Source organism: Helianthus annuus, chromosome 17, assembly GCF_002127325.2.
Source record: "Helianthus annuus cultivar XRQ/B chromosome 17, HanXRQr2.0-SUNRISE, whole genome shotgun sequence".
Classification (NCBI taxonomy): domain Eukaryota; kingdom Viridiplantae; phylum Streptophyta; class Magnoliopsida; order Asterales; family Asteraceae; genus Helianthus; species Helianthus annuus.
The window spans coordinates 16,289,461-16,361,549 of record NC_035449.2 but is presented as its reverse complement, the minus strand read 5'-3'; the positions used below and the strand labels follow the sequence as shown (position 1 = coordinate 16,361,549).

The 72,089-nt window shown below is 37.1% G+C and overlaps 4 protein-coding genes and 1 long non-coding RNA gene across 11 annotated transcripts; 3 read left to right on the top strand and 2 right to left on the bottom strand.

Moving 5' to 3' along the window:
* The first annotated feature begins 25,549 nt into the window (after positions 1 to 25,549).
* Positions 25,550 to 28,902, top strand: LOC110923543. Of its 5 annotated transcripts, XR_004886249.1 has the most exons (6): positions 25,550 to 25,801; positions 26,483 to 26,499; positions 27,238 to 27,539; positions 27,726 to 27,885; positions 28,500 to 28,583; positions 28,672 to 28,901. It is a non-coding gene; the product is annotated as an uncharacterized LOC110923543 (long non-coding RNA). The 5 variants fall into 5 exon arrangements; XR_004886245.1 differs by having other exon boundaries at positions 26,483 to 27,539; positions 28,672 to 28,902; XR_004886247.1 differs by having other exon boundaries at positions 26,483 to 27,539; positions 27,691 to 27,885; positions 28,672 to 28,902.
* Positions 28,903 to 38,240: 9,338 nt separating this feature from the next.
* On the bottom strand, positions 38,241 to 41,787 carry LOC118489109 (dolichyl-diphosphooligosaccharide--protein glycosyltransferase subunit 1B-like). Of its 2 annotated transcripts, XR_004886244.1 has the most exons (4): positions 41,589 to 41,787; positions 39,137 to 39,181; positions 38,419 to 38,875; positions 38,241 to 38,352 (listed from the first exon to the last, which is right to left on the bottom strand). XR_004886244.1 is itself a non-coding variant. In XM_035986727.1 (3 exons), exons 1-3 carry the CDS (start codon positions 41,745 to 41,747, stop codon positions 38,732 to 38,734), a joined length of 348 nt encoding a protein of 115 aa, XP_035842620.1. In that variant the 5' UTR covers positions 41,748 to 41,787; the 3' UTR covers positions 38,241 to 38,731. The 2 variants fall into 2 exon arrangements, 1 of the variants encoding a protein (XP_035842620.1); XM_035986727.1 differs by having other exon boundaries at positions 38,241 to 38,875.
* A 2,292-nt stretch (positions 41,788 to 44,079) lies between these two features.
* LOC110921946 (cytochrome P450 86B1) lies at positions 44,080 to 45,980 on the top strand. The gene has a single exon (XM_022166272.2). The coding sequence runs from the start codon at positions 44,239 to 44,241 to the stop codon at positions 45,826 to 45,828; it is 1,590 nt and encodes a 529-aa protein (XP_022021964.1). The 5' UTR covers positions 44,080 to 44,238; the 3' UTR covers positions 45,829 to 45,980.
* Positions 45,981 to 48,138: 2,158 nt separating this feature from the next.
* Positions 48,139 to 51,749, top strand: LOC110921776 (proteasome subunit beta type-7-B). 2 transcript variants are annotated; one of them, XM_035986726.1, is made up of 10 exons: positions 48,139 to 48,249; positions 48,344 to 48,494; positions 50,092 to 50,233; positions 50,319 to 50,415; positions 50,485 to 50,554; positions 50,707 to 50,820; positions 50,926 to 51,030; positions 51,122 to 51,220; positions 51,321 to 51,408; positions 51,482 to 51,749. In XM_035986726.1, exons 2-10 carry the CDS (start codon positions 48,354 to 48,356, stop codon positions 51,559 to 51,561), a joined length of 936 nt encoding a protein of 311 aa, XP_035842619.1. In that variant the 5' UTR covers positions 48,139 to 48,249; positions 48,344 to 48,353; the 3' UTR covers positions 51,562 to 51,749. The 2 variants fall into 2 exon arrangements, with proteins under 2 accessions (XP_035842619.1, XP_022021819.1); XM_022166127.2 differs by lacking the exon at positions 50,707 to 50,820.
* Positions 51,750 to 52,650: 901 nt separating this feature from the next.
* On the bottom strand, positions 52,651 to 56,058 carry LOC110921775 (glycosyl hydrolase 5 family protein). Its single transcript, XM_022166126.2, has 4 exons — positions 55,566 to 56,058; positions 54,645 to 54,892; positions 53,947 to 54,467; positions 52,651 to 53,380 (listed from the first exon to the last, which is right to left on the bottom strand). Exons 1-4 carry the CDS (start codon positions 55,971 to 55,973, stop codon positions 52,893 to 52,895), a joined length of 1,665 nt encoding a protein of 554 aa, XP_022021818.1. The 5' UTR covers positions 55,974 to 56,058; the 3' UTR covers positions 52,651 to 52,892.
* Positions 56,059 to 72,089: the final 16,031 nt, after the last annotated feature.

Sequence of the window (72,089 nt, the reverse complement as noted above, 5' to 3'; positions counted from 1 at the left end):
ATATAGTTATGAAACTACAAGTCCACTAAGCAATTAAAAATACATCTACAACTTATATATACATACTACATGTAGTACATTAAGCTTTTCTTTTTTGGGTAAATTAAAAAAATTGTAATATAATATATCATACTAGGTTATAACCTCATGTCTTACACGAAATGAATAAAGAAAAAAATCAAACAGTTAGTAATGAAGGTTTAAGAATTACATAACGATATATTCTTAAGACACTTTTCAAATGAACGAATAAATTTTGTGTTGTCTATGATCAGAATCTGTGATGTTTGCAAAGTTTAAAAGCATTTGCTAAATTGATTAGAGAATCTACAATATCAACTTTCTCATAAATACCGTGCCGCTGTTTGTGAGGTTTTTTTACTAAGTAATTGAATAATATATATTGATGAGGCATGGAAAGTCAAATCCTTATAAATTAGGTTTTCAAAATAAAAATTATTAGAATCTTAATTAAATGATTTGATATTATGACTATATATATATATGTGTGTGTTTGTGTGTGTATAAGCAGGTTAACGTACACTGACTCTTATTGTACAAAATGTACGCGATCATCCTAGTCGTACGATTTGGTGCGAATTCACTCTTGAACATGCGATTTTGCTGAAAAAACCAACATGCGAAATGGCTAAAAAAAACCAATATGCGATTTCATTAAAAAATACCAACATGCGGTTTCCAACATGCTTTTTATAACATGCGATTTCACAATATCGTACGAGCGTACGATAAGCCCTATTGTACGTTACACTTTTTCTATATATATATATATATATATATATATATAGTTAGGATCGTGTGAGAAGCATCTAGGACCACACATTTTCTCTAAGCTTTTCGCAATATACACATATGTATAGTTTAAAATTGACTATATGCATATGTGTATAAGTCAAGATTTGACAATCTATATTATATTAAAATGCATGAGGGATGACCATTTTAAGATACCCAAAAATAAGAATTTTTTCCCTCTTAATTTATACACCCTTAAAATGAGGGTAAATTAGTCTTTTAGACAATAATTATATTTTAGTCGCTCATCTTATTACACTTAAATCCTTAAAGTTTAACATAATTATGGGTAATTAGTTACCATTTTCTCTCTCCACAACAAACTTATAATTTTTTTTACTTATTCTTGTCATATCTTATAAACTATTATATTTAAAAGAAAATCCAAAAGTACCGTGACGACCTACATATTTTGTCGATATTTTGATAGTTGTCTTCGTCAGTGTTAACATGTGTATTAAAAGGTACAAGTAGATGATGCCTTAGTGTACAAGTGATTAAAGCCCAACGTACTTAGTCATTATCCCATAATATTTAATAGCTACAGAATGTCAAGTGATTAAACCCTCATCTTTAACAAAATTATAGATAATTAGTTAGTAGTTACACTTTATCCCCTTATAAAAAAACTATCCCCACACGATTTTTAAACAGTCATAATTTTTTGGTACGTTAATATATATTTTTTAAGTTACACCATATACTCTTTAATTTGAATATAGTTTTGCTATAGTTTTTTAATTAAAAAAAATGATATGTTACATGATAAACAGTGTCTAATGTTGAATAATAACTGAATCGTTAATGAAACCGAACCGAAATCAACCAAAAATTGAGTTAACGGAATACTGATTAACAGAAATCCGAATTAAGCAAAAACGGTTATCGATTTTTTGTACCCTCATATAACCAAAATTAACTTAACCGAACCATTCATATTTTGATATATTTCTAGCTTTTATACCTTCAGCTCATGTATTTCATATTTATACTCACATTTTATGTATTTATACCTCCATTTCATGTATTTTTAATAAAAAATTTTGGCCGAGTTTGGTTTTGGCTATTAACCGAAATTAAATGAATCAAACAAAAAAATGTCAATCTAACTGAATAAACCAACCCGATTAACTGAAAAGGAATTGGTTAATAAAATAGACTAATCACCAAAACTGGTTATCAGTGAGCAATAACTAAATCGTTAACCTAAACCAAATCGAAAACAAACGAAACTGAACCGAAATCAACCAAAAACTGAATTAACTAAAATCCGAATTAACCAATAACCGGTTATCAATTATTTTGTAGTCTTGTTTAAACAAAATTAGCTTAACCGTACCAAATCATTCATATTTTCATATATTTCCAGCATATATACCTCCAGTTCTTATATTGTATATTTGATATCTCAATTTCATATATTTATACTTTCATTTCATGTATTTATACCCTAATTTCATTTATTTTGTAAGCAAAAGTTTTAGCTCAAGTTTGGTTTTTGCTATTAACTGAAATAAACGAACCAAACCGAAGACCATCAATTTAACCGAATAAACCGAAGTGATTAACCGAAAACCGATTGGTTAATAAAATAAACTAACTGATGACTTTGGTTTCGGCTTCGGTTGAGGATAATAGCCAAACCAACCGAACCATGCACAACACAATGAAATGGATTACCCGATTACTTCGCTTTTGATGTATATCTATCACAATAATGCTACAATTAATATTATATCAAAAAGAAAACTACCAAAAAACGAGTATCGTAATACAATATGTCGCTCTCGCCGCATCGCGTGGGCATCCTGCTAGTATAAATATATGTATATAGTCCATTTTAAACTATACATACATGTATATTACGAAAAGCTTAGGGAAATGTGTCGTACAAAATGCTTCTCAAGTTATATATATATCAGTGTTGTAAAAGTCGGATTCCAAGGCCGAGTACTCGGCGAGTACTCGGTCCTCGGAACCCCTCCGAGGCGACTTCCTCCAAGGCGGACTCAATTAGTCGGCCTCGGTCAAACTCGGTCAAACTCGGCGCCTAGTCGGCCTAGTCGGCGCCTAGTCGGAAAGAGTCGGTCTAGGCGGTCAATGTGGTTTGTTGACTTTTAATTAGTCAAAATCGGTCAAAATCGGCCTACTCGGCCTTGTACTCGGACTACTCGGCCTTGTACTCGGACTACTCGGACTTGTATTCAGAATATTTGAACTTTAAACATGTTTCATTTTAAATTATACTCAGTTGACAAGAATTATACTTATTTTAACATATGTATAATATATAACAATTAATTTTCTTTATAGTTACCATGTCCGCGTACTCCCCGAGTACTCTCCGAGTACTCCGATTACTCGCAACTCCCTAGTCGGCCGACTATAGACCGCCTAGTGACTTTTACAACACTGATATATATATATATATATATATATATATATATATATATATATATATATATATATATATATATATATATATAGAGTAAGGTTAACATACAAAAAGCCTTATCATACATCACGTAGGAGACAATGGTAACCGTTAGATCAGGGGTATAATCACGCATGAGACCACATAATCACGCATGGGACTATAATCACGCACGTTCTATAATAATAACGCACGTTATATTTTTTGTCATGTATATTAATGTAGGTTAAGCCTTGAAGTACATTATACTTTCTCTCTATATATATATATATAGGGGAAGGTTCATTTGAGAAGAAAAATTAATTGAGAAGAAAAAGAACAAAGGGTAATTTTGTAAAACATAAATAGTTTTTCACTTATCTCATTTATTATCATTTTTGACTAATTAATTAGTCATAAAGACTATTATCCTCCACACTTACTTTTTTTGCCTACACACATCAAAAAGTTGTCCTACATATTTTGAAATTCATCCTACACATTGAAATTTATCTTACACAACTCGTAATTTATCCTACACTTTAAATTATTTTATTTTATTTTTTTTAAAAAAATATATATTTTGAAGATATGTTACAAAAAATTTAATGTATTAGCTATTAAAGAGGAAGACTACAAATTAATGACCTATGTAGATTTACCAATGTACCCTTATAGTAACATTAAATACTTATATTAAATGAAGTAAAATAAAGCATTCTTATTGGTTGAAATTTGTTCTTTTTTCTTCTTACAAAAAATTTCTTCTCATTTGAACTCTCTACTATATATATATATATATATATATATATATATATATATATATATATATATATATATATATATATATATATATATATATATATGAAAATAAATTATGACAACTAATTTGTGGTCATAGTATTTAACACAAAGGTAAAATAACAAAAAATTAGAAAATTAGTTGTAATTGAAGTATATTAAACTTTTAGTATGAGTACTAATAAAGTCTGTCGATTTCATTTGATATTTATAATTTTGAATTAGAGTTAGAATTTAGTATTTAATAATAATATAAAAGTTATAAACGTATAAAAATTATCAAATCTTTTAGGCTAATTATCAATAATGTAATTTTATAAAAAAAAAAAATTAGTTGATAGTTGAAGCATATTTATTGATGATTTAAACTGAATATTAATATCATCTTTTAAAAAAATAGTTGATAGTTGAAACTATTTAATGATAATTTAAGAACCATGATATTCACACATCTAAAGCTTATTTCTACGACACCCCACCCCCGCCCCTCATATGTTGCGCGTTGACGAGAACTACTAACATCTAATCACTTGATGCATGTTTGTGATAAAAGCTTGATAGATAAACTAAAATAGTTTTTTTTACGTCGCACGTTGCGTCGAAACTGAGCAAATGATAATGTAAAACAACGTGATATGAAAAATAAAGCATGTTGTTTAGAAAGGCAAAGCATTAGAGCGGTTTAGTTTATCATCGAATCGTTTTATGATACCAAATAAATACTTTATTTTGAGAACAACTTCGTTTTTAACAAAACTTATAACGGAATGTCAGGGGAAAAATCAAGCACAACTACGTGCTTAAGTTTTTAGAAAAAAAAGTTATAAACGTAAATTATTAAAGTATCAAATTAATTAAATTAATATATGTTCTAAAAAAAGGAAAAAAATTATTAAAGAAAATGACAAAGAAAATATATGGTTTTAAAAAAGGTAAAAAAGCAAAGGATGTTATTAAAAGTAAATATAATAATATACTATTATAATATATTAAATAGAAAAAATAATAAAAGCCTATATATTATTATAAAAATAAAGTTACTATTCATCGTCTTTCGTCAATGTGTGTGTATATATATATATATATATATAATTCATTATTGTGTAGTCATTGTAATATGTTTTTTGTGTCGGTGAACGTAGGTATTTGGTGAGTTTGTTTAGTGACTCTGGGATCAAAGATGACTTTGATAGTGTATAAATATGTCTGTGCCACAAGTTTTATGAAATTTTGAGAGTTGGTGAGTTCCGAGACAAAACTTTGTACAAACTTTTTGTGATTAAAATATAATAAGAGAGTTTGTATATACATCGTTTGTCAACACATTTCTATTATATTGTATACCGTGTATCACTCATGGATAGATTTCATACGTTTATAGAGTGTGTTGACCTCGTATCGATTTGTGTTTGATCCTCACGGGACCTACACAAGTTTTACGGAACTTTGAGAGTTGTTGAGTTGTGAGGCAAAATTTTGTACATACTTTTTGTGATTAAAATATAATAAGAGAGTTTGTATTATACATATTATACATATTATTTTTAACTGTTGATGAATAGTAAAACTAATATGATATTTATTTTAATTTAGGATAAATTACACTTTTCGTCCTTTATGTTTGTACCTAATTGCAATGGATAGCCTTTAACTTCAATAATTACAGGCACGATCCTTTATTTAGAAAACTCACTACACCTTACATCCTTTAGCACTAACTACGTTAAAATTTTAAATTAAGTCTAGTCACATAAGGGTATTTTGGTCATTTCATGCTTTTATTTAAATGTTTCTTAATAAATAATAATTCAAAGTCCCTAATCGCCATGTTTAAACACCAAAACCTGCAATTTCTTGTTAAACTCAAACAATGTAATCATCAAAAACATATCAAGCTTATTAAAATCACTTCAGACTTTGATATTTTTGTTCGATCCTTATGATTTCGTATCTGAATAACAATACCCAAATATGTTTCAGGTCTTCCTTCAACCTGTAGTCATAACCTCATTAATTCAAAAAACTTCAACTTGATGATCTTCACCTTTTTATGTTTCAACATATTTTTACAGAGAAATATGTTTCAGGTCTCCTTCAACCTGCCTCAGATCTATACCTCAAATCTGCGCAGAGAAATATGTTTCAGGCCTCCTTCAACCTGCCTCAGATCTAAACCTCAGATCTGCGCAACAATCTCTCCGACACTCCCACCACCTCACGCTACCGTAATCCGCAACAACCTCTCCACTATCATCTCCGGTATCATATTCGAGCCCTAAAATCGGTTTGTATTGCAGCTCCAGCGAGATGCTTGGTGTGAGGGTCGAGAAGATGTAGTCGGTTGTCTCCGATGACCCACAATCTTTTCCGGTCGGTTGTCTCCACAACCTACAAACACGTTTTTTTTTTCGACCAGAGACAGAGATGATGCAACCTGTTTTGATTTAGGGTTTGGTTTGGGGATTTGGGGGTTTTGGATTAGGTTAGTGGGTATTGTGGTGAAGATGAAGGGAGAGAGAGCGTGGGAGAGAGAAAGAAAATGGTGGCAGTGGTGAATCGGTGGCGGATCGGTGGTGCTGGTACACGTCGGTGAGTGGGATTTTGGATTAGGTTATGGCAGTGGGGCTTGATCGGTGGTGCTGGCATACCTCGGTGGTGGTGTTGTGGCTCGATTTGATGGCGACGGGTGGGATAAGGTGGTGGTGGTGGTGATAGAGGTTGTTGAAGAGGGAGAGGGGGGTGAAGACAGGAAGAAGATGACCACATATGGATTTATGTGCATACATTTATATTTTTTATCTTTTTTTTAATATACGGGTAAAATTACCAATCTGCCCTCATGTGCAAGATGCATGATTAGACTTAACTGAAAAAATTAACCTTGTTACTGCTAAAGGACGAAAAGTGTACTGAGTTTTTTAAATAAAGGACCATGACTGTAATTATTGAAGTTAAAGGTCATCCATTGTAATTCAATATAAACATAAAGGACGAAAAATGTAATTTATCCTTAATTTAATTTTTTCTAATTTGTTTTTTATTGAAAATGGATAATGTGTTGCTATCATATCAAATCGAATCAAATCGAAACCGATAATGATATTTAAGATGGATACCATGACTCTATTGTACTAAATCAAACCGAAACCGACAATGATATTTAAAATGGATACCATGACGCTGTCGTACCAAAGCGAACAGGAACCGACAATTATATTTAATTTGTTTTTTTTCTATCGTAAACTATACAAGTGTCAAACTATACAAGTGTCGATAAAAATATAGGAAACACATTTTTTGTATTGTACACTGTATGAGTATTCATATGGGACTTACCGAACCAATTTCAACCGACCGGTACCAATATCGGCAGTATGGGAACCAACATTCCTTTTTATGGTTTTCGATTGACATTTTTCTATCGAAAACTATAAACTACACGAGTGCCAATAAAAATATAGAAAAAACAATTTTTTATTGTACCCTATACAAGTGTTTATACGGGGGACTAACTGAACCGATTTCAACCGAACAACAACGGTAAAAAATATCGGTAGTATCGGAACCGGTATTCCTTTCTATGGTTTTCAATTGATATAAAGTATGTATTCTTTTGGGCATAACCCAATTTATTTTATAGTTTTCTCTTTCAGCTACTATAGCGAGTGTTGGTACCAGAACGAACCGAACGGATACCATATTGTATATACATCGTTTGTCAACACGTTTCCATTATATTGTATACCGTGTATCGCTCATGGACGGATTTCACACGTTCATAGTGTAACGCTTCACATTTTGTATTTTACTTATTTAGAAGGTGTACTTCCTATTTCTATTTTTGGAACTTGTAATCTTATTGTATTCGCAATTCTTTTCTATACATGTAATCCGAGACTTCGATCGTAATGAAAATTCACTTTTATACATATACTTGTTACACTTGTATTATACACAAGCAAAAGTTGGAAACACATTTGCATGCAAATGGGACTTATTACAAACTTGATTTAACATTTATGCGTTGCACGATACTTGCACGACACTTATAAACACGTTCCATGCTCAAAACAAGCCAAAACATGAAGTTTTAGTATAAAATGATGAACATATAAAAGTTCAGGGACTAAATTGCAATAAAACAAAAACTGGCCAAAGAGGTGTGGCAACGCAATAACAAACTCAGTTCACCGTGGCGGGGCGCCAAGCCCCTTAATCTGCAGAAACTCGTTTCCAGCTACGGATTGGCCTCTTTTTCCCACATTTTCTTCCCCAATCACCTTTAAACCTCCATTAAACACAAACCCTACCTCCTCTCTATATAAACAAGCCTCCATCTCACCATTTTCACTTTTCCAACTCACTTACACTCTCAAAACTCTCTCAAATCAGTTGCAAACACAAGAAAAGGGCAGAAAATTCTAAGTCCTAAAGTGAGTTCAAACTCAGTTTTCTTCATGATTTCTTCATCTTTTCTTCCACTTCAAAGCTTGGAACACCTCTAGGAGTGTTTCCAGAAGTTTACCATGGTAAACTAAGGTGGAACATCACCATTTTGAGGTCCAAACTTTTTGTTTTTTTTATAGAACTTTATGTAAATCTTTATAAACTACACTTTTCATGTGAATCTTGTGCCTATCTTATTCGTAAACCCATTTATGGTTGTGGGACTTGTATAAGGTTGATTCTTATGAGTTTTAAGGTGCAAACATCCTCTTAACTTTCTGTTTTGACAAGGTCTAAGAAGACCTACAAGTGATGAAACCATCCAAGCTCACCATCTCAATATGGTGAGACATGTGTTTTGGTAAAGGTGTGAACCATGGAAGCCTTGGCTCTCCGAACTTGTTCCACCACCTTACTTGATGCTTTGCTATAATATTCCAAGTAGTTTCCTAGACTTAAAGTAACATAACCGCGCCGCATCTCCAACACTTTCCATGATGGGTATGAAACACCAGGGTTGTTCTTGCTTGGCTAGTTGATGAACTAGGTAGTTCAGTTGTATTTTATTTTCATTCATGACCAACCGGGTTATCAACTAAGTTGATAACCTTGTGCTTTGGTAAATTCATACCAAGAGGTTTAATGGATGATTATCATCCTATCGCCATGCTTGACTTACATGACATTCATGTTCGACTTATTACATAAATATCAATATAAATATACATATATATATATAGAGGGAGAGAGAGATAAAGTGTAAAATACAATTAGGGTTAACGTACGATGCGTACGACTGGTATATATAACGTGCGTGATTTTTGTTGTATAATGTGCGTGATTTTTTGTTATATAATATAACATGCGTACGACCGGTAAATAGCCTGGGATTGACCAATTTTTTGATCAATTTCGTCCAACTCATTTCAATTTTCTTTTCGTTTCAGTTCAAATTAGCCATTGTTCAGTTAATTTCATCGAATTGGGTTAAAATTCATCGCTGATTTTGAAAAGTTTCATTAAAATGATGACTCGAAATCAAACCGTAGAACAGAGGTTTAAAGGAACATGACCAAGCTTAGATTCAGACAGTAGAACAGAGGATGCAGGAACATGACCAAGCTTTGATTCGATTGGAGTCAGCGGTCAGTAACAATGGTATCAGACCGTAGAACAGCGGATGCGATTTTGAACTGGGAGCTAGGGCATGTGTGATTATGGGTATATAACGTGCATGATTAATGTTTTCAACATGCGTGATTAGGGTTTTTGAGTTTTATAACGTGTGTGATTTACAAATGAGCATAGGTCGTACCGGTCGCACGTTAAGAGCTATTGCACGTTAACCTTCCTCTCTCTCTATATATATATATATACATATAGCCAAAATTGTAACACTAACCGGATTATGGTTAGATGTTATGAATGTAGGTTACCTTATCTTTGTTTTAAATTCCTCGTTTTTGATTCTAATGGGCAAATTATAACCCATGAAATCACATAGAAACTTAGTGTCAAAACGAGTGTTTAAGACAATATATATTTTCGCATACATATACTTTATTATACTTAAATTCCAAATCCGAACTCTCTACCAAATCCAAATACTTACACACCTCTGTTTCCCTAATGTAGGGTAACTTCGGTGTTCTTGACTCTCAAAGTGTAACACCCTAACACGCTTTAACTGAAAAGACGCAGCGGAAATTCGTACCATGAAAATTTCTTTCGTTAAAAACGTTTTGACCTACTTGCAAGTTCATTATAAAATACCTTCTTACAATATATGCATCTTTTGAACTCATTTACAAAACAAAATCATAACTTATAACTATCATTTTACATATCAAGCATTCCCGTACAATCTATCTTGTGACTCGGTCTTTGATCGCTACTCCTCATGGTGATAATCTATGATTCGTACATCCTGCACCCACCACAATATTCACATCATTAGTATACATTAAACTCAAGCGAGATTTCTTATTCATGTAACCTCGTTACGTTCTATCCCCATTTACTTTCCAACACGACATCCTTCTAGAATCATTAACTCCATTCGGGTGTCTAATCCTTGACGAAACTTTAATATAGTACCTGCACTACATACATTCTCGAGGCACACAGTTAATAATATCAATACATATGTGTATCGAAACCACGTATGGAATACATACCTGACTGTGTACATACATTCCTACTCACTTAACAATCATACGTACATAACTACGTATAAACTACCTTCTCGCATACTTACGTACATACATAACTACATATAACATACATACTCACATACATACATACATACATACATACATACATACATACATATATACGAATATACATTCCTGTTAGTAATATACCTAACTCATACATGCCTAATCATAAACGTACCTACATAAACTTACACATGCCTCTATACTTATCTCGCTCAATTTCATGCTTGCGCACACGCTTATTGCAGCTCATGAACACTTTACAATGAGTTAGATTACATTTTGGGGCACCCTATGGGCTACGAGACTGATTTGGACGAATTCTGCACATCATACTGAACTGGCAGCTGATGCACGGCCATGCGTCCAGTCGCACGACCGTGCAGTGGCAACTGATGCATGGCCATGCGTCCAACCGCACGACCATGCAGTTCCTACGACGTTGGGGGCACTGGCAGTGCACTAGCTAGTGCAATGATTTTCTCGAAATCGCACGACCATGCAGCCAAGCGCACGACCATGCGGCCAAGCGCACGACCATGCGGCCAAGCGCATGACCATGCGCATTTCGCTGCAGATCCGTTTCAATGTCCGAAAACGCTAAAACTTGCGTAACTTTTGAACCGTTTACCCGTTTAACCTCCCGTTTCTTCCCACATGCTTGTAAATTCACATTCTACCATATGAACTTAAAATCCTACCTCCGGATTAAGGAAATTCTTAACTTACATGCATTCGACTTATTACTATTTCCTAACTATTTGACCCGTTCGCGCTTTTACCAACATAATCTGATTATTTGACCCCAATGCCATATGAACTTAATCATTCTACTTTCGACTATCTTGAAAAGTTAAATTCTCGGTTGCCTTGCATCCTTTTAACCCATTTTCGCTCAAAGGCTTATTTTGACCCGTTATGGGTATTTGCGCATTAAATGGTCTATGACATACAAAACTCTATACTTTGCTTTTATACCTGACCGAGACATTACTCTAATCAAATAGTTCGTTTCCAAACGACTTTTAAGGTCATTTGGCCGACATACCCATCAAGGGCGTTTTTGTCAATTTAGCCCTATCCTTAACAACAAAGGACTTCCTTGCCTAAGTAACCAATCCTACTACTTAGCTACAATTCTTAATCACACATACCTCACTCGGATCAAAGCTAAGATCCGTTTAATGCTTCATTGCTACCATACAATTTCATTCCTTTTTGACCTCAAATATCATACTAATTAGTTTGCACATAACTTTACATAAACAACTAAGAAGTAATTATAGAAATTACTTACCTTGTGCACCCGTGTTCGTAACCGCTTCCTTGCCTCATCTTGACCCGTTAGCCTTCCATGCTTGGTCCATGCTAGTGTGGTTCCTATTCTTTCATGTCGTCATGTCATAATAATGTTAGCATTCATACTCATTCATATTAATACACATTTTTCAACTCTTATCTACATAGACTTTTACTAACACGCACACGACATGACTTGTCAACCACATTGTTCAATATTTTCAAAATCCAAATTCGTTATCACACATAACACATAATGTACAAGCTCCTAATGCATAAACTTGACTCACTCATACATTCAACCCGAATCCTTATACAAGTTCCATTTTGAGCACATTCTTCAAGTTAGTAACTACTAATCATATCATTATCCTATTCTCATTCGCATATATCACGCCATTTCATACAATCTCACATCTTAACTTCATTTAGACATTTCATCATACACTTGGTGTGCGTACAACTTCCTAAGCACATAGCACAAGTAGTTTAAGCATGTTCTTCCCAAATTCATCTCTTGAACTAATTTATTCAAGCCATATCACATTGTCATCAATTCTACATCATGTTATCATCAAAACCTACCACATATCCTATGAATCAACATAATTATCAACATACACATTTCATCATGACTATTCTCATACTCATTAACATAGGTTTCATTCCAATTTTACTATGACAACCGAAATTTAGCCATGATTCTACTTAAACATGATAGCAATAGTAAACTTTCATTCTAATTTGGATCAAACTCACATATTCATCAACACCCACTTCATGGGTGTTCATCAAAACTAGAAATTAAGGCATACCTTGGCTAAAGCTTGCTTAGATAACCACTTTTAGGGCTCATGCAGGTTTGAATTCAACCCAATTCGCATCCAATTTGTTGATTAGGGCTCATGAGGGGTTTCCCCTTTTCTTTCTCCTCTCTGGTCGAACACACACACACATACACGTCCAGGTGTGTGTGTTGTTTTTTTTTATTTTTGTTTTATATTAACTCTTTCCATTTATTCAAAACCACCCCCTCATGTTTGACACTTACTCATAATTAACCCACTTTCATGTCCTTGTTTGTTTTGACTAAGCATTTAACTAGGTTCAATATCCTAGTTACTACATTCTATTTTATTAGACATGGGGCCTTACTAACAAATTTAATAATTCGGTTTTGGGGCGTTACAAATCTCCCCTCCTTAAAAGAGGTTTCGTCCCCGAAACCTTTCTCATTTCTATTAGACACTAATAGCGCTAGCTTCCAACCCATTTCTTAGCTATTGGTTCATTCATCATTCTAATACCCATATATATCATGTGCATTATATATCTTTTTGTTTACCACAACATTCTTATTATTTTCGTCAACTACACAATCCTTATTTCGAAATCTATACATACCCATATATGTCTAACCTTGACTGGTACCTTATCATGATAGGTAACTACCCGTCCTTGTTTCATAAATCATTCATATAGCTGACTTATTCCTAATGAGCTCTTACTGTCCATACTATACTTTCACATAACATTCTCATTTCCATGACCGTTTGCAACAGGTCAATATTCATATTTACACAAACTTGTACTAACACTTTCATTCATATGATCCGTTTATGACGGGTCTAATACCTTCATTTCATTTCTTAAAATCACATTCTATTCGTATATCCTATTACGTTTAGTTCTTGTTTTGTTATCGCCACAAAACTATTAAGTCGTAGTCACCTTTACATATTTTAGCTACCCGCTTGACATCATTTATATTTCTATAGTTACTTGTATCATACGTACCTTTACGTTACCTTCAAATTACCCCATTCATCTGACATTACAACTACCCTTAATTCTTACATTACTTATTCTACTTAATTAAACATGTCATGCAATTTCATACATCGTTGACTTTTGAGAAAGTCCATCATCTTACCTACATACTTTCATCATATGATCATGTACTCATCTAAACCTAGTCGGCCACATCAATGATACATTTTACATTTCATAATGATGGTGGAAGGCACACATGCACACAAGTACATGATCAACTAATTACATATATGCATATGTATCACCAGTTCGACTCATACTAACATATATGAAATACTATAATTGACAATCATATTTAAAAACTAGAAATTTGACATAATCTCAACACCATTCCTTACTAGTAAGTCCATATTTCTCATGCTTTACCTTCAACTTACCTCAATTTCATTCCATACTACAACGATCCGTAAATCAGATCTGTCCACATTCTTCACGAGTACTAGTCATACCAGGCTAGATTCCATTCATCCATGTAATGTGCCTCCATTCGAACGCATCCTTTCACCAATTTTGTTGGTTTCATCACATCAAAGATTCTAACATTATCATCCAGAAATTTAACAGTTAGTACTTTTCATTTCTCACACGAAACTTCTTCATTTTAGTTAATTAATTCGCCAAACTTCATAATTTGATCTTTCAAGGCCAACTAACATTTCTTATTTATCGTATATGCTTCGAGGTATACATTCGTACTTCTTTCCATTCATGCTTACTTGCAAAATCATTCATTACGTTATTTTGGTACTCATGACCAAGCTTACCCTTCTCATTCATACTTAAATCATTGTCCGGGTAGTAACCCGCCTTACATTATAACTCCTACGAATCGATTACTAACACATTTACACATAATGGGTTGTAAAACTTCTTTCTTTCATCTTAAAACTTAGGTTTGTGTGTGTCCATTACAGTCATTTTCTTGTTCATTTACTTCGCATTATTCATAGAACTCGTTTGACATAACTGCGGTCAATTATTGACACAATTCTGATGTGGGTAAATTTTATATTTTATATGTTTTAAACCCATCTTGCGGATTCAAATGTAACATCCATACCCTTTTGCTACTTCTATATTTTGAATCCCTCTAGCGAACCTTCTAACCTACCATTCATACGTTTTCTTCCTTCTACGATTTGAATCCCTCTCGCAGATTCAAGTATATCATTTCTGCATTTCATTCCTTGAATCCGTCTTGCGGGTTCATACATTCCATTCATATCTTTCATTCCTTACACGTGTTGACTCCGTCTCGCGGATCCAACAGATCATTCATACTTCATTCCTGAAAGTCTTACATTTCCTTTCATCTCCCCCCCACGTCCACCTACTACCTAATTCTAACGGACATACCTGTGACAATTATCACGGTCTCACGAACGTCATACGTTTCTTATGTACTGGCCAGGTACACAATCCACATACTAGTTTCGTGCCTTCGCGTAATCGCCACCTTATGTCCGCAGAATTAAGTTTCGGCACGTGTAACATTTTCAAAACTTCCTTACTCTGTCATTATTATATTTCATTTGAAATTTTCTTTTACTTGCTTAAACATACCATTTCATGCACCAATAAGTTAAATCTACGTACCTCGGTCAATATGTCATATTATATACCTTGGTGCCATTGCTAGACCGCATTTACAATTCATCCTTTCCAAGCAATCATGCTGACCTTACACATAACATACTGTTAGTTATCTTCGAACACATACTTAAGCACATACTTACCTTGGCTTCTGCCCCTAGATCTTGATCGAGTCTTAGATTGTACGGGTTCTTAGTCACGAGAGCACACCGGTTTGAGTTCAAGCATTTACCTCCTCCTACTTGATTCTCTCAAACCAGGGCTCTGATACCAACTTGTAACACCCTAACACGCTTTAACTGAAAAGACGCAGCGGAAATTCGTACCATGAAAATTTCTTTCGTTAAAAACGTTTTGACCTACTTGCAAGTTCATTATAAAATACCTTCTTACAATATATGCATCTTTTGAACTCATTTACAAAACAAAATCATAACTTATAACTATCATTTTACATATCAAGCATTCCCGTACAATCTATCTTGTGACTCGGTCTTTGATCGCTACTCCTCATGGTGATAATCTATGATTCGTACATCCTGCACCCACCACAATATTCACATCATTAGTATACATTAAACTCAAGCGAGATTTCTTATTCATGTAACCTCGTTACGTTCTATCCCCATTTACTTTCCAACACGACATCCTTCTAGAATCATTAACTCCATTCGGGTGTCTAATCCTTGACGAAACTTTAATATAGTACCTGCACTACATACATTCTCGAGGCACACAGTTAATAATATCAATACATATGTGTATCGAAACCACGTATGGAATACATACCTGACTGTGTACATACATTCCTACTCACTTAACAATCATACGTACATAACTACGTATAAACTACCTTCTCGCATACTTACGTACATACATAACTACATATAACATACATACTCACATACATACATACATACATACATACATACATACATACATACATACATACATACATATATACGAATATACATTCCTGTTAGTAATATACCTAACTCATACATGCCTAATCATAAACGTACCTACATAAACTTACACATGCCTCTATACTTATCTCGCTCAATTTCATGCTTGCGCACACGCTTATTGCAGCTCATGAACACTTTACAATGAGTTAGATTACATTTTGGGGCACCCTATGGGCTACGAGACTGATTTGGACGAATTCTGCACATCATACTGAACTGGCAGCTGATGCACGGCCATGCGTCCAGTCGCACGACCGTGCAGTGGCAACTGATGCATGGCCATGCGTCCAACCGCACGACCATGCAGTTCCTACGACGTTGGGGGCACTGGCAGTGCACTAGCTAGTGCAATGATTTTCTCGAAATCGCACGACCATGCAGCCAAGCGCACGACCATGCGGCCAAGCGCACGACCATGCGGCCAAGCGCATGACCATGCGCATTTCGCTGCAGATCCGTTTCAATGTCCGAAAACGCTAAAACTTGCGTAACTTTTGAACCGTTTACCCGTTTAACCTCCCGTTTCTTCCCACATGCTTGTAAATTCACATTCTACCATATGAACTTAAAATCCTACCTCCGGATTAAGGAAATTCTTAACTTACATGCATTCGACTTATTACTATTTCCTAACTATTTGACCCGTTCGCGCTTTTACCAACATAATCTGATTATTTGACCCCAATGCCATATGAACTTAATCATTCTACTTTCGACTATCTTGAAAAGTTAAATTCTCGGTTGCCTTGCATCCTTTTAACCCATTTTCGCTCAAAGGCTTATTTTGACCCGTTATGGGTATTTGCGCATTAAATGGTCTATGACATACAAAACTCTATACTTTGCTTTTATACCTGACCGAGACATTACTCTAATCAAATAGTTCGTTTCCAAACGACTTTTAAGGTCATTTGGCCGACATACCCATCAAGGGCGTTTTTGTCAATTTAGCCCTATCCTTAACAACAAAGGACTTCCTTGCCTAAGTAACCAATCCTACTACTTAGCTACAATTCTTAATCACACATACCTCACTCGGATCAAAGCTAAGATCCGTTTAATGCTTCATTGCTACCATACAATTTCATTCCTTTTTGACCTCAAATATCATACTAATTAGTTTGCACATAACTTTACATAAACAACTAAGAAGTAATTATAGAAATTACTTACCTTGTGCACCCGTGTTCGTAACCGCTTCCTTGCCTCATCTTGACCCGTTAGCCTTCCATGCTTGGTCCATGCTAGTGTGGTTCCTATTCTTTCATGTCGTCATGTCATAATAATGTTAGCATTCATACTCATTCATATTAATACACATTTTTCAACTCTTATCTACATAGACTTTTACTAACACGCACACGACATGACTTGTCAACCACATTGTTCAATATTTTCAAAATCCAAATTCGTTATCACACATAACACATAATGTACAAGCTCCTAATGCATAAACTTGACTCACTCATACATTCAACCCGAATCCTTATACAAGTTCCATTTTGAGCACATTCTTCAAGTTAGTAACTACTAATCATATCATTATCCTATTCTCATTCGCATATATCACGCCATTTCATACAATCTCACATCTTAACTTCATTTAGACATTTCATCATACACTTGGTGTGCGTACAACTTCCTAAGCACATAGCACAAGTAGTTTAAGCATGTTCTTCCCAAATTCATCTCTTGAACTAATTTATTCAAGCCATATCACATTGTCATCAATTCTACATCATGTTATCATCAAAACCTACCACATATCCTATGAATCAACATAATTATCAACATACACATTTCATCATGACTATTCTCATACTCATTAACATAGGTTTCATTCCAATTTTACTATGACAACCGAAATTTAGCCATGATTCTACTTAAACATGATAGCAATAGTAAACTTTCATTCTAATTTGGATCAAACTCACATATTCATCAACACCCACTTCATGGGTGTTCATCAAAACTAGAAATTAAGGCATACCTTGGCTAAAGCTTGCTTAGATAACCACTTTTAGGGCTCATGCAGGTTTGAATTCAACCCAATTCGCATCCAATTTGTTGATTAGGGCTCATGAGGGGTTTCCCCTTTTCTTTCTCCTCTCTGGTCGAACACACACACACATACACGTCCAGGTGTGTGTGTTGTTTTTTTTTATTTTTGTTTTATATTAACTCTTTCCATTTATTCAAAACCACCCCCTCATGTTTGACACTTACTCATAATTAACCCACTTTCATGTCCTTGTTTGTTTTGACTAAGCATTTAACTAGGTTCAATATCCTAGTTACTACATTCTATTTTATTAGACATGGGGCCTTACTAACAAATTTAATAATTCGGTTTTGGGGCGTTACACAAAGCATCACTCACGCATGCAAGATTTATACGCAAAACCGTGAGTATACTTGATCCCATTTTTCGTTTTATTCACTTTGGGTGCAACATGTACATTTATACAAAACATGAATCACGTTTAAACTTGTTATGATCACACTCTGTCCGTTAAAACATGATACTTCTATTATTCTTGTTATTGCATGCTATTTATACTTGTGTCTATATGCTCATTAATTTTGCTAGCCTACCTTAACAATTATAGCGCTATAGGATTAACGCATCGCCCGTATTCTTGTGGTATTGTTAAGTAAACTATTTTACAACCTTGTCATTCCGACGACAATGGTATGCACGATTGCGGTACACTTTGGTTTGACATATAGTTAACACATGTTAGTTTGATAGTAACAATATATACAATTTACCATGTTGGATATGAGACAACTTTTAAATCACTATTATGATATGTAGTTAAACTTGTATACTCGCCAAATTTTTGTTGATCATTATTTTAATACATGTTACAGGAAGCTAGTTGATGCCGACGAAGAATATTATTTAGGGTGGATTAGAAACACACCTAAATTTAAACTTATTTATTTTGCTTCATATCGTTTCGTTATTTGCTACTTGTTGTATTTTCCTTTTAAGACAATGTATTATCATTTTAGTATCAATGAAATTGGTGTTATCTAAATATTGTCACAATTAGTTGTTATGAAGTCTCTTGCAATCTCGTTTTCGTCTCACTCTGATGTTTCCGCCATCGGTTGGGGTGTGACACATAGAGTGTGTGGACCTCGTATCGATATGTGTTTAACCCTTACGGGACCTACAGGAAACACACTAATAGCTCGATACTGAGTTGGATCCACTTCAGCATCACTATCTGTATCCAGACCCACCCTGTGATTCACACAGATAGGAGTGAGCAATCATTCATTTTGAATATGGTCAAGATGCCATGCACATACTTCGTCTGACGTATGAAAATGCCATCTTTCTGCTTATGTTCCAGACAACTACAAGATTGGAGATCAGGGTTGTGGTATGTCTGTGTGTCAAGTGGCAAACCAACCCCAAAGAATCGCATCTACAGATATTTCGCAATCTAAAAGGAAACAAAAATGGGTTTGTGTTATCCTTCTAATAGTGATTTAAATTTTATTGTCTATGTTGATTTCGACTTTGGTGATTGTGATCAAAATCAGCAAATCAACATCTGGTTATTGTCAACTACTTGGGGGAAGATTGGTGTCTTAGAAGTGTAAGAAACAAACTTATGTGGCGATCTCAACTTGCGAGGTAGAGTCTGTGGTTGCCTCCAGTTGTTGTTCACAGGTTTGTGGATACAACAACAATTGCGGGGCTACGGTTTGAACTTCACTCACACTCCCATTTACAATGATAACAATGCCACATTCTCAATCACAACACTCCCGTAAAACACAGCAAGACAAAGCATATTGACATACATTATCACTTCGTACAGGCATGTGGTGAAAAGTGGTTGATATAATTGGTAAAGGTTGATACACTTGACAACTTAGTTGGTATTTTCATAAAGCTTTCGATCGCACAAGATTTGAATACTTGGTGCAACTGATTAGAATGGGAAATACTGTGTAATTTTTTTTTTCAAAAAGATGTGTACATGGAAGAGTTTGTTTATCTTTCTTTGATTTGACACATGTTTTACAAAATTCTAAAAAGATTTTGCTTTGAAAAATGTTTAAAAAACAAAAAGATTCTACTTTTTTGATGAATTAGAAAATGGGTTATGATGGTGTGAAAACGAAAAATGATGGTGCATCAGTAGTCAGTCTAGTCAGTCTGACATAATAAACCATATAAGCTATTAAAAATAGTGGTAAATCCATTATACGATGTACTCGTAGGCAAGACATTCAAATTCAATATGAAAATATTCTAAGTGATATAAACATAACGATCTACGTACCAAGTGAATTAACATTTCACGGGCTTATGATTTTAGTATCAAAATCTCGTTTGATAGATTGCTAAATTCCAAGGTACTAGGTCTTTATGTTGTTTGTCTTCTGGAACATTATGTTTGTTCTTCTAATTATATAGTGAGATATACATAGAACAACCATAATGTTTTACTACTTGATTATGAAGCCTAAAGAAGATTTCCTTTTCTGTTAAACTCTATGTTCAAATCAAAGCTAAATCAAATATCTTAGTGATATAAATTTATATTAAAAATAGCTTTGTGATATTCCCTAAGTCGAGCTTTGATTTCTTTGACTATACAGTGGTACATACATGAAGTTTCAAAGTCTCACATTCTCCCAGATTGACAGATGCAATGTGACAAACCCCATTCAGCCAGGTCATAATCCATACAATCTAATAAAACTGGATCATTATACGTGGATCATTTAGACTTAGTTTGGCATTAACTAGGTCATCCAATGTGTAGCATGTACATGACTAGGAACACCTATAGTACGTCCTGTAGTGAGACAAGCATCAACGAACAAGTAAATGCTATTTCAAGCAAACATGATCAATAAATAATCTTAAACAACGCACAATGATGATGTAAGATAAATAACACAACAAAACGCTAACTTGATAAACTCAGTGGATTTATCAACAACAAGTATTATCTAATTACCTTATGGCTTTTATCAAAACATTTTTTATATATTACATATTAGTTAAATACAAAGAAATTTTGAAATTTTTATATGAATTGGTTTATAAAGTCCTTATTAATTAAATAAATACCCAAATGTTCAAATCAACATACTAATTTTGTTATTTGGTCTAAGTCAATTATGTTGGTAGATTAATTAATCGTCTAAGTATTTGTTATTTTCTTTCTATGCAACTAAACAGTACTAGAGGAAATGTCCGTGCGTTGCCCTAGGTACTTATGTGTTTTGACGCATGTTACGTGACAGGTTACACGAAATATGAGTTGCTATGATGAACAATTTTCATTAGATAATAATTATGGCCCATGGAAGACTTTGCAAGTCATTATGGAAGATAAGTAGACAAACTTTATGAACAAAATTGCTTCCTTTTATCATCATGGGTTGTCTTTATTTTCTCTCAAAGTTAAGAACATTTGCAATAAAGGTAAGTTATTTTCATATTTAAAATTACCTCAATAAAAATACTCATTTTTATTGTGGCTTATTACTCGACATGTTCAATAAAAATCACCCATTAGACCTCTTTTAAAAAATTAATGCTTAATCTTATATATATAATTAACATGTTCAATAATTGAACAGATTAATTATATATATAAGATTAACCATTATTTTTTTTAAACAGGTCTAATGGGTTATTTTATTTAAAATTACCTATTTGACCCGTTAAATAAAAATACTCTTTTTTATTGTGGCTTATTACTCGACATGTTCAATAAAAATTACCCATTAGACATGTTTTGAAAAAATTAATGGTTAATCTTATATATATAATTAACCTGTTCAATAAAAATTACCCCTTTCAACCCATTAAAATTCATTGAAATACTTTGATTTTCTCTTAGGGGGCGTTTGGTTCGCAGGAATTCAATGGAATTTAAGTGAATTGGAATCTGAATTCCATCTCTTAATATGTTTGGTTCACAGAATTTGATGGAATTGGAATCTTAATTCCAATCTTCATGTGTTTGGTTGACAATTGAATTTGAATTGGAATTAGCATGAATTCCTTTAAATTCATTTATGTGAAGGAATTCAAAATCCTTCCTATGTGTAAAGGAATTAGGGTCTGTTTGGTATGGGGTAATGGAATGGACGGGGGAATGGAATGAACGAGGTAATGGAATGGATGAGGTAATGGACTTGATCATTACCATTCCATGTGTTGTTTGGTTACCATGTGAGAATGGAATGAACCATTACTTTTTGTTGTTTGGTATGTGAGAAAAGACGAAGGAATAAAATCGGATGCATGTGGTCAATGATGGGCGGCGATGGTGGGTGGTGATAGGTGACAGTTGTAGCGACGACGATGGTGGTGGGTGGAGACGGCGGCGAGTGGAGACGGCGGCGGGTGGTGACAGCGGTGGTGGTGGTGGGTGACGGCGAAAGTGGGTGGCGGCAGTGGTCAAAGGTGGTAGCGGTGGCGACGGTGGCGACGGTGGTGGTAGTGGTGCTGGCGGTGGGTGGTGGTGGTTGATAGCGATGGCGGAGGTGGGTGGCGACGACGACAGTGATAGAAGATGGCAACGGCAATGGTGGCAGCGATGATCGAAGGTGGGTGGTGGCGGTGATCGGAGGTGGCAACGACTATGGTGGATGGCGGCGAAGACGGTGGCGGTGGCGGTGATGGAGGTGGGTGGCGACAACGACGGTGGCGGGTGGCGGCAAAGGTGGGTAACGGCGGCGGATGACAATGGTGGTGGGTGGTGGCAACAATAGTTTGTTGTGGTGTTGTTAATGAAGGGTGAAGAGGGAATGGAATGGAAAAAAACAGGGGGGAGGGATGGAATGATTTTGAGGGAATGGAATGCATTTTGGAATGGGCGATTCCATTTCGTCGACCAACCAAACACTCTTTTCTTCATTCCTTCTCAATGGTCCATTCCATTCCACCTCTCATTTCTGCATACCAAACGCTACCTTAAAGTATTTTCATTAGAATCTTCGACCGTTTCGACTCGTACCGGTTTCGATCCGAACCGTTTCGACCCGTACCGTTTCGACACGAACCGTTTCGACGCAAACCGTTACGACACGAACACGAACCGTTTCGACGTGAATCATTTCGACACGAACCGTTTCTACGCGAACCGTTCCGACCCGTACCGTTTCGAATCGAACCATTTTGACGCAAACCGTTTCGACCCGTACCGTTTCGACGTGAACCGTTTCTACACGAACCGTTTGACCCGTGCTGTTTCGAATCTAACCGTTTCGACCCGAGCCGTTTCGCCCAGTACCGTTTAGTCGTGACGAGAATCGAATAGTCAAAAGGTTATTGAGTCGTTTTGACTTTTGACAATCAAGTCAACACCCAATAAACGTGCACTATGATTTAAGAAATGAAAATCATGCTCACAATCATATTGACCATCTAGCCTGTTCTCTCGGGAAAAAAAGGAAAATTGGCCCGACTTAATTTCGACACGAACTGATTCGATGCGAACCGTTTTGACCCGTACTGTTTCGATCCGAACCGGGAGTTGTGGGTGACGCGGTGCTGGATTCCAATTCATTTGACAACCAAACACAACAAAAATGGAATTGAGATTCCAATTCCAACAATTTCCAATTCCAATTGGAATGTTTAAATTCCAAATCCAATTCCCTCAAATTCTAATTTCTATACAAATTCCAATTCCAATTCCAAAACATTCCGTGGACCAAACGCCCCCTTATAATACTGCACATATAACTCACAAATTGAATTCTTGATGTGCTTAATCTTGGTCCGGCAGGTAACATTCTTACTGTCCTACAAGATCAAATGTGTTGGTTGAACTTGCTCAAATTAATTGTTTGTGATGACCAACATAGAAATAGTTATCTCTAATATTAATACCATGAAGTAGAACTATCTAAATCTATTAAAAAGAAAAGAAAATGAATAGTAGATTTAAGAATCTCCGTCAATTTTTCAATCTATGGTTAAGTAGCTACTTTCTTTATAGTTAGAGTTAATAGCCAAAATGGTCCTTGAGGTTTGCTCACTTTTGTCACTTTAGTCCAAAATCCAAATTTTTTAAATCTGGGTCCCTGAGGTTTGCATTTTGTTGCCATTTTAGTCCAAATTTCAAAAAAGTCTAATTTTGTCAGGATTTCTTACTGAATTTTGTTTTCTACCTCATTTCTCATAAGGGCAAAATTGTTATTATAGATTATTATAAACAAATTTATATTAAAAAAATAAAAAAAGCCTCAAAGAACTTTAAGTAACCCTAATCGATCAAAACCTCTCACCTTCCCCCATCATCTTCTTCCTCAGACCTGCTTCCCTTCCCCTAATCGAACATCGAACCCTATCTTGTTCACTCAAATCAACATATTCAGGTTCTTAGCGAATATACTTCTGCTTTTAGTGAATAAACTTGATTTCAAACATATGGACAAATCTGTATTAACTAATGAACCTGTAACAGATGAACATGTTCTATGATTTCAGCGACTCCACTACTGTTTACAGTTAATAACCTGTAGTTCTGTTATCTGTTATTCGTAACCTGCTGTTCATTTATAACCTCCAAACCTGTAATAGCTAATAGACACTGCAGCGAACAAACCTATAGCGAATGAATAATTCTGCAATTAAACTAATTCCAGCGGATGAATCAGTATCAACTTTCAAACTATTTTGCGTGAATGGACAACTAATGCAGATTCGGACAAATGTACAGCAGCGAATTAATTTGATCTCATCCAAACTGCAGACTGAACAAGATAGGGTTCGAGTGAACAAGATAGGGTTGGATGTCCGATTAGGGGAAGGGAAGCAGGTCTGAGGAAGAAGATGATGGGGGAAGGTGAGAGGTTTTGATCGATTTATTTAAAGTTCTTTGAGGCTTTTTTTTAATTTTTTTAATATAAATTAGTTTATAATAATCTATAATGACAATTTTGTCCTTATGAGAAATGAGGAAGAAGACAAATTCAGTAAGAAATCCTGACAAAATTAGACTTTTTTGAAATTTGGACTAAAATGGCAACAAAATGCAAACCTCAGGGACCCAGATTTAAAAAATTTGGATTTTGAACTAAAATGGCAAAAATGAGCAAACCTCAGAAACCATTTTGGCTTTTAACTCATATAGTTATGACACCTGTTGCCTCTCGTGGCACAAAGGAAGGGAGAGACATGTAAAGCAAAAAGGAGAAAGAGAGGTACGACACGATTTCGCCGGTGAGTGACCGATGATGCCTAACCTATGCTGGTGAAAGCATACAGCAGAGTGTTTCATCCGCCTATTAGTTCGTCACGAAGATGATGCATGCCGCATGTGGAGTAATGATTTAGGGTTCCAACTGCGGAGTTGCAGCGGCAAGCGTCAGCTTTTGACGGAGGCGGCACCTTCTGCCATCCTATGACGATGACTATCAAGGTTTTTTTAACTTGTGTTTCACTAAAATGATGTATTTCATCACATGATTCCTGGGCGCTTCATTACTTTCATCTCTGCTTTTGTTGGATTTTATGAGAAATGGGTATTCATGGGTTCACCGGAATCAACTTTTTGCTGGTTGGGTTCAAGTCGTTCTCTGGCTTTTAATTTTTCCAAACTCACTAGCTCTTGATTTGATTCATATACGTTTTGCGATTTGATTTAATTTAATTTCTGTAGATGTTTGTAGTTGATTCTATGATGTATTGAACCCGTATTTCTTAAATAAGTTGAATCTCCAATTTTGACTTCAAGCAAATGAAAGCAAATGAACTGGGGATTATGGCGTGATTAGATTTTTTTTTCTTTTTTTTTTTTGTATGAATTTGAAGGGGTGATAAGATTTCATGTTGGTTATGTGGTGTTTGCTTATCATACTTCATCCAATAAAGATAATTTATGTAGACTTTGGAAGGTGGGATTATGTGTTTGTGTTAATCTGTTCATGCCATCCGTGATTCATAGTTTCATACATACTTGCCATTCATTTATGCTTTTCTTTCTTTAAAATTGGTTGTCATTAGGCTGCTAACTTTACTACTAGAATCAATACTCAGCTTATTTATAGCAGTTGTTGTGTGTTTCTCCAAATCTAATAATTTTTATTGTTGTCTCTTGCAGGTGACGCTTTGCATAGTGTAAGGACTAACTTGGATAATCCAAGCAGTGTACTCTAGAGATGCACAAAATATCCGGTTCCGGACCCGACCCGACCACATACCGATTCTAGAACCAGGGCGTAGAAATAGGAACTGAATCGGACCCGACCCGGAACCACCTATACCCGGTTAAAATCCGGACCCGACCCGGCCAAACCGGTCAAAACTAGGTCAAATACCCGAACGTACCCGGAACCGTTTCCTACCCTACCCGGTTCTTGATTTTTAGATCAAACCCGAACCCAGTTCCTGGGTATTAAAAAACCCCGTTTTGTGCATCTAATCGTGTGTACTTCAGGGTATTAAAAAAAACTTTGTACTCCAAAGCTGCAATCCAATCGAGTGTAAATTTCACAAACTTTTATTCAACAATAATTAAGATGTTCATGTATTATGCATTTGAGAGTGATTGTGTTTGACTTTTGCCTCAAAAGTCAAAGCAATCCCTGTCACCTACATTTAAACAATATCCATTTAATTAAAAAAAACATGATCTTGATCTGATGGTTGTGATAATAGTTCTGAGCAAATTGTTAGTTATGCATGGTTGGTTTTTTTGAATTGGCAAACGAGATTAAAACAAGAAAGAATGAAAAATCTTATAAAACAATTTCACATGAAAGCAAATTCACTCGCAATCTAGAATACATAATTTTATATACGTACATGTATGTCTTCACACCAACAACATGTGTACTAACCATTTATTAAAATTAGGTATTGCATAAGCTTAGTTGGAATACAATGCCCTGATCTACAAATAACAGATACTTGCAATGACACGACATGGTCCCAACACCAGTACAAGCAATCAAGGGAAGAAGAGTGAAATTACAAAGCCAAACACTAAACGATGCACGCTCAGGAGCACAATAATGCACTGTAAAATAGCGTCACTGAAGTAGACCCAGAGGCAGGCTCAACGATAGCAATTGTCACAACCTTAGCAGCCCCAGCAACACCAATGGGAGCAAAACAGATTGTCGCAGCAGCTAAGAATATCATATTTCCAAAGCCAGGTAGACACATTTTTTTACACGCTTTAACACGTCGCTAGACAAAAGTTTCTCAAATGATTTGCTGAATATTTGGACCACGCTTTCAACATTTAGATAGTTTTAGATTAGCTAATACTTCTGAAAGGCCTTTTCAAACATTTGAATTTTCAAGCATCCAAAAATTGACAAACCGGCCCCCTCTCATAGTCTGAAGGCGGGGAAACCGCATGTGGTAGTGGTTTGTGCATCCAAGCAGCAGTGATTGAGTCCGATGGTGTTACAACCCGCAAGTCGACGTCAACAGTGCTCAACGACGAAGACGGCGGTCAAGCGGCTAGGGTTCCAATCAAGTTCCGACAAGTTTCCGGTAATCCCTTTTCTTTTGCCCGACGAGTCAGATGGTTTTCGTAGGCCAATATAAGTTTAATACTAATTTGAGGACGGTGGAATGGTGCAAAAAAATTGGTTTCATAGGCGTGGCAGACATTATGGCAATGTGAATGTCATTCCTAATTTCACATACCAAATGGTACTAAATAATATTATCCATGACGATTTAGCAATTTTGAGCCTCTAATACAACAATTTGGTTTTTAATTTTCATACTTATCACATTCATGTTGGTTCAGGCCCCTATTACACCAACACACTACACACACGATTTGGAACTCTTTCTACATATTAAACTTCAAAGAGACTTACAAAAGATGAATACATCAAAATAAGTTCATTACATTCCTATTTATATGTATATTAAAATAAACAAAACAAACTCCTGCTAGAAATGTTCCACGTTCTTCTACTTTCATACACCACTTGCAACCGGTGACCCTTTTAAACAAACCGGTAACTGACTTGATCCGTTCACGGCCCGTAACATCAAGATTAATCCCAACAATTTAGTCGCTTCATTAAATTGTGAAAATTGTCATTATTTCTCGATGTTCCAAGCTAATTAAATGGTTATGGTGAAAATGATAGGTGTAGCTGCATACTTAGATGATGGCAAAGGGCTATCACATGTGGTAGCAAATAGTAAGGGTGTAAATAAACCAAGAGCTTGATGTAAATACTAAAGATGATGGTTTTTTGTTTATCAATTTTGATACAATATATTAAAATTTTACAATTATTGAAATATCTACTTTTTTAGGTGAGAGCCCTTTTATTCGTGTTGCAATGCAAGGGCATTTCTCCACTACTAAATACCTCACCGAACGTGTATTGAAACTGATGATGGCACTACTCCTTTGCTGTTAGTTGTAGCTGCAAGCTCGCTCCTTTGCTGTTTAGTTGTAGTTGTAGGCTCACTCCAATGCTTGGAGCTGTTACAATTTTGTCTACTATTAGAAAAGGGTTCTTTGCTAACAAGAATGTAAGCAATCTGACTTTGATTTTTTTTTTTTTTTTTTTTGGGGGGGGGGGGGGGGGGGTTAAAGCTTATTAGTTATCTGCTAAGAGTAGTTCTGTTTTGTTTAGATTATTTATTACTTATGAGGACAACACTGAACCTTGATGGCAATTAATCTATGAAGAACATGAATACAACACGATTTGTGAATTTGTCAATGCGATCATGTTATTTGCAGCCTCATTCATTCGGATTATGCCCCGATTATTATGAAGTATTAATTTTATGAAAATTTGGTGCGTTGAGTAGCAATAAGTTTTATTGTTATGATTAAACGTGTCGCAACCTGAACCCATTTCAGCAAGCTTTAGGCCGGTCAATTGTTTGTGTTTTTAGCTCTTGCTTTTTATTGTTAATTCAGATAAATAACAAAAATGGAGAGTAAAGGATTCAAATACAATCTTTAGATTTTCAATTTACTCAATGTTGAGTTTGCATCTCTTACGACTTGATCCTAGGACATGTTACATATTGCATGTTTCGTTTAACACCAAACACTGTCGATTAAGGTTTATTTAATGCTTTCGGTACATATGGTTTTTCCGCCGCAACGCACGCGACCATGTAAAAATCTAGTTAATATAACAATCTATTATGTTTACTGTTTTATTATTGTTGTTGTTGTTGTTGTTGTTGTTGTTCCTCTTTGCTTCTGACACCTCCTTTCTAAAAGACATATATGTGTCTATCAAGTGGGCTAGCCCACATCAATAATCCTAAACTTTTACCACGTTACATTCGATCACGAACAAAGAATGAATGAAGTATCATGGAATTGAGGCCCATTAAAAAGTGATCAAGAATTAAGATGACTGATGATTGTTGTCAGAGTCAATCAAAAACCTAATTAAACTACGTAGATAGCGTAAGTGTGGTATCGTATCCACGGATAATGTGTGGTTAGTGCTTAATTAGAGAATTACTATATATTAAAGAAAAGCAACTCCCACCCAGAATCCCGATTGCAAGTTTAACACCAAAAACCCGTTTACATATTCAAAACACCACATAGACATGGCCTCGGAATTAATGAATTTGATTAGTTATCAAGGATAGTTTTTAATATTCACTATACAACCTAATAACCCGTTTGATTGTATCAATTACCCACCAATTTACCAACCCGCTAACAACACAAGAAAGTTGCCAAAACGCTTAATAAACGACAAGTAATTCAAATACAAGAAACGTTTACCAATAATGCAACACAAGTGGTCAAGCTATACTAGTTACAAGAATCCGTAAAACAAAGTTTAATGTGAAAATCTAGAAATCAATCATCCGGGGAAAGTCATATAAGATAAAGGTAAAGTCCTCCAAGTTTCAGATTTTAGGTTCACACCAAACTGAGTTTAATCATTAATTGGACACCACATAGACATGGTGCTGAAAAGTCGGTTAATTTAAATGGTAATAAAAAACAGGTCTTTGTCATCAGATCTTCTACAATTTCATTACCCTATTTACTAATGTGAATCAACCTACTCTATGTCACCCAACAAGCTACAAGGTCTTGTCATCAACCGAGCAAGTTGTAAAGCAAGAACTCAAACACATGCAAATAGTATAAATAAACCAACTCATCAAATTGTTTATACGACGTTGTCAATGTCAAAACAAATCCAAACATAAATAAACTGAGAAAAGTATTAAACCCTACGAATTGTTCACTTAAAGAACGCCACCTAGACGATCATGTCTTGAACCGTGTACAGCCGCCTTGTGCGCGTCCCCTCTGCCTTCAAGACTCCTGTGTGTGTGTTATATTAATATTGAGATGGTGATATCTCTTTTTCAAACCCTCAATTCCACGTGCATATATGCAGCCCAAGAAGTCAACACCGACAGCCCAATTAATGATGTTGAAGATGTGGTTTTTGTGATGTTCAAAGAAAAATAACCCTCAAGTCCACGAAGTCTGCACATTCACGTGGCTACAAGAAATCCAGCCCACATGTGAATTATGGTGATGATGTCTCCAATGATCGGCCCACTAATAAATCTGGCTATATCACTTTAGCCCACTCTCCATTAATTAATCCATACAAATTAAATAAAATAAAGTTGTCCAATATTAAACCTGCATGTTAAAGTAATTGACTTCAAGAAACTCACAGGCTCACAGCACTACATAAAACATGGCTTCAAACACATGCATTAATGAGATTTCATTGTGATTTATTTTGTTTTCTACACTCACGTGAGTTAATTTTGAAATTCATTTAGATTTTAATTTCCATTAATGACCATAAAAGCACAAATCCATTACTTTAGTTTAATTTCTTTGTAACCCACAAAAGTGCAAAAACAACTAGAAATAACATATCCGTTCAAAAAAAAAAAAAACTAGAAATAACATATCTTACAATAAAATCAATGCATTTATATTACAAATAATATTCAATAACGTGTACCCAAAATGCGCTGATCAATGACCATAGTCTGATGCCTTAAAGTTCAAGTGGGTATAACTTATAAGGATGTTAATTGATTATTTAATTTATGATATGACTTTCAAAAATCTTAATCTCATGTCGGGTTATATAATTGGATTCAGTACTTACGAGTAGGGGTACGCGTTACCATTACTCATCTGGTTGTTCACTGGCATCTTGTATAACCAATTATCATGTTATGTTTACGAAATCTGATCTTAAACCCTCCTTAAAAACCAATTTGAACTATAACTATTCAACTAAACCAACTGGGGTGTCCCAGTTGGCCAGTCCCACCTCTACTCTTCATAGAGACCCGGGTTCGAGTCCAGGCAGGGGGTATTCTGCCACCTTCTTCCCAGAGGGAAACGGACTCAGCTCGGGATGGGGTATTCACCGCCAGGCAGCATTGGGACGTTGCTAGCTTGTGGAGTGGGATCACTCCAGCGGCCGGGAGGTCCGTGCAATAACCCCCCCCCCCCCTATTCAACTACCCTGTTAACAATTCTATAGTTTTAATAACAGTAACAAAGCTATTTATTGTTTTTTAGATTAAATAATATATTACTATATTCGGCTTTAATATAGGTAATCGGGCGGGTATCACCTAATACTGTACTCGTCCCAAACCTGCTGAACTTGAAAACTAATCTCACATATCCATACCCGAATGCCCATCCTAATTGTCTCGGGTCTAATTGTCAGGTTCAGTTTGTTTGCCATCCCTAGGTGGGTATGAGCTTCATTTAATCGACGTATCGATAATGTTAACCAAATATAACTTCATTGCAAGTTGGATTGAACAAATATGATCCAATGATAACCAAAAACTTTCAAAAAGGTTTTAACAATATAAACTCAAGTCGCCTATTCACAATTCACAACTTTTAGGTGTTGCTTTTCATTTTCATCATGGTTCATTAACCATGGCTTATTAAACATAGTCTTTTTGGTCCGAGAAAGAATCAAATAATTTTGTTTCACCTTCAAAAACCCATCACCTGACTCATCATCTACATCTAGTTTCATCCTTGATCTAGAAACACGTGGGTTTGTTTGGTGACTTGAGACACTTATCATATGATCTTGGTGTCATGGTGTGTATGCGGTGATAGATAGTTGATGTATTGCAAAATACAGGGGCGAAGTATAGAAGGGGCGGGGAGGGTTGCCCGCTCCCCGAACTTTTCGCTCAGTAGTATTATATATATAGTTTTCGTATAGAAATTTTTGGGTATATACGTTTTCGACCCCCTGGTTCTATAGAAATTTTTTGGTATATACGTTTTTGACCCCGCATCATTCGGGTGAAGCTTCACCAATGGCAAAATACATAGGTTTCCTATGTAATGTTTGTATAATATTCGAGTTAGTTTGTGTCATTTTTATTATGTTTTAGTCTTGTACTTGGTCAATTGTGTTTTGCAGGTGTCTAGAGCTAAAAAGAGGTGCAAATGAGCTTTACTAATAAAAACCGAGCGTCCGGATGCGTCGTAGAACATCGGGTGATTAAAGAACAACAAAATGATTAAATTACACCTTGTCGTGTCGCGTGACAGGGTTTTAGAAGTGGTCTCGCGCAGCGCGAAGGGTCCAGGTTCACCGCGAAAAGATATAAATGCCCCTGGAATCACTTAGGGTGAGAGGGGCACTCCCCTCTTAGGGAGTCCCCTCTTTTACACACACCCAATCATGTTATGCCACGTCAACTCCCCCTCTTAAACTCCCCTCACACCCTCAATTTGATGGCGGCACTCCTCTCTTAGGGGACTTGCTTTTTTCTTTTTTCTTTTTTGTTTTTTTATTTGTTGTAATTATGCATGTTTTTAAATTAAAAAAATATTAATAAAAATTAAATAAATTTAATAAAAGACATTTCATTAAATTAAAAATAAAAATTACATTCAAACTAGAAAAATAAAAATTATATTCAAACTAGAAAAATATAAAAACAAACTACTCGTCGTCGGAACTCACTTCAAGGTGAGGTAGATCTAAACGTCCGAGATACTCAACGAGATCGTGTTTTAGTCTCCAATGCGTTTGTTCGTCAATGAGCTCGCTATAAGCTGTATCATCGAAGACGGGTTCGACTGGAGGATCTTGAATGTGTACCGGTGCTATCGCCCTTTCGTCGTCTTTTATAATCATGTTATGTAAAATAATGCACGTATACACGATGGACCTTATCTTTTTCACCGTTTTGGAACGCATTGGACGATTTAGTATTCCCCACTTCGCCTTTAACACACCAAACGCCCGTTCAACATCTTTTCTTGCGGCCTCGTGTTGCCTCTTGAACTTTTTTTCATTCGGGATGTGAGGATATGGAAAAGACTTCACAAACACGGACCAGCTAGGGTAGATCCCATCAGTAAGATAATACCCGCGTTTGTATAAGTGGTCGTTCACCTGAAATGGACAATTTGGCGTCGTTCCGTTTCGTTGAGTAAGAAATAACGGAGATTGTTGGAGCACGTTGATGTCGTTTTGTGAACCCGCCGGGCCACAAAAAGCATGCCAAATCCACAAATCTTGAGACGCCACCGCCTCTAACATAACCGTTGGGTATTGATGATCGCCTCTCATATATTGTCCACGCAATTCTGTGGGGCACATTGTCCAGACGAAGTGTATACAATCCAGACTACCCAACATACCAGGTAGGTGATGTCTCTCCTCATGAGCCTGATACAATAGCGCAACGTCGTGGCTCGTTGGTCTACGTAAGAATTCACCGGCATACATTGTACAGACCGTCTCGCAGAAATATTCAAGGCACTCATGAGAGGTCTTTTCAGCCATATTTAAATACTCGTCGTTTTCGTCTGGTGGGTTACCGGTTGCAAGTTATTTAATCGCAGAAGTAACCTTTTGCAATGGCGTGAAACTTTTCTTCATTCTCCCGTCCAAGCCCTCTTGAAACCACTCGTTATTCGCTTCCACGTCACTAACAATTTTTAGGAACAAAGACTTGGACATACGAAACCTCTGACGAAAAATATCGGCATTAAATTTTGGATTTTCTACAAAATAATCGGCCATGAGCGTTTTGTGGCCACCCACACGGTCTCGACGGACAATTTTTTTTACTAGACGATGCCGAGTCTAGTAGCTCCGCTTGTTGGATGAGATTTTGGAAGAAAATTAAACTACCATCGCTTGACGATGAATCTTCATCGTCGGGAAAGTCGGGCAGGGGAGAAAAAAACGGGAACTTGGAATCCATTTTTTTTAAAGATTGGTTAAAAAAATTAGATGAGTTAAATGGGTGAGAGTTGTTTTATGTTTGAAAAATAAAAAGGTTAAAGAGGTAGTATTTATAGGGGTTAGGAAATTATTATTATTATTTTTTTTAATGTATAACGGCTATATAGCCGTTTAAACATCCAACCCATCATCGGTGAATATGCCCCGACCCACCTCGCCGAATTCGGTCACCGCGGTGACGGCGGCGGTGTTCCCGAGCGGGGACTTCGCTCACCGCATGGGGTCACCGAGAGTGCCCCGTATACCCTTATAATCAACATAACTAGTTTAATACCCGTCCGGTGGACGGGTTACGTTGATGTATTATATTGTAACAACATGAATGAACCTATGAACACAAAGAAATAAAATAAAGTCAAATTAAACAAAATTATATGAACAACGCGACAAACAAAGCTAACCTATACTAAGGCGATGAGTTTCCCTTGGAATGTTGGGCATGCCGGGTCATCAGCTCCGTCCTTCAAATTTTCAAGTAAAACACTCACTTTGACCCATACAACTTCTAAGCCATCTATTTAAACTTCTTACCTGCATTTTTCAATCTTTAAGTCAGTTCTATGTGTGGACACTTCATCTTAATACTCATGTCATCTCAACAAAGGACAACACATTTCAAACTGATAAGTAAATGAGAATTTAACAACCATTTAGCTATCTTAAGCAGTTGAATGTGACTTCAAAGTTAAGTTTGTTTTCTTAACCTATAAAGCATTATTCCTCGCTCAGATCATGAATACGTGTCAAAATTAACTAAGGGGGCGTTTGGTTCGCAGGAATTCAATGGAATGTAATGGAATTGGAATCTGAATTCCATCTCTTAATATGTTTGGTTCACATAATTTGATGGAACTGGAATCTCAATTCCAATCTTCATGTGTTTGGTTGACAATGGAATTGGAATTGGAATTAGGCATGAATTCCTTTAAATTCCTTTAACTAAAGGAATTCAAAATCCTTCCTATACGTGAAGGAATTAAAGTAAATTCATTGGAATCTTCGATCGTTTTGACCCGAACCGTTTCGACCCGTACCGTTTCGACCCGCACCGTTTCGACCCGCACCGTTTCGACCCGCACCGTTTCGACCCGCACCGTTTCGACCCGTACCGTTCGACCCGTACCGTTTCGACACTGTTTCGACCCGTACCGTTTCGACCCGCACCGTTTCGACCCGCACCGTTTCGACCCGTACCGTTTCGATCCGAACCGTTTCGACGGTATCGGTTTCAATACGTACCGGTTTCATTCGAACCATTTCGACCCGTACCGTTTCGACCCGTACCATTTCGAATCGAACCGTTTCAACCCGAACCGTTTCGCCCCGTACCGTTTCATCGCGAACGGTTTCGACCCGAACCATTTCGAATCGAACCGTTTCGACACGAACCGATTCGACGCGAATTGTTTCGACCTATACCGTATCGACCCGAACCGTTTCGACGTACTGTTTCAAACCAAACCAGGGGTTATGGGTGACGGGGTGATGGATAATAACCAGACACAACAAAAATGGAATTGAGATTGCAATTCCAACAATTTCCAATTCCAATTGGAATGTTTAAATTCCAAATCCAATTCCCTCAAATTCTAATTCCTATACAAATTCCAATTCCAATTCCAAAACATTCCACGAACCAAACGCCCCCTAAGAGAGCAGACTTCCTTATTGAAAATGGCGCTCAACCTATCAAAATTAACCGTGTCTTCCAGAAAAAACTTAAGCTGCAAGGCTCGATCTGCCGTAGCAAACCTAACAACCAGGGCTCTAGTCAACCCATCCTTCAACAGCCTTACAACCTCTATTTGCACTCGCAACCAAACACTTATCGGTAGTCATCATAGGCACCATATACTCACAACCGTTCAACAACGGTCCAGCAATTCCTAGTGGTAACTGCACATATCCTACCGGCATCTCACAACACTGCCCTAAAATCGACTTGTATTCAGATCCTTCCAACCCTTTCAAATTTTCAATAATTGTCGATGCATATGAAGGGCGACCATATTGTAACAGTTCTGGTGGACATCAGTCCATGCCCTATGCCTCAGAGACATGATTAATGGCAACTGATATCACATAACTCAAAATTAAAACCATAGATATACAAATCAACACAAAATTGATCAATAAAAACTCTTTAATTTAGGGAGAATCCCATAATTGTGATAAATACGCAAGCAAAAAGTATTAATTGATGAAAAAAACCCTTTGATTCAACCAAAATCGAAACATACTTGAACAGAGACCTGATACTATGGGAAAGAGAAGAAAGGATCGAATACCATCAAAGATGAAAATTTGAAAATGCCAAGACGAGGAAAAGGCAAACATGGGTAGGGGAGAATATAAACCGTCGCTGACTGCATGATTGCAATAACCTCCATAAAAATTGTTGCTTCTAATAAAAAAAATGATTTTAAAAAGTCAGGCTTAAAAGCTTAGCACTTTGAATGGTCAAGATAAACCCAAAAAAAGAGTTAACTTTAATGGGAACATACGAATATATAATTTCGTAAACTAATTTAACTTTCTTGGTAATTTGCTCTTCCGACACAACCCGACTCGCTTTGGACCTGAAACTATTTTAACCCGTTACCCAACCAGCCTGACCCACCCAGGTAAGAGTATACCTTAGCTTCAGTAGGTAAGAGAAGATGGAGAAGATCTTCAAAAGGTTCGCCATCTGCAGCCATCACTACAAGTTCAGATATACCTTGTCTTCAGCGGCTAGGGGAAGACGGTTTGAAGTTTTCAACACATTTAGCCCGTTTAACCCATCCTTTCTGACTTGTTTCAGATTATGATTTATGAATAACCCAAATTGACCCATTATTTAGAAAGCGGGCAGTCGAATATGCCAACACTAATTCTTCATAATGGATGTGTTTGAGAGTTGAAACAGTAGTAGTTATAAATTAAAGATTGATTTTAGAAGAGGTAACCAAGTGGTAATCTCCTACATTGTTTTATTCAAAGATTTCGAATAATTTTTTTTAGAAGCATGATTATTTATTTATTGGAGAAGAAATGATTGCGGGTCAGCCACCCAGCCTGACTCAACCTGTATTGAAAATGGAAAAAAAGAAAAACTTTCAACATATGAACATGGAAGTTGAACACCGCCGTCTTGTCCACAAGCAGAATAACCACTTAACCACAAGTTTCCTCTTACGCGCTCAACAGCCAAAGCTCTTCTAAATCAGTATGTTGTGTGCCATTCATCATATATAGATTAAAAATATAAACAATTAATAATTTAAGTCAAATGAGTCAAACTTGGCGCACCTAAAAGTAAAGTAAGAACATGATAGCGAAGGTATAGTAACTGACAACAGCAATAAAAGGGCCTGAATCCTCTCCTAGTGAAGGATGGGTGACATCAGTTCCGAAGATTTTGGTTGAATGATCACCTACGTAAGGGAGCCTACTCATCACCAATGAGTAAAGTCATCTTCAAGAGCCTCCATATCAGATCCTTTACCACTCACGCCTTGTTTATCCGTTATTAAATACTCCATTTCACAATATCTAGCATTTAACTACTTAAATTACAAAGTAGACCAGCAAAATAATAATGAGTGGTTTTTAATGGGCTGCCAAAATAATTAAATATCAAAGAAATAAGTATTAAACCATGTCTTGCAAGGTAAGATGGGTAATGCAATTCTCCACACACACCTTAACCAATCTCAATTTCAGTAATGCTCTGGTCCTAGAAGAGAAAAAAAAACTTTAATCTAGAGGTAATTTCAACAAAATAACAACACGGAGTGATTACCACTTAACACCGGTCTAGTAAAGTATCTAAGGCACGGACTGCTTCTTTTGGTCAAAATGAAGTTCCTGAAGTAAAAAAATAAAACAAAACAATCACAATAATTAAATCTAGAAACTCAAATTTAAAGATATATTTCATGAGTTGAAAACTCTCAGAGCTAGCTGAATCAACTTGTGCCAATCATTGGTTCTTAAAAGGACCTGTTTAAGAACTGAATCAACTTTTGAATCAGAGCTGAAAACTTGCATCACTTTTATAGACAAAGGAGGAGCGGTGGATCCCAGAATAGTGCTCACCTTCGACCTGTAAACTCTCAGTTCACCCTGAAAACACCAATTTCATAAAAGTAAATATTCCCAGCAACTTCTGCAGCGTGGATCAGTGCTAGATGCTTCGCTTTTGCCGGTGGAAATGCAAGAAGAACATCTGAAGCAGGGGATGCCCCATCACTTTGTACCTGTAATATTCCAGCATCAAATAATTTTCTACGATATAGCTTCTACAGCTTCCACACGTTATGTCAGCAAACCATGTACAATAAGTAACTAATATCTACACATTTTTAAGCTCAAGTGAAGTTTCTTGTTGAATCTGACACCTATTCAACCATCCCGTCCACACCGAAACACGACCGAAAACAAACAGCATTCTTTATCTTAAAAAAAAACACAGTACATATAAATTATTCAGGAAATAAGGTCTTGTTAGAGAAGAGTACCTTCAAAGTCATCACAACCCTAATAATGTGTGAAGCCAAGTCAATCTGCAAAAACAGCAGTCAACATTATTATAGGAGATCAAAATCCAAACAGACGATACAACCAACAATAATAAATAAATGTTAACCTAAATCAACAGCAAGCTACTATTGCATTTATTCAATTTCAAAACCTCAATCGGTTATAATCATAAAAATCTAACTATGAAGCAAATTTATTGCACCATGTCAATTCATTCATCCTCAATTACTAAAAAAAATCATAGACGATGAAAAAAACATAAGAAATTAACCAAAACATTACTAAGAAAGCATGACCGAAACCAAACTCAGAGTGAAACTGGACTTGTCATTGACGAACAAATCATAGAGAACCCTAAACAACAAAACTTATTCAAATCATAGAGAGAATACCTTACAGACCAAACAATAACAAACTTAAAGAAACAAAAAACTGAAAACAAATTAACGTAAAGTAGCTTGCCGAATTGAGATGAAGGAGGATCAGAAGCGCCAATAGCGTCCGGATGCAATAGCGATCATTGTACAAACACGCATGAACCCTAGTTTTTCTAATTGAAATGGATGATTCTCTACCTTCACAATTGAAGAAGGAACGATTAAGGAGGTGAAGAGTTTACCAAGGATCACAATTGGGGACTGAACAACCAGGGGAGTGAATGAGGCTTGATGGAGAATCTATTGACTGCTTGAATGGTTCTTCAAGAATGCTGAAAATAGGATTTTTTTTGTTTGCTCGCATACATTATATACTTCTCAACTGAACTGAGAGCGCTACCCATATTTGTAGGAGTGGAGATGATGGGCAGGAAAAGGTGGAGATAACCGTTAGCCATGGAAACAGCAAAAAACTGCCCTCAAGTGCCTTCTTAGTAGTTAATTTTGTGAGTTTAAAGGGCTGAGATTTAATCTCAGCAAGATCCAATGGTCAATATTGATTTCAAAGTTGGTTACACTTAATGGGTTCCATATATATATATTTGCCACCGCGTGAATTACCATCGTCGCGCTACGCGACATGTTGCCCCAATGCCCGTCGCGTGACGCAACGGGCCGGTATTCGCTGAAAAGTATGTTGGCTTTTGGTTTCGATGTGTTAACCTAATAAACAAATTTGCATGATCATAATCGAAAAACATGGATGTGGACGAATGAGGACAGGCTCTGGACGATTTTGGAAGACACAAGGCTTGGGATCATGGGTTTGGAACGCGAGGATCATGAAGCTTTGGATGAACTCATTCGGTTTTACATTTCTTTGCTTCCTTTGAATCCTAATCATGTTTTGTGAACTTTAATCCACGACTGTTTCTGTTTTTTAGACTATTCTTGGCTAAAACATTAAACACTGCCTAGGTCATGATGATTACACTTATTGTTTGTCTTGGTTTTTATCGGTTTTGGATTTATTTGTGGATTGATAATTGAAGTAAAGACTTGTTTTTATGATTTGATGTTTATGCTTATTTAGCTTTGTTCAATTAATGATTTTTGCTTCTTGTGTTCCTTGTTGAATGTCTTTCAAATAATAGGTGCATGCTAGCTCAATTATTGTGTGTTCTTGATTATTGGATGGTTTGCTAGACGTAGTGATCCATAGGAGTGATTTTCATAATTTGAATAGGTCTAGGTATTCTACCAATCTCGATAGCTGTGTGGTGAGAGATTGTCGGATTATCTCGAGTGTTAGATTGCTAGGGTTAGAGGCTTTGTGAGAAGATCTCCCTAGTTCACCTTTCACTACTTGTTTACCGAGTCTGATCAGGATTCCATAGTTACCTTTGACTATCGCGCTGTGAGGTAGATTGTCGTTTAGTGTACTTCATTATAAGAGTTGGAAAGCATGTGAAGGAGCCCACTAAACCGGTAAATTAATAGCTCTTAGGTATCCATAGATTACACCTTGAGAAGGGTCAAGGGTCCTTTAGGATATCCTTTGAGTTTAGTATCCTAAGATCCAGGTTCCACAATAGTTCTAATTCTAATAGAAAGCTTGTCATTTATGTGTAGGATTCTGACCTAGGCAGTGTCTTTCTCATCATTTGAATCGTCAACAGCTTAGTTCGTGTCCTAGTTTGCGTTAGTTAGTAATTGAGTCAAGTCATTTTAGATAAGTAATCGAGTCTAGTAATCGTTTTCAGTAGAGTCTCGTGGCTTCGATACTCAGACTTACTTTAGATGTACTACTTTGACCGGTACACTTGTCGGTTGTGTGATTCAGGTTTAGAGAGTCTAGTTTAGAGTAATTTGATTAGTTTTAATTGAACCACTTTGAGCACATCACTAGTGAACCGGGTGTGCTTGGTGCAGTACGTTTGGTAGCTAATAACGCCTTAATTTTGCTGGGCAGCCTGGTTAATTTAACAAACTTGGACTACAAATCAAATGAAAATAATAGACTATTACTGTAAATATATTGAAATTTTATTACCTTGAGATACATGTCAATGACTTTGTAAAAATCATCATTCTTCAGCCTTGCAAGTCCAGGAACGGCTTCGATCAAAGCAATGAACTTTGACAATGGTACATTCACAACTCTAGAAATCTCTTGCAAATATCCATGAACAAGCTTTGATACTTTAATCATGGAACCATTTAATACACTGTCAACCAAATTTTGGTACAACACATAACATATAAAATGACAAAAGAATGGTACTACAATATAGGTCACTGTAACTATACATTCAAACTTATAACATGAAAATGGTTCATAGGTGAAAAGAAGCCAACAAATTGAAATGAGGTAAATGCTATTTTAGTCCCTCTTGTTTGGGACATTTTGTCAGTTTAGTCCAAAGGTTTCATTTTTCGTCTATGGGTCTAAAATTTCTATAAAATCGTGGGGTCGAAAACGTATATACCCAAAAAATTCTATACGAAAACTATATACTCTTCATTACTGAGCGAAAAGTTCGGGGGGTCGGACGCCCCCTCCCGAAACTTAAAAGTTAAAAGCTTCGCCCATAGTTTGACTGTTGACTTCTTTGAGAGCTTCACATCAGATGAAAAAAAAATCAGTTTAAGAATACTTCAATTTAGAAGAACATGCAGCTTGAAGCAGCAAATTTCAAATCATAATGTTAAAAAGCATATAAATTGTACCAGAGAGGGATCACCTTCTTCTTCCCATGAATCTTTTATACCATCTTCATTAACCCTGAGCCTCCTTATAAACATAACCCTTTATAAATCACTGAGAAGCATATAACTTGCCATGGTGTCAGTTCCCTGCTTAAAGGTCATTTATATAAATCACTGAGAATAATTATAATATGTGCAAAAAGCAAAAGTAAAGCATACCATGCTTGAAATGAATAATCACAAATGGACATCAATTCATCAAAAGGCAGTGACGATTCACAAGTATCAATATCAAAGGGTTACTTCTTTTTATAATGATAAGTAAATAACTATCTACCATTATAGCCCATTAATCAACTGATTATTTAACTTATATACCTTTTTGATCCTTTTAAACACTTAAGATAATAGACTAACTAACAATTAATTTTTAGCATCAATTTGGAATTGAAGAAAAATTGAAATTGCGACTCACCCAATCATCATCATCATCATCATCATACTCAATCCAACCAATAGCAAAGCTAAGGTAGGGTCTGAGAAGGGTAAGATGTAGACAGCCTTACCTCTACCCCGTAGAAATAGAGAGGCTGCTTCGAGTAAATCTCACCAATAGCAAAACTAAGGTAGGGACTGACCCGATACATTTTTATTTTAATGGGTCCATTTTTACTTGTTGCACGGGGCCTTTGAAATCAACTTAAAACCATTATAACATGTTAATTAGTTGCCGCTAACTGATGTAAGATGACTTGTCACAGCCTTTGAGTAAAATCCAATTTAAAGAAAGATTCAGACTTAAAGGTTGTTTGTTTAGCTCTTAATGGGGCTCTTAATGGTTCAGATCTTTATTTTACTGGTTCAGCACTTAATGGTTCAGACTGTTTGTTTCGTGAGCAGATGTCTGAATAATTCAGACATTTGCCTCTAAATGGTTAAGCATTATATTTAGTCCGAATGGTTAAGACCTCTTATCTGAATTGGTCAGACATTTGTCTTTGAATGGTTAAGCATTATATTGGCTCTTAACGATTCAGACCTCTTACTGAATCAACACTTAGTGGTTCGGACCTCTTACTGGTTCAACACTTAACCATTTAAAAGTTACCAGCCCCTAAATATAGATGCAGACATGGTCTTTCAAAAACTGTGCCTATCTTATTAGTTATTATGGTTATGCGACTTGTATAAAAACATCATGATCGATGCAGTTATATCCGCACAGATCGAAATGTGTAAATTAATCATGCCAGAATCACTAGGCGAGCGATGCCCAGCCTAAGATGATCACTAACCATCTTGTCTATTAATCAACTAATAATTTAACTCAAATACCTTCTAATCAACAAATAATTATTGGCATCAATTTGGAATTGAGGAAGAACTTAGATTGGCGACTAACCAATTGTGACCCAATACACTTGAGTATAATGGGGCCCATTTTTACTTGTCGCACAAAGCCTCCAAATCTCAAGGACATCCTTGGAAATTTCCAAGATAAGGTAAGTGTCTAGATAACCAACAAATCAACTTAAAACCATTATAACATGTAAGATGAGTTGTCACAGCCTTTGAGTAAAATTTCAAATTTAAAAGAAAGATTCAGACATAATGTTGCACTATGATACATTTTCTTGTGACATACCTTTTTGTCATTTCTTTTCAAGTTGTCTGGGGAAACAAACTTTGCACACGTAACTAACATGATTTTGGAACTAAAAACCAACATTAAAATCACACATTGTGCATGGTAGGGTGGTTACAAAAATATGATTCATAAATTATCAAATTAAAGAGTCGTGTTGAACTCTTATATAGTTCAGTTTATGAACATATGTGTTAATTTAACCAAATTTAATAAACCACCAATCAGATTTGTTCTTAAGTACATACATAGACTAGTTTAATTGGAATTCATTGATTTATTCTACCATTCTCAATATTCTCTCTTATATTTCATTAAACTAAACAAGTCCCAACACAAAAACAAAAAAATGGAGTACAACATGACCAATCTCATATTCTTTTCAACAAGATGGCTGTATTCCCATTTATGGTTCTCAGATATAGCAATTGGGCTCTTCCTCATCTTCATCATTAACTCCATACTTCTAAGATTCACCATAAAAGGTCCTATGATATGGCCCGTTTTTGGGATACTTCCAACGATCGCCTTACACGTATCCAATCTTTACGAATGGGGAAGCAATGCTTTGATCAAATATGGAGGAACCTTTTACTATAGAGGTATGTGGATGGGTGGTACTTTTGGGATTGTCACAAGTGATCCTGTGAAAATCGAATACATGCTCAAGACAAATTTCAAAAACTTTCCAAAAGGGACAGCTTATAGAGAAAGATTTTACGACTTTCTTGGAGATGGAATCTTTAACGCTGACGATGAGTTGTGGAGGATGCAGCGTCGTGTGGCTAACTCCGAAATGCATTCGACTCGCTTCACGCAATTCTCCATAGACTCCGTCAAAAAACTGGTGCATGACAAGTTGTTGAAGGTTTTAGAGGCGAAAAAAGGGGGCGTTATTGATTTGCAAGATGTGTTGCTTCGTTTTACTTTTGACAACACCTGCGCAGTGGCATTTGGTGTCGATTCAGGGTGTTTAGAAGTTGAATTACCAGAAACTCCCTTCGCGAAGGCATTCGAGAAAGTGACTTTTGCAAGTTTGATGAGGTTCTTGATCCCTCACTACTGGTGGAAGCCAATGAAGTTTTTCAAATTAGGATTTGAAAAAACATTGCATGAGGCAGTAAAAGTTGTGCATGATTTTTCTGAGAAAACAGTAAGAGAAAGAAAGATGGAATTATTATCCAACAAAGAAGGCATAAATGGTACTTCAAGGTGTGATCTATTGTCAAGGCTTATCATAATGGAACAAGATAAACAAGAAGTGTTTTTTACTGATAAATTACTTCAAGATTTTTGCATAAGTTTCATCTTAGCAGGTAGAGACACAAGCTCAGTGGGATTATCATGGTTTTTCTGGTTGATTACCAAAAACCCATCAGTAGAAACACGAATTCTCCAAGAGATCCGCAACATCTTACAACAACGCGAAAAACCTTACAAAGAAAATCAAGAAAACATAGTATTTACAGAAGATGAACTGAAGAAAATGACGTATCTACAAGCAGCAATATCCGAATCCTTACGTTTGTACCCTCCGGTCTCATTTGACCACAAAGAGCCAAAGGAAGACGACGTTTTCCCAGATGGGACCCTTATCCGAAAGGGTGCACGAGTTGTCTACTGCATGTATGGCATGGCTAGGATGGAGAGCTTATGGGGAAAAGATTGTTGCGAGTTTAGGCCCGAAAGGTGGATCAAAGATGGCGAATTCACGAGTGAAAGTCAGTTCAAGTATACAGTGTTTAACGGAGGTCCACGGCTGTGTGTAGGCAAAAAGTTTGCATATATGCAAATGAAAATGGTGGTTGCTTCTATTCTATTAAGGTATACACTAAAACTGGTTGAAGGTCATAAGGTTACTCCAAAAATTAACACTACACTTTACATGAAGCATGGACTATTGGTCACCATGGAGCCTAGGCCAAAGTTTCTAGATTGATGTTAGATTTAGTTTTTACATCATGGGGTCCTTTCTTCTTCTTTATTGTAATGGTTATGAACTTACTTGTATTTTTAGTTAGGGTTCAATGTCACACATGTATGTGAGATATAATGAAATTTATGTTGATTCATGTCAGATTTCAATTTTAAGGCGTATTGGACTTACACAATTTCTTACCACAAATACTTTACTATTATGCAGCGGAAGACTTATTAAAAGCATATCTTACATTTGGCCATATCTACATTAAACAAATCAAAGTTTATATAAACTATAAATGAAGTATCATAAACTTTCTCTTCTAAATAGGTAATTGGTAACAATTTTGTTATGGTCAAAGGATTCTAGAAATTGATTAATTACAACTGAAGGTACATGAAAATACAAAGGATGAAGGTATACATATATACAAATTTCACAAACTGTGTTCGCCATTGCTCTATATATATTCGGCTTATGCCAATGATAAAGAGACCATCGATAGCCTTTTGGACTTCCATGATATGGGAGCTCCTCCCAAAAGCAGTAGGTAACATGTCCTAGACCTTCTTGTGAACAGGCACCCAAGCCAATCAGAGTCGTAATAGACTGTGGGATTGGTTTCTCCTTCTTTATGAATCAAGATACCTTTCCTTGGAGTTGTCTTAAGATACCTCAGAACCCGGTTTGCAACCCCCATGTAACTTTGTCTTGGGTCACTAAAAAATTGACCCAAGATATTTACCGCTAAGCTATATGAGGTCTTGTTTCTTGTAAATAGAGAAGTCTCCCCACTAGTCTTCGCTATTGGTTAGCATCTACCTGTTGCTCTTCATCACACTTTCCAGGCTTTAAATTTTGTTCCATTGGAGATAAACTTGGGTTAGAACCCAACATTCCAGTGTTTTCTAGGATATCTAACGTGTACTTTCGCTGACTTAGAACCATTCCTTCCTTTGTCCGGGCAACTACTTTAGGGGACCAAGGTCTTTAATACCAAACTTTTTGTTGAGAAAAAGATTTAGTTTCTTCTATTTTCTCTAAGTTATCTTTCACTATGATAACATCACCCACATTAATTAATGCAGCAACTTACATGTTTCTTCCTTTGAATATAAATAATGAATAGTCTACTCCTGTTTGTTTGAACACAATTCCCAGCAATGAATTGGTAAACTTTTGGTACCAATTCCTTGATGCCTGATTGAGCCCATAAAATGATTTCTTGAGCTTACAAACCCGGTAAAACCTTGAGGTATTTTGATGTAGATATCCTCGTGTAGATCTTCATGTAGAAGGGCATTATTGACATCTTGTTGATGAATGTGACATCCCCGTTTAACGGCCACAGTCAAAAGAATGCAGACAATCACCAAATTTGCAACAGGAGCAAAGGTTTCATGGAAGTCAACCCCTTCCATTTGCGTGAAACCTTTTGCTACAAGGCGTGCCTTGTATCTTTCAATGTCCCCATTTGGCTTGTACTTTATCGTGTACACCCATTTTGATTTGATTGCCTGCTTCCCTTCTAGAAGTTTCTCTAAGTTGCAAGTCTCACTTCCTCGAGAGCTTGTACCTTTTTCTTCATGGCCTCTCTCTACCTAATGTCCCTTACGACCCGATTGAAATGTTTTGGCTCATCATTTGAAGTAGTGGCCTCCAAGAAAGCTTTATATTTGTTAGTAAAGGTATTATAAGAAACATAGTGTGTTAAGGGATGTAACATAGAGGACCCTTGATTGGGAGCAGACTGCTCATGGTCTAGGGATGGAGGAAGTTTGACTTTGTAATCGTCAAAGTGTTTGGGGCGAACTTGTTTCTTTTCCACCTTGGTTGCTCTAAATTCTAAGCATTGAGCTCGGGTGGCTCATTAACAAACCCCTCCGAACTTGGGTCCATGTTGCTCATCTTCACGCATGGGCCCATTATCTTCAACTTGTGCATCTTCCTTCTCAACACTGTTCTCAGTTTGTGGACTCGTATTCTCCATCGGGTTTTGTGGGGCTTCAAGAACAGTTTCTTCGGTTTGAGTAGTTCTCGAAGTCTAGGATCAACATGCTCTCCATTGTAACACTTCAATTAACGGGTTCTCTGGTACAACCATATGTGTCCATTCTTTACATTGGAACACTTTTGTCTTGTTCTTTGGCACATCATGTGTCTGTTCTATTCTTCATTAACTCGTCCCAGTTTACATAAGCCAAACTATATTGAAACGTATGCATATTTAAACAATAAGTGTCCTTTAACAAAAAAAAAAAAAAAAAAAAAAAAAAAAAAAAAAAAAAAAAAACTATGTAAATGAGAAACCCCCCTGTTTTTAATTTTTATCTTGCTGCTCAAGACTTCTTCTTCCTTTCTTCGCTATTTTAATCAACTTGCTGCTTTGCTTTCATATTCCTACGAATCAATTACGCTCTCTATCAATTTGGATCATACGTAATGATCAAAACATGCGTTCTTCCATTTGTTTATAGCTGTTCTATTCACATTGTTTTCTAATATTTTCAACTTTTCTTTCGTGGAAATTTAGGTATCTGAAGATGTTAACTGAAACATCGGATGTTCCGAAGGTCGGATTCAGTTTCGACCTGTGCAGTAGAAACAATATGCTGACGAAGAAAGGATTAAAACCTCCTGGCTATCTTAAAACCGGCACTACCATTGTCGGTGTAGTCTGTAAGGTATTTTGTGGTTTTATTATGTTTGATTGTTTGCTTGATTGCTGTGTTAATAGATTTTTGTATATTGTTGGTAATTTTAATCAGCTTTTTTTTTTTTGTAGAATGTGATTAAGCTGTGTAATTAGTATTAGTATAAATTACAATTAGTATAAAATAATGAATCAGACACATAGGGTTTCCAATTGGAACTTTGTTATGGTAAATATTAGACGGTAGAGGTGCACATTCGAACCGGTTCGTGAACTGACCCCGAAGTTTCAAGCTGAATTGGAATCGGTTTGGAATTGATATGGAGAAGAGCCGGTTTGAGCAAGATAGAAATAGTAGGTTTGGGACCGGTTTGAACCTGAACCGAATCATAAAAAAACCAATCAAAATTGCTCAGACCTGTCAATGGCGAGCATAGCGCTCACTATAGCGAATAGCGAGCGAAACGGTTTAGGGCATAGCTGTTAATCCAGCAAACGGTTTAGGGCATAGTTGTTAATAGCGAGCATAGTGCTCGCTATAGCGAATAGCGTAGCGAAACAGGAGTTTCCCGCTATGCCATGTTTAGCGCCTAAATAGCGTGAAAATAGCGGATTTAGGTTTTTTTTCCTTTTTTGGGATAAATAGCGGATAAGATAGATTTGAAAAAAGAGCGTAATGCTTCCATATTTGCCGGATTTTTTTTATAAAAATATACATGTAAAATACTTCTAAAATTTTCTTCGAGTGTATCGCTAAACATGAAATAGCGTTACTATAGCTACGAAACGTATTACGTATAGCCTATAGGTAGCTTGTCGCTATCGTCTGCTATTCACTATTGACAACTTTGGTTTACGGTTTGAACTTTGAAGTTTAAACCTGATCTGTGCCCCTTAATTAGACGGAACCAAGCTGTTCATTGATTCGTAAATCCCTCATTGGACGATTTAGAATCTAAATTGTAGAAGTGTATTCCTGGTCATTCTCTCTCATCATGATATACAATGTTTTAAAAGGTGTCTGGAAGTGTTCAATAAGAACAAAAAAAAACATGACTGAATTATATATCTTACCAGAGTTGCGTTGGCTGCAAGTAATATTAATGTTGGAGACAAGAGATGCCCACTTTGTAGTGATTATGATGAAACTAGTGAACACCTTTTTGTTTCCTGCCAATTTTCTCAATCGATTTGGATGGTCATAGCACAGTGGTGTAGAATTCCTCCCATATTTGCCTTCAGCTTTAAGGATGTATTGGTTACACATTCTTCTGTGTATGGAAGTAGAAAGAAAAAGAAAGTTCTAAATGCCATTTTCCAGGTGGTTATTTGGAGCATTTGGAGGATGCGGAATGAGGTGATCTTCGGTTCAGTCGAGCCTAGCATCACTAAGGTTGTAGAAGAATCAAAGTCGATGGCGTACCATTGGGTAAAAAATCGATCGCGGTCTCATTCTTGGACATGGAGCGAATGGCAGAAGTTTAATTTAGTCATATAATGTAGTTGGTGTAAGCAGTTTTTGCTTGGCTGTTTTTGGTGTTTATGTATTGTAAATTTGGTGTCTAGCGCCTTGCTAGTTGTTTTAATAAAATTTTGTTGGCCGTTCAAAAAAAAAATATCATTTTCAGGACTGTGTCGTTCTTGGGGCAGATACCAGAGCCACAGCGGGTTCTATTGTTGCTGACAAGAACTGTGAAAAGATTCATAATATGGCTCCAAACATCCTCTGTTGCGGAGCTGGAACTGCTGCTGATACAGAAGCTGTCACAGGTATTCTTTTTGTCGCATATTTTTCACTCTTTTTTTAAGGATCCCCTACAATAAACCTTAATTGTTAGACATCTCTTTTTGGTAGATAACATCAGCTCTCAGCTGAAGCTGCACAGATATCATACCGGTCGTGAATCAAGGGTTGTAACAGCACTCACGTTATTAAAGTCTCATCTTTTCCGGTAATTTCTTCTGTCGATTATTTTTTTCTTTCCCTATAGGAAGTATCTAACTTTGATTTTGCTTATCAGTTACCAAGGTCATGTGTCGGCTGCTTTGGTGCTTGGTGGAGTTGATGTGACAGGGCCACATCTACATACCGTGAGTTGATACTATTTTCGCATCTGTGAAGGTTTTTTAAATTTAAGAGTAAACTTCCGTTTTGCTCCCTGTGGTTTGGTCACTTTAACGGTTTTGCCCCAAACCTTTAAAAATAGCCATTTTACTCCCTGATGTTTTGGTTTTGTTGGCAGTTTGCTCCCTGCGGGGAGCAAAATGGAAACACAAACAATTTGGATGGAGTTAGAGGCGGGGAGCAAACTGGCAAAAAACCGAAACATCAGGGAGCAAAATGGCTATTTTTAAAGGTTTGGAGCAAAACCGTTAAAGTGACCAAACCACAGGGAGCAAAACAGAAGTTTACTCTAAATTTAAAGACAATGCACTAATGCTTTTAAATCTCGCATTTTTAGATTTATCCTCATGGATCAACAGACACACTCCCGTTTGCAACAATGGGCTCTGGTTCTCTTGCCGCAATGGCCATCTTTGAATCAGAGTATCGTGAAGGGCTTACTGTGAGTTTTAACTTTTCACTACCATTGATCTAGCTTTTACTGTTTACACATCTTGATGGTTAACATAACACGTGTTTAAAAAAATTTACAGAGGGATGAAGGAGTGAACTTGGTAACGAAGGCTATATGCTCCGGCATATTTAACGATTTGGGAAGCGGAAGCAACGTAGATATTTGTGTGATAGAAAAGGTCGGTTTGTTTGTTTGTTTGTTCTTCTCATTTTGACAATGCTTCAGCACCTTTAATCGTAATGTGGATTTTCTTAATCATGTTTGTTAATATATATCAGGGTAAGACGGAATATCTGAGGAATCACCTTACTCCAAATCCTCGCACTTACATCAGTTCAAAGGGCTACACTTTCTCGAAAAAGACAGGTTAGTAATTCCATCCGAGAATCCAACATGTTTATGCGTAATTTGATTCTGATGATATAATCTGCGTTTACAGAAGTTTTGCATACGAAGATTACACCGCTTAAGGAGCTGGTTGATGTGGTACAAGTGGGAGGAGATGCGATGGAAGAATAAGTTTGTCGCTATATGGAGTTCTTCAGCAAGTTACGTCGATAGCTTGAGATTTAAACAGTGTTCAAACTTGCATTTCGGTGACATTGAATTTGAATTGCTTCTCTTATTCTTATATCCATGTATTCGGGAAATATAACGTCTGAAGAAACACTGAACTAATTAAGGGACTAATTAGTTTGGTTTATGTTTCTGCCATAATGGTTAATCTTCTTGTGAATATTTGAGCTCCGACTTGATGCTTTAACCCTGCAAAACAGAACACCGTTACTCGTTAAGAGGGGAATGTGGGGGTTTCCCTCTTAACCGGGCTCCGGCGTGAGAATAAGCGACTGCTTTGGGTGGATAATTAAGTGTTAAGAGTGAGAGTAGAGGGAATAGAATGTTTAACCTGTGGAAGGAGGTCTCTATTTATAGCCGGAGAAGTGTAAGAGGATATGGGCTGATGGGCCTTGGGCCGGAAATGGACGACACAACGGATGTGCTCTTTGTCTCACTAGTGTCGACCGTTTAGTGGCTTCTAGAAGTTCTCCGGTGCTGGCGCACCTTGATTGGAGCCACGTGTCATTGTTGTCGGCCCTGCTGCTCTTCTGCCATCAGCAGACAAGTGGAGATCGTGGGACAGATGTCTCCGTCCCCTGATTGGTGCCACGTAGGCGTCCTTACGTACTTCTCGTCAGACGATCGTGGCGCACGATTGACCAGAGCCTGCTGGACGCTCATTGGCTCTTTTCACTGCCACTTTTACCTTGTGTACCCCTGGAGGTAGCCTTGCGCTGCCTTCCTATGCGGTTCTTGTTGAGCATCTAACTAACCCGCGCGGGCTAGTATGCCCATGTGCTCTTTTAGTATGCTAAGTGTTGATATCAGAACTTCTTGTGGGCGAAACCTCGCGCGACGTAGAGCAGAAAGTGGTGTATCTCGCACGAGACTCTTGGTAGGAAGTTTATTAAGATAAGGAGTATGGTCCCATGCGCAACCTTGATGGAGGTTTGCCCGGCTTTTAGGGACCATACCCCTTTAACGTCTATATATTAATGGAGCCTTTCGAGTAACTGTAAGATATAAGATCATAGAAACCTATACTGTCAATAAAATAACAATAATTCAGTAAGTGATATATATAAGAGGTTATGCATTTGAAAGCATTTTGCAAGTCTTTCGACACAATCTACATATTTGGCGTGTTCGTGGAGATATATACAACTCAAATTGACCTGTTTTTTAGTCAAACGGGCCGACCTTGCCACTGGTATCATGCAAAATGTGTCAATGAAGTTGCTAAATGTTATTTTCAGATGGTATAACACTTTATAATATGCAGAAGTAAAGTTTTATCCGAATAAATTAGCTCCGAGTGACTGCAGGATAGCATCGACCCGACTGTAGGGTTCTGAAGCCGCGCTCATTGTGCTGTTAATGATTTTAAACCACTGGCTAGCGGGGTCGCACCCATTGTCATTGGTCAAACATCTACAATTGTTTGTGACAATGTTGTTTTCAGAGTCTACATCCAAACAAACAACTGTGCCATTGTTGGTCTTGGATGAAAGGTGTAGTTTAGAGGCTGATATGGCTTCCCATTTCGATGAACTGTCGGTGCATATTAAGCCTAGTTTTGCCTTCTTCCCTACTCCATCTGTTTGCAAGCAATAATATGTACCCTTTATTGTTAGGGTCTGTTTTTGGGTGTAATCCCAATGCTCAGCTTCGGCACATGCACCCAAAGTCAACGGCTTGAATAACGATTGTCGTTGCACGCATAGCCCCGTGGCTGGATGGAAGATTACTTTATGTGGACGGGTGTTTGATAATCCCGGGCCTGCATAACACAAAAAAAAAAAAAAAAAAAAACATATAATATGCTAAGGCATGGTTGTAAAAATCCCGACTAGTCTCCGATTAGTCGCCGATTAATCACTAATCAGAGGTTCACCGATTATTGGCCGATTAATTGCTAGGCGGTCAATGGCGGTCCTATTCCGGCCAAATTTTGGCGAGACGTCGGCCAAATTTCGACCAAACCTTATAAATTCCTTCCAGTTACTTAAAAAATGGGTTAATGAGGGGTTAAAACATGTCTACTTTAGAAAACTACATATAAAAATGTGTGTGTATATATATAACTAAAAATTACATATAAAAATCTCGATCCGATTAATTCCGGTTAATCCCTATTAATCGCTAGTCGGTACCCCACCGCCTGACTACCGTCTAGCGATTCTTACAACACTGTGCTAAGGTAAGATCATCACTTGAGGATGCAATAGGCTTGTGATAATATCTAGAGCCAACATGCGAAAATCAAGGGAAAAAATGTGGACCAATCCGACATCCGGTTGGATCTATTAGGACCGACTAGACCCTTGTTACAAGTATAAAAGCTACCTTGAAATGGAGATTGGATGGGTGATATTTTCTTCAAGAAACTTGAATTTCTTGCTTCACACCAATCCCAATTCAAAACCCCATAAAACTCTTCCATTCCAACTACACCTTCCCTAAAATAATAACTACCAGCAAGGGTCCATATAGCCCAATCCAGATCAGTATCAGCAGCCCATGCCATGAAACAATTCAAATACCTATTGTCATTCTCATTTGTGCCCCTTTGATCCACACCCCATTCACTTATAAACAAAGGGTAACCTTTCTCCAACAAAAACCCCGATTTTTGCATTATGTTATCGACAATCCGACCACATACTTGGTTAGGGTTGCCGGTTTCCCACTCTTCACTGTTGGAAAACCCGTACCAATGAGCTTCGAAAACCAACTTGTTGCTAAATGTTAAGCTTACATCTTGAGTTTGAATAAAAGATAAATCCTTGTCGTAGCTCAAACCGGACAAGATTACTAAAACATTAGGGTTTGCCGCATGGACTACCTCCGCGCCTTTTTGCATGTACCTGTTCATAACAATTGTATCAATAATGCAATAATGATTAAAATCACATGAAATCTTTCAAAGGGATAGTGCAGACGCACGGTGGTAAACGTCTGAGTCCCCTTTTACCCCCCCCCCCCCCCCCAATGACTTGTCCATTGTGTATCAATTAAAGAGTATAAGGTGATTTGTATGGTACCTATACCAAATGCTAACATTTTGTTTAGGGCCGCGGAGTTCATTCCTTAAACTCATACCAACCACATTTTTTGTGCTGTTGAACATGGTGGCAACTTTAGCGAGACCCTTGAGCCACACGTCAGGGTCAAAGTATCGGTCACCAAAGAATCCGTTGCCATCAAAATCGCTGCAACACCAGCCGGGCTTGCTTATTTGATTATCTAATACCATCATAACATTGTTTCTGTCAAGGCTTGCAACCACTTCCTGTCACACACAAAAATTAACTTGTTATTCACACTCAATAGATTCTTGTTTTAACTTATACTCTTAACTTGATTGATCTCTGAATTGTTGTAATCTTATATTCTCAAGTTGAGTTCTAAATTTGAAATTTTCTTTTAAACAAGAATCGTTTTTATTTTGTTTTTTTCATTGTTACCTAATCTTTGCGAAAATTAATATTCTACTATGTAAAACTAATTAAAATGAATTTAAGGTACCAATTGTCTTTGGTTTGTGCATATGGCATTATAGCTTAGTGGCATCTTCGGGGTAGGATAACGCTTGGGTACCATTAGGTCTTGGGTTCAATTCTTACAATGGGGTTTTTCCAGATTTATTCCACTCGTGACACGATAATATTTCAGTGGTCTGTCAATGATACAATTTGTTAATAAAAAAATTGTTTTTGGTTTGTGGTTAAAAAAAGTTTTTAGATTTTTATAATTTGATCTAAATCCAACCAATTATAAAAATGCCTAGTAGTGGTCCTAGTCCTAGTGGACAATTATGGATAAGATGAATGTCACAGCCAGAAGTCAATAACTAATTTTTCCAGCTAAAAAGCTCGTAATTAATAATATCAATTAATATATTCTTAACATCTTCAAACACACACACACACATATTTAACTTTGAAGTGTAAGCAAATATATACCTGAAAAGCCTTGATTAAAGGGAGGTCAATAAAAGAAGGATTGTTGGCTTGAAATCCGGCAATGGACTCTATCAACCCAAGTTTTTTAAGCGACTGCCTTACTGAAACTGACGCTAAACTGTCATTAGTGAATAAAAAAAGTGGATATGTGAGTCTAACACAATTAAATCCCATATCCAATATTTTTTTTGAGATCACATCAACCGGTTGTTTGCTTAGACCCTCTGCCACAACTGCATCCAGATGGCTAACCCAATTCACACATGATAGTTTTACTCTTTCGCCGCCTTCTCCGTCGCTCACGATCCATCGTGAGTTGGTGGAGAGCGGTAGTGCCACCGTCGAATGGTGGTGGAAGACGGTGGCGAGGAGGAGGAGAGGAAGTAGAGATGAGAGATTCCAACCCATGTTGGTTTGGTGTTAATTGGATTTGGGGAAGTATAATATTAGATTATATACCTCAATAATGATGATGTCTTTTTCGGCTTTAGTTGCCACTAGTTTACGATATATTATCCTTGTATTTAAATAGTTACCAGTTATCACGGGTTGCGATAAGATTAATTTTTAGTTTATTTTTTTAATGGCTAACTAAATCACCGGATAAGAATTCTGGGATGTCCTCAATCTAGTAAATGTATCTCCTCCTTTATAACGGTCAGAGTTAGATGCGTATCTGAGCCACCAAGCCACCAGTTCTGGGGAAAACCCGCCCGTCCGAAGGTCCGTTGTGGAAAAATTTGGTCCAGCTCGGTTTCGAACTGACGACCTCCAGAGAGACCTAGTTCTAAACTTCATTGTCACCATCAATATCCTTCAAAGTGGTGCTAGTGGGGGTTGAACTTGGAACCTTAAGAAGAGAAACCAAGTTACGAATGATTACTTGGTGGGGAGAGTCTAAGGTGCTGTTTGTTTTTTCTGCTGGAAAACCTCTTCTGCTGCAGGCCACATCTACAAGCATCTGCAGGAGAAGAGGTGGACCAAATGTCTTCAGTCTGCAAGGAGAAGAGGGTTTGTTTTTTTTTTTTTATATATAAAACCTCTTCACACACAAACACACACAGATCTCTCTCTACTCTCTCGCTACCACCGCCATCTTCACCACCGCCACCACTTCACCACCGTCATCATCACCACCGCCATCATCACCACCGCCACCACTTCACCACCGTCATCTTCACCACCGCCACCACTTCACCACCGTCATCATCACCACCGCCATCATCACCACCGCCACCACTTCACCACCGTCATCTTCACCACCGCCACCACTTCACCACCGTCATCATCACCACCGCCATCTTCACCACCGCCACCACTTCACCACCGTCATCTTCACCACCGCCATCATCACCACCACTTCACCACCGTCATCATCACCACCACCATCATCACCACCACTTCACCACCGCCATCATCATCACCGCCATCGATTTAGGGTTTCGGATGTGGAGGTCGATTTGGGGGTTTTGTTTCTGATTGATTTGGGGGGTTTGTTTCGGAGGTGGAGGTCGATTAGGGTTTGCAGAGGTCGATTAGGGTTTGCAGAGGTGGAGGTGGTGGTGGCGGAGCAGGGGTGGTGGTGGCGGAGCAGGGGTGGTGGTGGTGGCGGAGCAGGGGTGGAGGTGGAGGTGGAGGTGGTGCCAAAAAGAGGTAAACCTCTGCTTAGAGAAGCTAAGGTCTCATCTCTTCCCCAAGAAGAGGTTGGGGAGAGGTAAAAAGCACTTCTCGAAAAAACAAAAAAACACTCTACAGCACCTAAACCTCTTCCCGCGTCTGCACGGTTCAGACAGAAGAGGCCAGGAAGCTCTTCTTCCAAAAAACAAACACCACCTAAGAGTTAATGATTCCTTGCATGAAAATAAACAAATAATTAGAATTTAGGCTTTCATTTTACCTTTGTTTTAATAAACATGTAGTGTTTGGATTGATTTGTTTAACATATTTAATTAAACATGCTCTTGCATTTTACTTTTTTTATTTAATAAAGATGCAGTGTTGCCAATGATCTCTAGATCAAGTGGTGGAGGGCGTGCATTTCTCTTGAGAGATGCAAGTTCGACTCCCACTTGGTGCAGAGTGAAGTACTGGTGGGCAATGATAGGAGACCCAGGGAAACCTGGGTTGGATCCTTGAGCCAAACGGGTTTTACCGGTAATTTCACTGTCGTGCCTACGAGCGGGTGGGTTACCGGGTTTTCCCCGGAATTGGTGGTGGACTCGGGTTACTCTCGGAGTACTCCGTTTGTCCAGTGGGTGCCCCGAGAGTGCTCGGGATTGAGTTTGTTGGCCGTTCAAAAAAAAAATTAAAGATGCAGTGTTTGGATTGATTTGTTTAACATATTTAATTAAATTGGTCATGTTTATGTTAACTTCGTTTAATTAAATGTATTGACCCATCAACTCATTTAATTAAATAAGTCGACTAGTCAACCTATTTACGGCTTGTTTAATCTATTTATTATAACCCTCTTACCCGTTTGTCATGTTTACATAAGTCATAACACGTTTAAAACTTGCCAACCGTCTTGCTTCGTTGCTTCGTTTAGATAAACAAGCTAGACGTTACATAATGTATATCCGAGTTATATTTGATGTTTTTATGCGTATAAATATATGGCGTGTTTAGGTTGAACAAGTTAACCTATCAATCTACAAAACTAACACGATTCACACGATGGCTACTAGACCCGGTATGGTGTGTCCGAATCTGGCCACTATCTCCGACTCAGAGGCTTCCATGTTGGTGAGACCGTTTTCTTTGGAGGAGATTAAAGTTGCAGTATGGGATTGTGAAGGGGATCGAGCACCGGGACCGGATGGCTTCAATTTCAAGTTTATTAAAAGGTGTTGGCCTGGTCTTAAAGATGATCTGGTTAGGCTTCTCAATAAATTTTATGATGATGGATCTCTTAACAAGTGTTGTACCTCCTCTTTTATTGCACTAATCCCGAAAGTGAAAGACCCAGTTAGTCCAGCGGATTTCCGACCGATTAGCCTCATCGGGGTCGTTAACAAGGTGATTTCTAAGGTCCTAGTTAACCGGCTAAAAGGGGTTATGGATAGTATTATTTCGGATCAACAATCGGCCTTCTTGGCAGGGAGAAACATTATGGACGGCCCACTCATCCTTAACGAAGTATTCAGTTGGTTAAAGAAGCAGAAGCGGAAGGGGATGTTTTTTAAAGTGGACATTAATAAGGCTTATGACTCGGTCAACTGGGGGTTTCTGGATTCAATTATGGCACAAATGAATTTCCCAAGTAGATGGAGAACTTGGGTGATGGCTACATTGTACTCGGCCAGAGCATCCGTTCTTGTCAATGGCTCTCCGACTCGGGAATTTGATTGCTCACGGGGGCTCCGCCAGGGGGATCCATTGTCTCCCTTCTTGTTTGTTATTGCTATGGAGGCTCTATCCGGGATGATGAAAAAGGCAGCCTCTATCGGTTTGTTCGAAGGGATTATGATCACCAATAATGGCCCATCCTTATCTCACTTGATTTATGCGGATGATGTGATGTTCATTGGTGAGTGGGCGGCGTCAAATATTATCAATCTTCGCAGGATGATGAGATGCTTCTACTTAGCTTCGGGTTTGAAAATAAACCTTGCTAAGTGTAGTATCTATGGTATTGGGGTGGAAGATCGGGAAATTCAGGATATGGCTCTCCTATTGGGTTGTAAACAAGGTACGTTTCCTTTTAAGCATCTCGGTTTAATGATTGGTGCCAATATGAATCTTGCTCGTAGTTGGAAAGCGGTGGTCGACATCTTCAAGAATCGGCTTTCTATTTGGAAAGCCAAGACTTTATCATATGGTGGGAGAATTACTTTAATTAAATCAGTCTTAAACTCGCTCCCTACATACTATTTTTCCTTGTTTAAAGCACCGCTAAAAGTACTAGACTCGTTGGATAAGATCAGAAGGGTTTTCTTTTGGGGAGGATCAGAAGAAAAGGCCAAGATGAATTGGGTGGCATGGGATAAAACAATCGCTCCAATCGAATTTGGGGGGTTAGGTTTCGGGTCTCTTAGGGATGCTAATTTAGCCATGCTATCAAAGTGGTGGTGGCGTTTTAAAACTGAAAAATCAGCATTGTGGCGGAAGGTAATTTGGGCGGTTCATCATAGACCAAGAGCTTGGTGTGACATCCCAGTTAAAGCGTCGGTTGCAGGTCCGTGGAAGAGTATAATCAGTATTGAACAGATACTCCTGGCTGCTGACTTAGACTTGAGGCATGGGATATCGGTTGCTTGGGGGAATGGGCAGAATATCTCGTTTTGGCTGGATGCCTGGGCCGACCAATTACCGCTCTACCTCAGATTTCCGGCCTTGTTTAAAGAAGAGTTGGTTAAGGATTGTCTCCTCGCGGACCGAGTGGGTTTGGGTGCTTCTGGACTAGTATTTAATTGGGCCTGGGCTCGGCCCATAACTGGTGGGGAGTTAACAAACCAGTTCCAACAACTTTCTGGCTTGATTGGGCTTCTGAATACGTCTCCTGGTCCGGATGTTTGGAGCTGGAAGTTGGAAACAAATGGTTATTTCACAGTTGCCAGCATAAAAAAGATTCTCAGTTCATGGAATCGGTCCAGACCCGTTCGTGCTTTTGAGTGGAACAATTGGGTGCCCAAAAAGGTAGGCTTGGTGGCATGGAGGGCGAATATGGAAAGGCTTCCAACGAAACAAGCATTAGCGGCTCGGAATGTGCAGGTTCAGGATCAACTGTGTGTGCTGTGTAGCGAATATGTTGAGACATCGGATCATCTATTTGTATCGTGTCAGCTCGCACAAATGGTCTGGCTTAACCTAGCGTCTTGGTGCGGATTACCGCCAATCTTTGCGTTTGGTTTGAATGATCTGTTATCCCTACATGTTTCAAGTTCAGGCTCGGAGAAAAAACGGAAAGCGCTACATGCCGTCGTCTTGGTAGCAATTTGGAACATATGGAAAACAAGGAATGATGCTCTCTTCAGGCATTCAACTCCAAATGTAGTGAAGGTGTTAGATGAGATAAAAGCTATGGCGTACCTTTGGATTAAGAACAGATCGAAGTGGGTAGCCTTAACGTGGGAAGATTGGAGCCGGTTTAAAGTTTAGAGTTGGTGAATAGTTTGATGTATGTAATGGTCTGTTTGGTCTAGATAGTTTTGGTGTAAATCGATGTACATTTGGTGGGTAGCGTCTTGCTACAATGAATAAAAATTTTTGTCGGCCGTTCAAAAAAAAACAACAATTTTGAAAATGAATGTTACTTAAATGAACCCCACATTTGACTTTCTAGGGATTTTGGAAGGACTTCCAAGACAACCAATCCAACTAATATCTTTTGTTGCTTAAATGTTGAAAAATCGTATATAGTAAGGCAAGAAACAGAATCGGTTGACACTTGACACTTCTGGTAATAATGAAACTCTTAATTTATTTTAGTATTATTCAAGCTAGACCAAAAAGGAAAAATAAATCAACCTTATCTACAAAAAAGGTAATGATATCAAAATGGAATTATGACATACGAAAAAGACAATGGTTAATGTGATTGGGCTCATTTCCAAGACAGTCTAATAAACTATTAAATTGTTGTCTTGGGCTAATGTTTGAAAGAATAAACGGTTTGCTTTCTTTTAGCATTAACCCGTGTCATATATTAAGGTTGTTTGAGCAGTTGATTAGTAAGTTGGTAGGACATGTTGTAGTGTTGTAGAGCACTTGGTCCTTTATTATTGTAATCGCTTAATTAACATTACTAGATAGAAGCTGACATCTTAATTAATTAAGAAAAACATAATGCAAAATGTAGCTTTGTGGCTTGAAACTCGTTGGAAAGCTACTCTCTGCTTCTTCTTTTTTTGGAGCACCACAATGGTATAAAATACCAAACCGTAATCTCTATCTGCCATATTAGATTTTAAACCAACTTCAAAAACTCTCATTTTTCTTCTAACCCTAAACCATTCCAAAATTCAAACCTTCAGTGGCGAAGCTTGAAAATTTACAGCGGGGGGTCACAAGTCACCAGAGCTAAAAATTCTATATAAATATTTTTTTAATAAAACCGGGGGGTCGAAAACGTATATACCTAAAAAATTTATATGAAACATACATACATAACACTACTGAGTGAAAAGTCCCCCCCCCCCACCTCCCCCGGCCCTTAAAAGCTATGCCCCTGCAAACCTCCACTTTTATATAAAACATTTTAAAAGAAATTAATTATACCTGTAATCCCCATCTTGGTTTGAAATAGTCCATGGAGAAGGACCCGTTTAAGGTAGTTAGAGAGATGAGGTTTACCCATGTATATAGTTAAAAATACATATATATATATATATATATATATATATATATATATATATATAATAGAGTAAACTTCCGTTTTGCTCCCTGTGGTTTGGTCATTTTAACAGTTTTGCTCCAAACCTTTAAAAATAGCCATTTTACTCCTTGATATTTCGGTTTTTTTGCCAGTTTGCTCCCCGCCTCTAACTCCATCCAAATTGTTTGTTTTTCCATTTTGCTCCCCGCAGGGAGCAAACTGGCAACAAAACCAAAACACCAGGGAGTAAAATGACTATTTTTAAAGGTTTGGGGTAAAATCGTTAAAGTGACCAAACCACATGGAGCAAAACGGAAGTTTACTCTATATAATATTTTTTTTAGCATAACTATTATATGAGTAAATTTCTGTTTTCGTCCCTGAGGTTTGTCCATTTTAACTAGTTTAGTCCAAAAATCTAATTTATAACAAAACCATCCCTAAGGTTTGCATTTCTTAACGCTTTTCATCCCTAAGGTTTGCATTTCTTAACGCTTTTCATCCCTGAGAATTAAATGAAAAAGTACCCTTAGGGATGAAAAGCGTTAAGAAATGCAAACTTCAGGGCTGGATTTGTTATAAATTAGATTTTTGGACTAAAGTAGTTAAAATTGACAAAACTCAGGGACGAAAACAAAAATTTACTCATATTATATTTAGGGTAAAATGATCAAAATATCCTCATCTGGGGTTCATTTGATCAGATTTAACCATAAAAACTAACTGAGTTAGGCCTAAAGGACATAATGTGCGATGGTTTGCTAATATCAAGTACGTTTTTTTGTACTTTTTTAAGACAAATGACACACTTTGCAATCCAGTATCAACATAAAGAACGATTTTTGTAATTTACTCCCCATTTTATAATCCAGATTATGTCTCAATACAAGGTTCTTAAAGTAGTTAGACCTGGTTACTTGATAATGATAGAAGGTGGTGTGTGGCAGCGATGATATTAGTTGACGGCGATGCTGGTTGCAGGTCAGAAAAAGACGACGCTCGGTGGTGGTCGGAGCACATGGGTGATGCGGTTCAGTTTTTAAGTTTTGAGGGTCAGAAAAGGTTAAACATAGTTGAATGTTTGTCAAGTATGTGTTACTTAATATTCTTTACCCCAAAAAAAATGTGATACTTCATATTTGGAGAGGAAGGGTTACCGGAGAGAAAAAGAAATGGAAGGTAAAGAAGAAGATGTGAATCAGTATGAGAGGAATGGTTACCGGAGAGAAAAAGAAATGGAAGGTAAAGAAGAAGATGTGAATCAGAAAAGAGAGGCAGAACTTAATTTTTTTATTATAATATTTTTTAGAGTAAATTATAAGTTTTGTCCTTTATGTTTGTACCAAATTGCAGGCGGTGTCCTTTGCCTTTAAATTTGACGAGTTTTGTCACGGCCTCCGTGCCCGGTTTGACCCGGTCCAGGAGCCACGGGACAGAAAACCCGTGGTATTTATATTTACAGCGGAAGTCTTAGCAGGATCGTTTTAAATTTGAAAATGCCCGACTATTATTTGTGTAATAATGCGGGATAATCCCCGTAATTTACAGTAGAGGAATCTCATAGGAATTCCCCTTTTATTTTACAAAACATGTTTATTTATTTAATTTGAGCCACTACTTCAAGCTTGGGAGTGCTCCGTAGCACTTGTACTTGATTCACAGTAGGTCACCTGAAACATGTTGTAAAAATATTTTGTCAGCGGGGAAATACTGAGTGAATCATTCATTTTAATTAAAATGACACGTTGTTATAATTTACAGTATTAAGGGAGATTACAATGTTTATATGTCAACCAACTACCCACAGTATTTGTCACTCGACTCGTTTCTGTGACTGTGGTCATACCACTATTGGGTCCTGTCACCCAATAGTGACGAATATCACTAATTTTAGGCTCGCCCACCTAAAGTGATAAAACAGCAGTAATGTGCACAATACCCCACATACCGGCTGTAATTGAAGACTACAAAAACTTAATCCCTGTAATTATAACTTTGGAAAATAATTTGGAGTATTGTAAAACAGTTGATAAAAAGAGAATGACTCACTTTGCAGATTTAAGCCTACTGATTAGCCTTTGTTTAACCTAATTTAAATAACAATGCACACAAACTGGGTTAGTAACTAATACAGCATTTACGACAATTCACGAGATTAAACCCCCACAACGATTGACAAAGTGCGATACTTAAACATCCAGCGGATTCACAACGAATGACAGAGTATAGCCCGAGTCCGGGCAGCACTCAAACATCCTGTCGGAATCACGACAAATGACAAAGTATAAACCCAATTTGAGCAGCACTTAAACATTCGTTGGATAGTTTCAATCGATCGGACGTTGAATCGTAGCAGTAATTGAGTTATTACCCTGTTTTGCGGCAGCACTTTGTGAATTGTGTGTGTTTTAAGACTGTTTCGACTATAACTCAGAGTACAAATTGAAATTGAACGTCGAACAAACGCACAGTACCAAGTCCCACTGCCCTCTATTTATACCCAGAAATCCGCCCCCTCGCGCCACGCGAAAGATCTCCTTGTGCGCGTCGCGTGGAGCGAGACCCTAATCTACCATAGGTTGGCTTCGTGTCTCGGTAGCTCAGCTGAGTTGGTTTCTCATGCAATTTCATTTCACACGTAAAACTGTTTAGATATTATCAACTAGGGTTTACCCCCCTTGAGTTTTAGGGGCCTTGATCCTGATTCCGATTGTTCTGAAAATTTTAGGGTTTATGCAGATTTACTTGGGTTTCTCAATTAGGGTTTTCTATTGGACAAATAAAATAATAAATTAATAGTTTCGGGTGAGAGTTGTTACATCCTCCCCACCTTAATAAAATCTCATCCTCGAGATTTACTGAAATAGATGAGGATATTTTCGCTTCATTTCTGATTCCAGCTCCCAAGTATACTCGGGTCCTCTCTTGGAATCCCATTTGACTTTAACTAACACAAGTCGTTTGTGCTTAAGAAACTTGATCTTTCTATCTTCTATTTATAGTGGTTTTTCTACAAATTTCAGCTTTTCATTTATCTCGATATCTTGAAGAGGTACTATCAGGGATTCGTCAGGTAAACATTTCTTGAGATTGGATACATGAAATACATCATGTACTCTAGAGAATTCTTCTGGTAGTTGTAAACGATAAGCAACTGGTCCTATTCGTTGAATTACTGGAAATGGTCCTATGTAACTTGGACTCAGTTTTCCTTTCTTTCCGAATCGTACTACTCCTTTCCAAGGAGAAACTTTCAAAAGTACTTTGTCTCCGACTTGAAACTCTAGCGGCTTGAGGCGATTGTCTGCATAACTCTTCTGGCGATCTCGAGCTGTTTCTAATCTTTCCTTGATTTGAGTTATCTTGTCGGTAGTTTCTTGCACAATCTCAGGACCTGATAATTGACTTTTTCCTATTTCTGCCCAACAAACCGGAGTTCTACACTTTCGTCCGTACAGTGCTTCGAATGGGGCAGCTTCGATGCTCGAATGATAACTATTGTTATAGGAGAATCCAATTAAGGGTAAATGATCATCCCAGTTTCCACCAAAATCTATTACACATGCCCTGAGCATGTCTTCTATGGTTTGAATGGTTCTTTCACTTTGTTCGTCTGTTTGGGGATGATAAGCTGTACTTAAATTTAATCGTGTCCCCATGGTTTCTTGGAAACTTATCCAGAAATGTGAAGTAAAACGACTATCCCTATCTGATACAATGGAGAGTGGAACTCCATGCAGGGATACTACTTCATCTACGTATAATTTTACTAATCTTGCCATGCTGAAAGTTTCTTTCATGGGTAGGAAATGAGCTGACTTGGTTAATCGATCTACAATTACCCAAATCGCATTATTACCTTTTCTGGTTTTGGGCAACTTGGTAACAAAATCCATGGTTATTAGTTCCCATTTCCAAACAGGCATCTCAAACTGTTGAAGTAACCCTGAAGGTTTCTGGTGTTCTGCCTTAACTTGTGAGCAAGTAAGACACTTAGATACATAACTAGCTATATCTTTTTTCATACCTATCCACCAGAAATTATTTGTTAAATCTTGGTACATCTTATTATTTCCAGGGTGCATAGTATACCTAGATTTATGGGCTTCTTCTAAAATTTTATTCCTTAATTCTCCCTGTTTAGGTACCCAAATCCTTTTCTTGTGGAATCTCCAAATTCCATCACTTCCTTGTTCCAATTCTTTTGTTCGTCCTTTCATTCCTTCCGCATCATCCTTGATTGCTGTGATTTGAACATTCTTTAATTACTCCATTAAATCTAATTGTAGATTTAATCTAAGAGCACGAATTCGCTTTTGTTTCTCATGATACTTACGACTTAAGGCATCTGCAACTACATTTGCCTTTCCTTCGTGATATTGAATATCACAGTCGTAATCACTTAGAATTTCCATCCATCTTCTTTGTCTCATGTTTAATTCTTTTTGCCCAAATATGTACCTTAAGCTTTTATGATCTGTATAAACTGTAAACTTACTTCCATACAGATAATGTCTCCAAATTTTAAGGGCAAAAATTACCGCTCCTAATTCTAAGTCATGAGTCGTGTAGTTTCCCTCATGCTTTTTCAATTGCCTTGAGGCATACGCAATTACCTTTTTGCGTTGCATTAACACACATCCTAATCCTAGCATAGAAGCATCGCAATAGACTTCAAAATCTTCTCTTCCTTCTGGTAATGCTAAGATTGGGGCATTTGTTAACTTTTGCTTTAAAATCCTAAAGGCTTTTTCTTGTCTCGGTCCCCATTCAAATTTTACGGATTTACAAGTTAGCTTGGTTAATGGCACGGCGATCTTAGAAAAATCTTTAAAAAATCTTCCGTTGCTGATTTCGGGGCCTTCCATTTGGTGATCGCTTCAATTTTGGAGGGATCTACGTGAATACCTTCGTGATTCACCATGTGTCCTAAAAATTGCACTTCTTGAAGCCAAAATTCACATTTTGAGAATTTTGCGTAAAGCTTTTCCTTTCTTAACAAAGTTAAGAGTGCATGCAGGTGCTCACAATGTTCCTCCTGACTTTTGGAGTAAATAAGTATATCGTCGATGAAAACGATCACAAATTTATCCAAGTACGGTTTACAGATTCTATTCATCATATCCATAAATGCTGCTGGAGCATTTGTTAATCCGAAGGGCATGACTGTAAACTCGTAATGTCCATACCTAGTTCTGAAAGCAGTTTTAGGTATGTCTTCTTCTTGTACCTTTAATTGATGATATTCGGAGCGTAAATCTATCTTAGAAAAATATCTAGCTCCTTGCAATTGATCAAAAAGATCATCAATCCTAGGTAATGGGTATTGATTCTTAATTGTAACTTTGTTTAATTCCCTATAGTCGATACACATTCTCATCGATCCATCTTTCTTCTTTACAAACAACACTGGAGCTCCCCATGGAGAGGAACTTGGTCGTATAAATCCTTTACTTAGTAATTCATCTAACTGTTTCTTTAATTCTAACATTTCAGTAGGTGCTAACCGATAGGGTGCCTTGGCTATTGGTACAGTTCCTGGAATTAGATGAATTCTAAATTCTACCTCCCTATCAGGTGGTAATCCTGGTAGGTCTTCTGGAAAAACATCTGGGTATTCGGATACTATCGGAATATCCTCCAGTTTCTTACTTTTGATGTTAGCAACTACCGAAACCATATATGCTATTCCTTGTTTTCTTGAATAACTGGCTAACTTCATTACCGAAATAAATTTCAGTGGCTTTTGTGGCTTATCTCCGGTAATTATTACTAATTCTCCTGTGGGTGTATGGATTTCTATGGATTTTTTATCACAGAGAATTCGAGCATGGTTGGCTACTAACCAATCCATTCCTAACACGACATCGAATCCGGCTAAGTTCATGGGTAACAGGTTTGCAGAAAATTTATGGCCTAAAAGTTCTATCTTTCCTTCTTGCAAAACCTTATTTATTTTAACAAAATTCCCATCTACCGTTTCGACTGTAAAAATCTGCCCAAGGTTGGTTAAAGGTAAATTAAGGGCTTGGCAGAAAGAAGTATTTATAAAACTTTGGTTTGCACCAGAGTCAAATAATACTTTTGCATAAACGTCGTGAACTAAAAACGTACCAGCTATGACATCAGGAATTAGTTCGGCTTCCTGAGTAGTCAATTGGAAGGCTCTAGCGTTCTTCTTGGTAGTTCCTTCAGCCGGTTTAGCCTTGTTGTCTGCTGGTTTGACTAATTTAGGGCAATCTGGCTTGAAATGCCCAGTTTCTCCACAGTTGTAGCAGACTGTGGTTTTCTTTCTGCAATTCTCCTCACGATGTCCTACAGCTTTGCAAAAGTTGCAGGTTTCCTTACACCTTCCAAAATGCTTCTTCTTACAGTTTTTACAAAATGGCGGAACAGAAAATTGCCCTGTTCCCCTTCTCTTGAAATTACTACTATTACCCACACGAAATCCTTGGGTAATTTTCTGGGCCAAATCCTTCTTTCTATTTTCTTCTCGAGTGCGTACCGGTCCGTCAGTTAAGGTGTTGGCTAACTCTATCGCTTCGTCAATCGTGCGAGGTCTTGCGGCTTTGACAATGTCACGGATCTCGCTAATCAAACCCCAAATATAGCGAGAGATAAGTACTGATTCCGGCAAAGCCAGAGTAGGTACCATCCTGGCATACTCAAGGAATTTTGAAGTATACCCTCGACAGTCCACATCCACCATTCGATGGCTTAGGAATTTGTTTGCCATTTGCTCTTTTTCATATTCGGGACAGAATTTTCTTTCTATCAGTTGCTTGAATCCTTCCCAACTCATGGCATAAACCATGTCACTTCCCTTAGCTTGTAATACCGTGTTCCACCATTCTAACGCTTCTTCCTTGAAAAGGTGCGAAGCGTACATGACCTTATCTTCCTCGGCACATTTACTTATTTTGATTACGGCCTTGGTTTTCTCTAACCAACGCAGTGCCGCAGTCGCCCCTTCATTGCCTGCGAACTCCACAGGTTTACAGGCAAGGAATTCCTTATAAGTGCAACCAGGTGTTGTAGCTTTCATTCTTTTATGTATCGGGGCTTGAATTCCGTTATTATTATTACCGCCTCCATTGATACTATTACTAGCAGTATCGTCGTGCGTACGCTTACTAGGGTGAACTTGCGAAGGCTCAACAGGACTTTTTACTGCAGCGACGATAGCTGGGATAGCATTAACTATTCCCTGAGCAACGATATTTTCTTTGTCTTGCCGATTTAGGAAGTGATCCTCGTTATTATGTTCCGACTGGTTAGCTTCATTAACTGGTTCATTTACGGCGTGTTCCATCTAGATGTATATCAATTACGAACTATTATTTAATATAAACACTTTGATATATTTTACAAGCAAACTTTATTTAAAATAATAAACATAACAACCTTATAGATCTATTACAACTAAATTCTAAAAACATACTACTATGACAATTACATCCTGCATTTATTTTATTCCTTTTTTCTTATTTATTTACCATGGTTGGTCTCGGTTTGGCTACTTATCTTAATTATGGATCAAGATTCACTGCAGTAGTGGCTAACATATAAAGGTCTGACCATTTTTCATTTAATTCGTCTTCCCCTGGCGGGTTTTTACCTATTTCTTTATTAATTATCTGTAACAACTCTCACTAAAATTAATATTTAATATGATAATTATCCAATAAGGAAACCCTAATTGAGACACCCAAGTGATTCTGCATAAACCCTAAAATTTCCAGAACAATCGGAATCAGGATCAGGGCCCCTAAAACTTAAAGGGGATAAACCCTAGCTAACGATTATCAATATAAAACGTTGTTTAATTCTTATTGGTCAAAATCATCAAGTCAGCAAGGCTAGTCCCGTACCTAGGCAGCCTATAAATAGAGTGCTTCCCTTACGGACCGTAAAGGATATGGCTTACGGTCCGTAAAGCCTGCCAAATTTCGTGTATAAATAGCAGACATTGGCACTTGCTTTCTGTGATTGAAACGACGTCAATTCTCACTATGTACGTCGAATTAGAGCAGTAGTAGTGCAATTAAACACACACGGGTCACGAAGTACTGCTACGATGCCGGATATTAACTCGATCACTGTTCAATTCTTTTCTTTCCGTCAGCTTTTATTTTTGTAAATAATAGCTCGGGATTTTACCCTCTAAATCCCTAAACTCTGCTCGTTATCAGGGTAATAACTCTAATCGCTGCTACGATTTAATCTCCGATCGATTATAACTATCCAACGATTGTCTGAGTGCTGCTCAAATTGAGTTATACCTTGTTATTCATCGTGATTTCGACTTGAATGTTTGAGTGTTGTCCGAACTCGGGCTATACTCTGTCATTCGTTGTGAATCCGCTGAATTGTTAAGTATTGCACTTGTAAATCGTTGTGAGGGTTTCTATCTCGTGATTATCGTTAAAGTTGAATTGAGTTAATACACTAATACGGGTTCCCTTGTATCTAGAAATTAGAACTCGTAAGCAGGGAGCTGCTAGAATACTTAAAAGCTAAGTAAACTTAATAAGTTAAATAAACTTAGCAGTTAAGTTAGCTGAGTAGATTAATTAATTTGTTAATTAAGTTTAGTATGATTAATTAATCAGTTAATCAATATTAATTAAGCTAACAAGATTAATTAAGCTAAGTAAGGTTTATTAAAAATAGATATATATATATATAGGGTCGTATGAGAACGTTTAATATTAATAATAAAATATATTATATTTTTTTCCTTACTCCGTTTTTAATGAAACTTAGGTTAAAACGTAGATAAAAATATGCTCGTTCTAAAGACATATTCGTCGTTTTATAAAACGTCATATTTTAAAAGTTATAAGAGAAAAACGAGTGAAGCAGCTGAATTAATATATATAAGCAAGCTAGCTAGCATGTTAAGCAGGTAGGTAGGCACGTCAAATCTATCCCACATCGATCAGAAGATTATTTGAGGTGCTTGCTTGCTTGCTATAAATAAGAAGCTTAGGATTCATTTTTCTTTGCTCATTTCTCTTCTTCTTCTCTCTATATGTTGGTGTTCTAACCAATAATCACCGATACGATATTCTGTTCGGTCGATTCAGGAACCAACTAACGGATGCCAAAGTATTATACTTTGTGAATTTCGTTAAACGGAATCCAAAGTACTATACTTTGTGAGTTCGTTAAACGGAATCCGAAGTACTATACTTTGTGAGTTCGTTAAACGGATGCCAAAGTACTGTCTGAATAAGACTACACTTTGTGAAGTTCGTCAAGGTTCGAATCTCGTGACTATCGTTAAGGTTTGATTTAGGTTTTACACAAATACGTATTCCATTCTGTTAAACTATATGTTTAACTACCGAAAATACTTCCCACTACACACTCACAATCAAACAAACTATTAAATCAGCAGAAGATCCAGAATAATAAAGTGCATGATTAATTATCGGAAGAAGTAGAATCAAAAAGTTTGTTAACTCAATCCTGCATGCTGATTTGTGAGTCATTCTCTTTTTATCAACTGTTTAACAAAACTCTAAATTATTTTCAAAGTTATAATTACAGTGATTAAGTTTATGTAATCACCAAGTTACAGCCGGTATGTGGGGTTTTGTATACATTACTTGATAATCGTCACCATTGGGGCAGCCATTGGGTGATATGACCATAATCACAGACACCATTGGACAGGTGGGCCAATGGGTCGAGTGGTAAAGTACTGTGGGTAGTTGGTTTGATATCAGAAACATTGTAATCTCTCTTAATACTGTAGATTATAACAAATGAGTCGTTTTAGTAAACTGAATGAACTCACTCAGTATTTCCCGCTGACAAAACCTTTTTAAAACGCGTTTCAGGTAATTACAGTAGATTGGAGTAAGAATTGGATCCAGCACTGAAGGACTTCAAGAAGTGGCTTATTTTATTAATTAAATCAAATGAAGAAATATTGTTTTTATTAAAAGCTACCTTTGTAAAACATGGAATTTATTCCATCTATTTAAATAAAATCCGGTGTTTCTAAACTCTGATATTTTTCCTAACTCACGGTCCTGATGAAATTTCCGCTGCAATGTTTTTCAAAATGATCACCGGTACCACTTGACTGCTCGCGGCTTCCGATTCCGGCCAGGATGGGGTCGGGGGTCGTGACAGAAGGTGGTATCAGAGCCACTGCTTTAAGCCTATAAGTGTTGTGATAATAATACTTAAGCTTA

What these genes read in the sequence shown, in the direction of transcription:
- LOC118489109 (XM_035986727.1), bottom strand. Translation starts at nt 41,747, where the DNA reads ATGATTAAAGTATCAAAGCTTGTTCATGGATATTTGCAAGAGATTTCT. An exon ending in TCATTGACATGTATCTCAAG is followed by an intron (nt 39,182 to 41,588) that starts GTAATAAAATTT and finishes CTGTTTTTGCAG; the next exon opens with ATTGACTTGGCTTCACACAT. An exon ending in GGGTTGTGATGACTTTGAAG is followed by an intron (nt 38,876 to 39,136) that starts GTACTCTTCTCT and finishes GGAATATTACAG; the next exon opens with GTACAAAGTGATGGGGCATC.
- LOC110921946 (XM_022166272.2), top strand. Translation starts at nt 44,239, where the DNA reads ATGGAGTACAACATGACCAATCTCATATTCTTTTCAACAAGATGGCTG.
- LOC110921776 (XM_035986726.1), top strand. Translation starts at nt 48,354, where the DNA reads ATGTTAACTGAAACATCGGATGTTCCGAAGGTCGGATTCAGTTTCGAC. An exon ending in TTGTCGGTGTAGTCTGTAAG is followed by an intron (nt 48,495 to 50,091) that starts GTATTTTGTGGT and finishes TATCATTTTCAG; the next exon opens with GACTGTGTCGTTCTTGGGGC. An exon ending in TGATACAGAAGCTGTCACAG is followed by an intron (nt 50,234 to 50,318) that starts GTATTCTTTTTG and finishes TCTTTTTGGTAG; the next exon opens with ATAACATCAGCTCTCAGCTG.
- LOC110921775 (XM_022166126.2), bottom strand. Translation starts at nt 55,973, where the DNA reads ATGGGTTGGAATCTCTCATCTCTACTTCCTCTCCTCCTCCTCGCCACC. An exon ending in CTTTAATCAAGGCTTTTCAG is followed by an intron (nt 54,893 to 55,565) that starts GTATATATTTGC and finishes TGTGTGTGACAG; the next exon opens with GAAGTGGTTGCAAGCCTTGA. An exon ending in AATGTTAGCATTTGGTATAG is followed by an intron (nt 54,468 to 54,644) that starts GTACCATACAAA and finishes TGTTATGAACAG; the next exon opens with GTACATGCAAAAAGGCGCGG.